The sequence below is a fragment of the Panicum virgatum genome, chromosome 1N (assembly GCF_016808335.1).
Source record: "Panicum virgatum strain AP13 chromosome 1N, P.virgatum_v5, whole genome shotgun sequence".
Classification (NCBI taxonomy): domain Eukaryota; kingdom Viridiplantae; phylum Streptophyta; class Magnoliopsida; order Poales; family Poaceae; genus Panicum; species Panicum virgatum.
Genome location: NC_053145.1, coordinates 61,654,789 through 61,715,736, shown reverse-complemented (window position 1 = coordinate 61,715,736; position 60,948 = coordinate 61,654,789). Strand labels below are relative to the sequence as shown.

The window sequence follows — 60,948 nt, the reverse complement described above, 5'->3', positions numbered from 1 at the left end:
CTGTTTCTGGTTTCTTACCAGCCGATTCTCTTTTCTTAGAGCTAAACCAATTAACCCAATAAACATCACGCTCAGCTAGCAATTTCTGAATTTGTTCCATAGTAACACCAGAAGGTGGAGCAGTTGCAGCAGGTGTTACCTCAGTAGATGCATCTATGGAGGTAGAAGCGAAGTCGATCTCCTTGATCTTGGTGACTTTGCCACATCGATCGACCTTGATGCTTGCAAGCATCGCTAGTAGATCTTCTTCATCGCGCTTCTTCTTGAGCTCCTCCAGCAGCAGACGAACTTCTTTTGGAAGATGCTTGTCGCGGGCTTTTGGGGGTACCCACAGCCGGGTGGCGGAACGCACCCGCCTATTCCCCGAGGGGGAGTACTTGGGGAAGTGCTAAGCTATTAGGCCGATCTAGCTTCGGGGCAAGAACGCAAGAACGCACGGATTTAGAGTGGTTCGGGCCGCCGGAGCGTAATACCCTACATCCACTGTGTGGTGTATTGCACTAGGAATGAATGAGTCTATCCTCTGCCCCCCAAGTCTCTCTTTCGACTTGACCTTTCTCTAACGGGCGTCTCCTCTTTTATAGAGCAAGGAGGACGCGTACACAGGCGTCGGACCCCGACAAGTGGGCCCAACAAGGATGTATATTTTACTAGACAGTAGTGGTGCTACAGTGATGAAGAATCTCTTGCCGGATACACTTCATCGTCCTGCAGACTCTCTGACCGAGGGGGTCTTCTCCTGTCTCATCTGCGAGGCGCCCGTTGAGGCAGTGTAGGTTGCGGCAGTAGACTGTTGGGTCTACCGTGTAGGCATTATGATACTCCAGTCGCCGAGTTGTCGTAGTCTAACTGGTGTAGCAGACTGACGTGCGTGGCGTGAGTGGCGCCAGCGGCTGTACAGTGTACCTTGGTAACGTGCGGTCGACAGTACAGCCTGGCGAAAGTCTCCTCGGGCTCTGCTGTGGCAGAGCGCTCTTAACGCCTCCCGCATTGAATGCGGTAGGTGGCCAAGTCTTCCTGAGGAAGCTTGGCAGCCGCGCGCGTATCTGCGTCTGCGGACACGTGGCGGCTCCGGACCCCCCAGGCGGGGTATCTGTTCCCTCCCTGCCGAGGGGTTCGGATAGTATATGGGGTCCGGGACCCCGAGGGAGGTCCGGACCCCCCGACTGTTTCGTCTGAGTGCTTCCTTCTCCGGGACACGTGGTGACACCGGACCCGACCCCGAGCGGGATGCGGGTCCGAGACCGTTGGTCCGGTGAGATGGAGTCGGACCCCAGGGGTCCGGTTGCTCAGCTCCTTTGGGCGTAGTTACGGATAACTACGAATCTTGACATAGCAAGAGGGGGAACCCTAGTCCAGAGGTACCGACAATGCTCATAAGTCGAAGGGATGATGTTGTCCGGATCAATTTCAGCAGTAGAGCCCATCTTCTTCGGGGTAGATTAGATCGGTGTTGCTAACCAAGATCTTCTTCCCCAGCGGAGCCACCAAAAAGTATGTTGATGCCTTCTACGGATCAACACTCGAATGCACTAGATCGTGCGGCGCGAGGAAGAACTCGATGCAGCTCCTCCTGCATGGAGCGGTCAGACAGGTCGCCGGTGAGAATCGGCGACGGCCTATGAACGCTAGCCCGGGAGGGACCCCGCCAGGGCAGACGCACGTAGGGTTGTTCTAGGATCGGCAGGCCACCTAGAACGCCTTCAGACATCACGGAGACGAAGGAAGAACATCAGAGGAGGTTGGAAAAGCTAGGGTTTGGAGAAAAGGTAAAAAGGATAAAAAGTAGTGTTTGTATTGATTTTGTTCGATTGGATATCCTCAATCGGCCATGACCCATTATATTTATTGGGTGGGGTGGACTTATCCCGCAAGGAATCCCTATTACAGATCTAGATCTACAAAAATCCTTATTTGACTTGGACTCCTTCTAGACCGGTCAGACCGGTCGGTCCTTGCCAGACAGGCCAAAATGCCTCGATCAGTCAGACCGCTCGGTCAGACCGGTTGGTGCCAATTTTGGCTGTCAACAATCCCTTTGCAGTTTAAACCGTGATTCGTTTCTATTGGAGTTTCTTTGGTATAGATTTGCTGTAATAAGGTAAATAGGGATTACAGTCCAATACAAAATCATTTACCTCCGAAAGCAAGGTGTACGAGGTTCCATTACGTACCTTACCACAGCGACGCTTGATTTTCCGAGGGCTATTCACTGGGAGGGAGCCGCTACTTGGCGCTCGTTCGCTAGGAGCACGTGTGTTGACGCTCCTTAGCGCCCCAATTTATGTACCGCAAGCGCACGGATCGTGGTAGCTTTTCCCTTAGAGTACCCTCCCAAGGTTTATCAATCCGTGGATTGACAAAGAACTACCTAAGGTTTTCCATCTAATCTAACGGATCTATCCTAACATGAAGCATTAATTGCACATATAGAGTAAACCTTTAATAGATATGAGTGTTGTGTAAAGATTGATCTCATCCATGAACATAGGCGTAACCATAGCAAAACCAAAGACATGACTAGGTCTATCGTCATCTAGTTGTAGTTCAAGCTAACGAGCAAATAAATCAGGCATCTCAATCAATAGCATCTTTAAATCAAAACCTCCAATCCAACCCCTCGGGAACCCCCCTACTCAGGCCACGTCCTCTCACGACACTCCCTTTGGACAAAAGCACCCGAAGCACGCTAGACGTGTCGAACCCCCTTGGGTAGATCCGGTATGAACTCCTAGCCACCATAGCTACAAGAACACCCCATGCAATCTATCTCGAGAATAGATCTAGGAATAAGCGCACCCAAGGCAAGAACGAAATCAAAAAGGAGAGACATGATCACTAATAGATTCGGAAGACATGATTATCATTACTCACATAATAGATGTGTTTGGAACATCACCACCGTGTGCACACCATCGATGAATCCAACTAGCTCATGAACTCCGCCATGGCACAACCACTCAGGGAGGCCATGGCGGCTAGGTGCGGCCTAAGCCATCTCCTAGATAACTTTCAAGACTTGCGGCGGCCGTCGTCTCCCTCCGGTCTTGGCCCTAGGTTTTCGTCGAGTTCTGGGTGGATGGATGGCCCGAGTTGAATAAGGTGCGAGCTATTTATAAGCCGAGGAAGCCACCGGTAGAAGGGGAGGCCGAACCGCCTCCGAAACGGGCTAGGCCGGCCGGCTCATGGGCCTAGGCCGGCCGGCCTACCCTCTTTCGGGTCCGCCTCGGTCTCATCTTTCGCGTGTAGACTCCGCGCATCTTTTAGAGTTTATGTCCTTCACGATTGCACCGCTTTGGACGTCATTATCTTGGAGATATCTTCGAGAAAAGGATATGATAGGGAATCCTTCCTTAAATCTTCATTTGCTTTGCTTAATCCCGAAGTATCTTGATCTCATCTTCGTGGGCTTGGTCCTTTGGGCTCTCTTGGAGGATGGATGTGCATGAATGGGCTTTGAATTAACATGGGCTTTGGTCCTTCCTTTGGGCTTTGGCCTTCGTCTTTCTCCGTGTTAGCGCTCGATCACGGGTCTCATCATTTCATGCTCCAAAATAGGCCAAAAACCTGCAAAAGCGAAGTTCCTCCAAAATATATGTGCAAATGTGAAAATGACCAATAATTAGGCCGGGGTTAGGACGATTAGTGATTTTGATATTAAATTCATGCCATTATAAGGATAAACAAGTGATAAAATGGGTACTTAAGGAGCGCGAACAGCGTGGCAGCGAACGCTTTAGGTATTGTTCATCTTCCTCCTCCCGCTTTTATTTTTCTTGTCCCGACGACCATCTCGCCTAGGCCACCCCGCCGCCGCCAACCTCCCCCACCACCCGCGGCAGTTAGCCCTGTTGGCGCTCCTTAAGTACCCATTTTATTATACAATTAGGAGAGGTTTTGGTAATTTCTTAGGGATGATTTACGTACTAACCCGCCACTTGGCACCCGAACTTGACCGTTTTCGATTTTGTCCTGGATTTTGGAGCATGTTGTGTTTTGGCAGGAAATTGGAACATTTTCGGAGATGTTTTGACGCATGGTCACAACTGGGCTAAGATGAGGAATAAGGAGAAGAGGCCACACGCGAAAGATGGGACCGAAAGGGGCCAGAAAGGGCCCAGGCCGGCTGGCCTGGGGCCCTCTGAGCCGGCCGGCCTAGCCCATTCCGGGGCCCAATCGGCCTCAATTTTCTTTAGCGCGAAGTATGCGTCAACCATAATCTGTGTTTTACCAAAACCACCGACCAGAACCGCCTATATATACCCCGAAGCTGCCGTCAAAGAAGGAGAGCAGAGAGATCGCAGAGAGAGAGCATCCAGAGATGAGTTTCAGAGATCCATTCGAGTTAGACACAAGAGAAAGGCGACACCGGAGGCCTCATCATCCCTCGGTGCCGCTGCAAGTTGGAGGACAGCAAGTGATCCATCCCTTGCCGGAGATTTTGTCACCATGATCGACTACGCTTCATTTAGCTTCATTGGGTAAAGTCCTCGTTTGTTCATGGGGTGGTAAGGAGATCTTGAGTTGTAATTGCCGAATCCTTTATGAGATTGATCTATCACGATTCTTGTTGATGATGCTTTGATGCTTAATAGTTCGCGACTTGGCTTTGGGTTTGCTTTGCTCTTGCATGGTTTACTTAGAATACATCAACTATCGTGTTCTTGTTGATTCGTTACCTGATTATCCTCGTGTAGTGACAGTATGCGGGAGGGAAATGTTTTGATCTTGGAACACACCTTTGGTAGATTAGATCCGTTCTTCGTTGCTTGGCGATTACATCTCTAGTGATCCTAGACCCTATGGACAAATGCTCTTCATATCTTGTGCACACACCTATCATTGCTCACTAGTCTAGATTGGATTAGATTGGTTAGATTAGATCTATTTCACACTCAATCACTCAATATAGATCTTTTACCAACATCATTAGTGCTTAATTAAGCATAGTAATACACTTGTTCCGTGGATTGATAAACTTTGAGGGAATACTCTAAGGGAAAAGCTACACGATCCATGCGCTTGCGGTACGTAAATTGGCGCTCTAAGGAGCGTCAACAAGCTTTTCTGGCGCCATTGCCAGGGAACAAGCGATTTTGCTACGTTTAACTTTGTATTAATTTTGTTGGTTACTAACACCTAACCTTTTTCTCTAGAAAATTTTTGTTTTCTTGTTTTTGTCTTGATTGCCTAGATGGCCCATCTCATTCAACACGTGGAGGAAGGAGAAAAATCACTAAGGGATTATGCAAGCCCGCGATCGGAGGACTTCGACATGCAAAAATCAGATTCGGTGTTGCGAGCCACCGAGTACGAGATAAAGCCTCAAATCATCAAGATGGCGGCGGCAAACCCCTTTAGAGGAGACGAGACGGATAACCCGTATAGACATATCAAGTGGTTCACAATGCTATGCAACACGGTACAACAAGACGGAGTTCCGCTAGCTTGGTTTAGATGGAATCTTTTCCCATACTCACTTGCGGAAGAATGCGAGAAGATGGTTTGCACTTGCATCCTTCGAGGTAAAAGGAAATTGGGATGACTTGATGAAGAAATTTTGCGAGCGGTTCTTTCCGTTAAGCAAGGTTCAACATATTCAGGAGCAAGTGATCAACTTCGCGCAAGGAGAAGAAGAAGGGATAGATCAAGCATGGGATAGATTCAATGGATTGATTGAACAAGGACCGAAGCTCGGATTTTCCGGTGAAGTACTCTTGCATACCTTTTACTTTTCCCTAACCCCCGAGTGCATGCAATTTGTTCAAATGTGTGCAGGAGGAGATCTCATGGAGAAAACACTCACGGAAGCCGTCCAACTCCTACAAAAAATCAGCAAAGGGGCGGCCATGCGAAGAGATTGGGAAAAACGATGTTCGGCAAACTCCGAGGAAGAATCTCAAGTGCGGGTGCTTGCTGGAATTTTCAGAAAAGAGACATCGGAAGTGAGGGAAGAACAACCGAAGCATGGGAAAGTCGTAGAGACAAACCATGATGAAGGAGCATCGATCCAGAGTGCAACAAAAGACGACCCGGAAAAGAAAGGAAGAACCTTGGGCACCGCCAAATCGCTAAGGGAATTGGAGCAAATGGATTGGATACCAATTGACTTCGGAAGATTGTTCGACAAAGCAAGACCGCATCCAAATCAACGAGGAATGGCGAAGGTGATAGCGGAAGACTTCCCGCCGGATAATCACACGGGATATACATTTGGCAATGAATCGGCCGGTGATATTATTCGGAAGCTTTTTGAAGAAAAAGAGGAAGAGATTGACTTGGGCGAAGTGATGGAGGTCAAAAAGATCATGGGAGTGAAATCGGAATCATCATCCTACGTGCACATAGCCCAAGTATATGCGATTGGAAGCGATCAAGGCGAAGGTAATCCATCACCCATACCTCGTGTTGATTGCATGATAGATGGAACAAAATGTTGCAATGTTCTATGTGGCATTGGCGCCCATGTTAGTGTGATGAGTTCCAAGGTTTATGTTGAGCTTTTTAACGAAACACCAAACCTAGATGCTACAATCATTAAATTGATCATAGGAGATGGTAGATTAATCAAACCGCTAGGAGTGCTTAGAAATCTAAATGTTGCTATAGCGGGTAAAAAAATTCCTACCGACTTTTTTGTGATTAATGCTAGTGATGATGAGCATGAAGGCATAATCCTTGGAAAACCCTTTCTCAAATTAGTAAATGCTGTTCTAGATGTTGGAAAATGGATTGTCACTTTTGATCTAGATGGAGAGAAGCGCACATTCGAATTTCATTCGAAACCGTCTTTTGCTTCACCTCTACCTCTTGATAACGAAGAGGTAGAGAGCATTCATTCCATTGATTCTTTCAGGGATCCCCTCCAATGCGCTTTGGAGAATGGAGACGCTCAAGATGATCAAGACGGAGAATTAGTGGAAACAATGGAAGAGTTGTGTCGGGTGCCACAATTAGGGACACCCTAATTGGGGTGATAAGATCGCTTTAAAACACAAAAACACCTGTTAAAGCAACTGGGCCCACGAAGGCCCACGGCCTGCTTCCCATCCGGAAGAAAGGAAAGGACTCGAAAGGAGCCCAGCATGCGGCCCATTTGCATCCCCCTTGAACCCGCCGGACAATCTCCGCCTCGCTCGAGGGTAGCGAATCTACCCTCGAGCGGGTGACTCATTTTCCGCCTCGCTCGAGGGCCCCCCTCGGGACCCTCGACCGCACAACACACTTCCGCCTCGCTCGAGGGATAGCGGATCTACCCTCGAGCGGGTGACTCATCTCCGCCTCGCTCGAGGCCGTCTCTCGGTACAAGGGACAAACGGCCCCGCCGCCCAACCTGCTCGCCGTACGAAGGCATTAAAAGCCAGCCGCTCCACCACAGCTCAAAGGACGGGCGGCGTCAGGCCGCCACTCCCACGGTGGATGTGACCGGGGTCCCATCCGCTGACTCTGGTCATCACTCCGCCATCCCGGACACTATAGCAGTGCCTTGGGACCTGCGACGTGGGATAGGACAGGCTCGGCACTGCTCCCGTTACTGTTCTGCCGACGCCGACCTTCCGGACCGGCCCCCCACTGAGGAAGGGGTCCGGCGACGTCACGTGCCCCCCCGGACCTTCTAGTGTGCACACCCGCACTCCGACCAGGGGATCCGGGGCCGACTCGCGCCATTACTACCGCCGAGGCACTGCAGAACGACCGGCGCCATCTTCGCAGAACCAAGGACGAAATCCTAGGACGACAGCGACGCGCGCCTGCCTTCCCACAGTGTACTTCCTACAGTGTTCGACCACTGTACCCGCGATTCGGGGGAAAACGACGACTTCCGCGCCCCTACACTCGTGTACGCCGCCCCCTCCTTGTGACTATAAAAGGAGGAGGCGGACCCCCTTTAAGACTCTCTAGGCTCTAACTGGACTCTAGTCTGCTGGTCTCTCTGGCTTCTACCTCCCAAGAGAACTCTCAGCACAACTGAGCACTCATCTCAACCGACTCCACTCCTAGCAGAGACTTGGGAGCTTCCCTCCCTCTCTCGCCTTGCTTGTATCCCCTACTACAAGCACTCCGGGTTCAAGATAATACAGTGCCCTCGCACACCCCCTTTGCTGGACGTACGGCCCCGCGGCCGGAACCAGGATAAAACCGTGCGTTACTGTGATTGCCTCTTGCATCATCATCTGGGACGAGGAAACACGCAGCATTTACTAGTTATGATCCAGGCCCCCGGGTCGGGACACCGACAGTTGGCGCGCCAGGTAGGGGGTTTTGCGTGACATTTTCTCTCCTTTTCCCATTTGATCTCCACGGATGGCGAACGGATCCAACCCATACCCTCTGGGTGTTTCGGATCCGTTCCCAGCGGGACGCGTGATCTCGTTCGGGAGTCTCGAGTTCAGGGCAACCGGCAACGGTTACCTTATGCAGCTCCTCTCTCCCGAACGCAACCCCATCGTTCCGACTTCGCCAGCCCGGCGCAACAGGCGCTCGGGTCAGCGTTCGCGACAAGCACGCACGGAGTGGCGTCGTGCGGCACGCCACAGCTCCCCCACGAGGGTTGAGGCTGGCATGTCGCAGCTCAGCATCACGGCCAACGGGGCCACCGTTTCGTCATCACGTGCCTCGGCGTCATCTGCGCCGACATCACCAACATTTGCCGCGGCACCAGTGCCTCCCAGGGGGGGCTTGACCTCGCCGTCGCCCTTCCCCTTCGGGATGCGCAACACTGCCGCCTGCGTCTCTTCGATCAGCACTAACTTCATCGAGCATGAGGATCTGCCGGGTCATCATCTTCGGTCGATTCGCAGCCTCATCGCGTCGTCCCCTGATGAATCCTACCCCGAGACGGCGAGCTCGATCGCCGACGACATCGACTTCTTCAAGCTCTGCTTGAAGAAGTCAATGTCGTGCCCTTTGTCCTCTCCGTGTTGCTTTGCTGCTATTCGCGTTGTCGTTGTGTTTCATTGTTTGTATGTGTATTTTTTCAGTGTTTCTCTATTTTTAGTCCTTTATACTCTTGTGTTGGTTCAAGCTCTGCTTGGCCGCATCAAGTTAGTATTTGTAACTGTTTTCTTCTTAATGAAAAACGTGCTCAGGCACGGTCGAAAAAATGATGACGAGAAATATTCAGAGGTGCTTGAAACTCAGCCTAGCCTGCAGGTGCCATGATACGTCCCATGTTGCGCGAACTGTCTATTCAGTCTCTTGTGCTAGCTCCTCTGTGATGACAATGGAACAGCGGAATACTCAAATTAGCAAACTAACTTCACACAAGCATTTCACAGAACATCTTGTGTGCATGAATAAAAACATCACCTATGCTTGAAACCAACAAACCACATGTTGTCCAATGATTCAATAAGAAGACACTTGCAACAGCTAGCTCACTAAAATATCAATCCCTATCATCTCAAATCAACATATCAAGAATACGGCCATGTTTAGTTCCCAAAAATTTTCATACAGTATCCATCACATCGAATCTTCGAACACATGCATGAAGCATTAAATGTAGTTGAAAAATATAACTAATTATAAAGTTTAACTGTAAATGACGAGATGAATCTTTTGAGCCTAATTAGTCTATGATTGGAAATTAATTACCAAATAACAACAAAAGTGCTACAGTTCTCGAATCCAAAAATTTTTATGAACTAAACGGGGCCTACATATGCCTCTCATGCCAACTCATCGATACAAGCAATCACTTGGGTATGGATCAATAGCAAGCAAGATGGTGACTTAACAAGCACAAATAGCAAGGAAAGTACCAAATCAAGAGTAAACACCCAAATTTACGTGGAAAACCCTTGCGGGGAAAAACCACGGGCGACGGTGAGCAATCCAATACATGAAGACGAAATACAATAGGTGAGGCCAACAAGGATGGGGAGGCTCCAAATCCCTCGTGGATTTCACTTTCTATTAGATGAATTTGGTGGATCTAAGCATCTCCTCTTCTCTCTCTAATCCTAGTTCTCTCTAAAGGAGAAGAACACAACTCTTTGGTCAATCCCGAGTTGGGAGTGAACTATATAAAGGCAGTTTTTCATAATAACTCTCAGAGAACTACAATATTACAAATAGCCCCAGTTTCAGCATACAACATGTGTAGTACCTATTTGAAAAAAAAAGAGCTAATAGTTTTCTAAATTGGTGAAACTAGATGTTGCACATCGCATCCTCTCTACTCCCTCCATTTTATTTACGTAGGTTTGTGCTAAGTCAAATTAGTCCAACTTCGATCAGAATTATAGAAAAATAGAATAACATTTACAATATCAAATTTGTTTTATTGAATTCATCATAATATATATTTGGATAATGCATATATTTGATATAAATATTGTTATGCTTCTATAAATTTAGTTAAAGTTGAACAAATATGATTTAGAACAAATCTAATGTGATATGTAAAAAACGGAGGTAGTATTTGGATGACTTCGAGCGGCACATTTGACTAGCTTCGTCAAACGACTGCTTGTACATGAAATTAATTGTCAGCCGCCGCCATATAAAGGTCCAGTCCTCCACGCGTCATCCAGTGCGACTGCCGCATTTGTCTGTCGTTTATACTAGACTGCATCGCTTAACAAGCATAAACAAAAGGGATTGAACCCCTTGGAGAATCAGCTAGCTAGAAGCCTCTGTAAGCACTTGGCGATTCTTCTTTCATCATTTTAGATAAAACCAATAACGAACTGGATGCAAGAGATAAGGCCGTAACTCTTTCCATTGTCTAAGAAGGCATTATGCAATTATTACAAAAGTCAACTGACCCAATCGGGAGTACGATTTGCTTGCATGAGCATGATTAACTCATATCTTTAGAAAACAACAAGCACTGCCAGCTTGCCATCGTGTTACACATGGTCAGCACAGAACAAGATGCGCCGAGCACATGAGGCGCGAGGAAATTAATTACCAACCAGGTTACCATCCTTGAACAATCCAATTAACCTAGCCGGCCGAAGAGGACCCAACGAGTGCTTACTCCATGGACAGATCTCCCCAGGAGGTGTCGAACTCCGGCGACCCGAGGTCCGCTATCAGCCCGTCGAACAAGCCCAGCGGCGGCGGCGCCATCGCAGGCAGCGGCGCCGGAGCGTCGGGGCTGCTGCTGCCGGCACCGCGATGCCCATGCCGTTCGCTACCAGAGCAACCATGCCCCGCGCCGCCGGCGGCGGCGAAGGGGCTGGCCGCGTGCACCCTGCGCGGCAGCGGGCGGAGGATGGCTGGAGCCGGGAAGCCGGTGAGCTCCTGCACCATGGCCCGGAAGTTGTTGACGTCAGTGGCCACCACGGTGGTGGAGGACCGGCGCGACGACGACGCCCCGTGCTTCTTGCACCTGGCGCGCCGCGGCGGCACGGCGGCCGCCGGCGGGGGTACTGCTTGTTTGCCGGGCTGATGGCGAGACGAGAGCTGGAGCGAGCGGGGCACGGCGCACCGCTCGTAGCCCGCGTTGGTGAGCGCGGTGCGTGCCGCCGCCGTGCGGTCTTGCTCGCACGGGTACATCAGCGCGAGCGCTCAGGAGTCAGGACGTGTCCGGGTGGAACGAGATGGTGCGTGTGTAGAGTCGCACCGGGGCCTATATATATATATATATATATATATATATATATATATATATATATATATATATATATATATATATATATATATATATATAAAACCAGGTGTGCATTTGTTGGAGTCGAGATCGTGGATCGTCTGCATCGCGTGTAAACATTGGCTGCAACCTGTCACCTAGTGCTAAATGAATTAAATTAACAAGCGCAAGTGACCAGCACACTAGTGCTAAATGAATTAAAGAAGCCTCTGTCCTAAGAGACGCAGCCTTCGGCCCTCCCTAATGGACCCAGTCGCAAGAGCCAACCGGGCAGATCGGACGGTTGCGAAACGGAGCCACGAGCCTGTCTGTACGTGTACTGTGACCGGTTCGTCTTGGTTGGACTCATGCGTCAGGTCGTCGATGCAAGGTCTGCCACCGCTTTTCGGTCGAGTAGGACGGACCGGGGTTCCACAGCCACAACAAGCACTCAAGCAGCTCTCCTACTGCCCTTGCTTGTGCGGCAGTTACTCCACTCACTCTAGGTTTCTTGCTACATGGAACCTCCGTGACAACTGACAAGGGAAGACGGAGAGGGCTAGCCGGCCGGTCCTCTTCTCCGCGGAACCCACGGTCAGGTCCTGTTCAGGACTTCAGGCGAAGAATCCACGGCCGATCGTCGCCGGCGGATACGTACAATGCGGTCGCGCTCACCCGAAACTTAGTGGAGGACTCCACGGCCGGCCATGTACGTACTGTCAACCGGGTCAACTAACCGGCCATGTACGCTTTTTTTTAATTCCTAGCTGTATGGATATATAGACCGATTTATTCTTATTAAAAAAAATCTTAGTACCCGTTCTGATCTGCTGAAACAAACCGCCAGCCACATATGTACTGTCTGCGGGACAGCGGGAGGACGACGGGTGCGAGCGCGGCCGGTGAGCCGGCGGCCGTCCGTCCGTTCGTCAGTGACCGCGTCACAAGCTGCACACCCGGTGTCGGTGTCACTGTGTAACCGCGGCGTTGGGCTCTTGCCACTAGTAGCTTGTTAAAGTAGAAAGTATAGAGATTAAAATGAAATGAACAAATGGTTGGTTGATTGATTGAATGAACAATGAGCTGGAGAGGAAGTAGTGCACGTGGAATGGAGCGGCCCGTTTTCCAAGGAAGCAAGTGTTCATGTACCTGGCGCCTGGTGGGAGCGCCGAACGCTTTACTGTTCGCTCCACTTCAAAATACATATGGAACCGGGAGATCGACAATTAAGATAAGAAGAAATGTGGCCACATCAGGGCGTATTTGGATGTTAAAATAGGGCTGCTAAAGTTTAGCTCTAGTAGATTTACTAATGAAGCTAAGTATGAGCTAGTAAGAATAAAATATCATGCGCCAATGGATTCTAAGAAATAATTAGCCATCATCTTTGCAATTAGATCAATAATTAGCTTATATATATATATTCAAACATCAATTTGAAAAAAAAATCAAACAAAAATGATAAATTCAAAGAGCATGAGGCACTAGAAGACAAAACTTCTGGAAATTTGTCTTGTAGTGGACTTGTATATGGAATTTGTTATTTTCATATGAATTTTTTACAAAATAATTCTACATCTCAACTTTTACCACAAAGTTCATCTAATGATATACTATGGATGTGCATCATTTGAAATTTTAAATACCTGCAGCTATAATTGTTTAAAGGTTTGCACCTAATATTTCCCGTAAGTGGGCCAAAGTTTTGGATCCAAACACCCTAGTTAACGACGGCTAAGTGTAGTTGTTTTACACCCTTGTTAACGGCTGCTAAGTATAGTTGTTTTAAACTAAAGTTCAGTGGTGAGATTCCTGCACGACCACATGAATTTGTGATGTCACGATCTGTACAAGTATACTACATTATTGGGTGTTTTCTGTACTTCCGTCACTATTAGCTTAGCCGACAGAAGTACAAGGAGAAGGAAAAATAAAGCAAAATGAATTCCTCGAAGTGGGCAGCTATTTGTGTTTTCTAGTTTTTTCTTTTTGAAAAGCTAGCAAGAGAAGTACGTTATCATTTAAGGAAGAAGAAGTAGGAACACTGTCTTACAGTGCTGATATTACATAAATAGTTAAGTTCTCATACTCTGAAAAAAGAAGGCATAAATAAGAACTATGATAACTCAGTAGGCAATTTTCTAGTGTCCGCTTCATGTTTGATCTCTTGCATCACTTCCATCGGGGTTTTTATCTTCTGATCGAACACACGCCAGTTTCTTTCCTTCCACAAGTTCCCGCATAGTACATCATCATCGCAGCTTGGATTTGTGTTTTCTAGTTTAGAGTCTGTAGCACAAATTAAAGTGGGCCAGCTATTTGTGGACCGCGCAGGCCTCAAAGAAGCCGCAAATTGGACGGGCCAGTCATTTTTTTTGAAAGCACCCACATCACTAGGGAATTATGTAAGAAATTAATTGGGCACCCACGCTGACCGCGCGCTCAACGCAGATGGGCTGCCGGGAAAGTTCGAGGATGCGCCTGCCGGGGCTTACACACGCGCACACACCACACACCTGTGTACATAGGCACATACGCACCCTGGTATCCCTCTGGGGGTAAACCCCGTGCGACACCCGGAAATTTGGCCCCGATGGGGCTCGAACTCGAGCGGGCAGCTCGGCCACTGCTAGAGCTAGCCACCGAACTTTTGGTCCGTTCGCCAGGCCAGGCTTAATAATAGTAGAGTAAAATACACTGGAGTCCTTAAATTAGTTGACCTGTTCTATTTAGGTCCATGAATTTTGAAAATACATTTTTAGGTCCACGATCTTGTGTCACTTGAGGTCCAAAACACATCTGACCAGTGTTGACTGCCTACGTGGACCGCCACGTCCGATCCAACGTGGCCACTGGCTGCGACGCGTGCCTCGCTGCCCTGCTGAGCCACTCGCTGCAGCGCTGGCGTCCTGTCCAGCTCCCCTCCCTCCTGCTCTGGCGGACCGCAGCACCCCTCCCTCCTCTCCTCTCTCCCCACGCGACGCGCGGCACACGCAAGAGAGCAGCGCACACCGTGCGCGTGGGAGGCACGCGAGGGCACACCGCGCGCGTGGGAGGCACGCGAGGGGGAGGCCCAGGAGCGTGGCCGGGGCGCGGCGTGGAGGAGCGAGAGCGGCGCAAGGTGGCGCGGGCCTGCAGGCTGCAGCAGGGGAGTAGCTGGGCAGCTGGCTACACCTTTCCAAAAAGAATAAAGGAGATACCCTGATTCACTGTGGACTCTAAACGTGCAAAACTAAACTAAAGGCGCGTTTAGTTCCCAAAAATTTTCACCCAAAAATTTTCACCTCCCCTTTAAACACATATATGAAGCACTAAATGTAATTTAATAACAAAACTAATTACACAGTTTGGATGTATACGACGAGACAAATCTTTTAAGCCTAATTAGTGCATGATTAGCCATAAGTGCTACAGTAACCCACATGTGCTAATGATGTGGTCAAAGGCCTCAAAAGATTCGTCTCGTGGTTTCCGAGTGAGTTCTGAAATTAGTTTTTTAATTAGTGTCCAAAAAGCCCTCCCGACATCTGGTCAAACTATTGACGTGACATCCAAAATTTTTTTTGTTTGCAACTAAACGGGCCCTAAACGAAAAAGGAAACTTCCGACAAAGAGACAACGGCCGAGAACAGTTCAGGTGATCCGGGTGCATCGAGTGCTCCAGTGAACTCGACAGATTGCAGCCGTCAGATGCAACGTGAATGCATCAGATGCACCTCCTGTTCATCCAGTCATTTTGCATTTTGGTCCCTGTATTTTTATCATATCAACCCACAGCCCAGACTGGATGCACAACAGGTGCATCCGGTGCGTTCACGTCGCGTCCGACGGCTGCAGTCCGTCGGATGCACGGGAGCATCTGATGCACCCAGAACATTTGAACCTTTCTCGATTGCTGCCCCCCTACCTATTTCTTACAGTAGGTACTAGTATGAATAATGAACATTCTCTCTTTAGTGAGGATGCAGGTGAGTACCCAATATTATTTTGGATCATTTAATTAATGATGATAGCATGTCACTTTAGTTCATTTCACCTCCCAAATTATTTACGCGAAATATCATTCTAGTTCATTTTATCATTTTTTTGTATTGATCCAAAATTTGAAATATGTATTTTTCGATTATGAAAAAAGTTCCGACTTTAATCAAACATTTCATGCTTAACCTACGCGAACGTACTCAAAGTTGTCCACTATTATTGGCCACGGCGTGCTTCTTGTTTTGAACACAAAAACGATGATGTTGCAAATACAGTCCAAACCGGATGCCACAATAACTAAAAACTAGACGTTTGACCTAACCAAGCCATTCACAATATGAATGCCTTAACCAACCAATGGTCCATGTCTCCATGACTCCATGGCAATGAATGAAGACGATTACTCCAAAAATAAAAAAGGAGAGACCCAAAAAAGTTGAAAATTGAAGAAGAAACTGAGAACCTGCACACAAGGGCCCACGCGCCACCAGCTCCAAAAGAAACACTAGGGGGTTTCTTGTAATATCTTCAGTTTAAAACTCTCGTGCTCCCCACATTCCCACCCCCGAGTCCGGAACCCGTCATCGTTCGTTGCCAGCCAGGAGCCAACGGCCACCAGCCCAGCACCTCCCCTCCCCCTCCCATCTTTGGCCTTCCCCTCCATCGCCTTCCCCACGCGCGCACGACGCGAACGACCGCGGGGGCGCGCGGCCGTGAACGTCGCCACCGTCGCCATGACGGAGTCGCGCGACCCGCCCACCGGCTGCGCCATGTTCGGCATCTACAGCGGCATGTTCCGCCGCCGCCGGTCTGCCTCCATGACCTCCCTCCACCGGGTCAACGGTACCTCGCCCGCCGCCTCCGACGCCGAGACCGAGGCCGCAGCGGCTCCGGCTGCGCAGGCGAACCCGGCGCACCGGAAGCCCGCCGTCACCCACGACTCCTCCCTCGTGCGCCGGCATAGCACCGTTCCCGTGCCGGCGCAGAACGGCGCCGGGGCCCGCGCCGCGCCGCCGGTGAACGAAAGGGGCAGGCCCGTCCCCAAGGCGGCGAACGGCGTCGGCGGAGCGAGGACCTCGGCGGAGCCGGCGTCGGAGTACACCGGCATGGCCGCGGAGCTCGACAAGATGATCCTCGACCACCAGAGGGTCAAGGGCACCACGCAGCTGGTGCGCGCCACCTCCGGCAACATGATGCTGCACCGCAACCTCGGCAACCTCAACGCCGGCGCCGGCGGCGCGTCGGCGCGCAGCTCGGTGGAGCGCGGCGCCAAGATGGCCAATGAGCGGAAGGCGCCCAACGGGTACGCGTTCTCGGGCATGGGCAACATTGTCAAGGAGGCCAAGCCAGCGGGGGGCGACCTGTGCCGGGCGCTGTCGCACCGCACGGACCCCGAGAAGCTCAAGGAGATGGGCAACGAGGAATACCGGCAGGGGCATTACACGGAGGCGGTGGCGCTCTACGACCAGGCCATCATGATGGACGCAAGGCGGCCGGCGTACTGGAGCAACAAGGCGGCCGCCCTTGCCGCGCTCGGCCGGCTCATCGAGGCCGTCGGCGACTGCAAGGAGGCTGTCCGGATCGATCCGTCCTACGAGCGCGCTCACCACCGACTTGGCGGCTTGTATCTCAGGTACGTGGGACATCCTGTCGAATTTTTTTTGAACGAACAACACAATACTGGACGAGTGTGTTTCTATTGATATAGCAGAGAAATATAAGGCTATGTCTCTGGGAGGTCATAACCAGGCACAAAGAAAAAAGAGAGAAAAAACACGCCGGTGGGTTGGATTGAGACATCAACACGCGCCAAATTTAACTCTACTCAACAATTCAGGCTGGTCGGATTGGGACATCGACGCAAGCCGCACAACTCATCTACACGAGACCTCTCAGGCCGATTGAAAAAGCACCGCACAACAAACGCAACAAAACCGAAATTTTTCCCGACACCCACCAAGCATCCACACACTTGTAGTTGCCGAGAACCTTCAGATGTGACCCTGCATTGTCAGGGAACCGAAAGAGGCAGACGGTATTACACCAGGAAGACCACCGCCATGCGAAAACCTCAGCCGCCATACCGCGGCAACAGCACCCTCCACCTGACGGAGTGAAACCACCGAAACCGGGCCTCTCGTAGGCTGCCTCGCAGTCGCTACCACGAAACACTACACGCGGGGCCTCGCCGCATCCGTCGTTGGACCTCACTCTCATCGCCTCGAAGAATCACCACGCACGGGGGCCTCACCACTCCCGTCACAATACTCCACGCCACGGTTCCGTTTCTTTTGTCACCATCAGAGGCGAAGAGCAAAGTTGCCCCACTTCCCCGGGTCTCCAACAACGCCGAGCCGCCACCACAAGCCGACCTCATCTCCTTGCTTTACCCGCGAAACATAACCTCTGCCGCCGTGGCCGCAAGCCGAAGATGTCGCTTGCGCCATCTTCCGACGATGTAATGCACCGGATAGCTCAACCAAGCTAAACGACCCGCCGTGGTCCGCTGCAAGCCAAGTCGTCCCCTGGTGTCGTTGCCGCAAGCGCCGTCCTTTGACGTCGTCCCACGCCGCACTGACAGTTGCCATGCAACGCCAGCCGCCACGATCCGCTGCAAGCAGCCACAACGACAACCAAGCGACAACCTTGGGCCGCCACCAAAGCTGCGAACACCACCATGAGGGCTCAGCAACACCCATTCACCTTGGCACACAGCGGAGATGCCAACCCCGTCTGTTGCCGCCCAAGCAATGGACCAAGAATGCCACTAGCCTAAATGGGTCTCTAGAGACAACGCCTCCAAGAAGGTCATGACGCCAGGGCGCCGCCGTCGCTCGTCCAGAATCTGGACAGGGTTTTCACCCAGAGCCCCGTGCAGACAAGGGTAGCTCCAAGATGACGTCCCCAATAGGGAAAACGACGCTCAGAGGCGCCGCCGTCATCTGTGCTAGCAGGAACGCCGGCAAGGAGTTTCGCCCGGAGCATCAACCCCTCGCTACACGCTCACAGCTTTGGCACTCCCGGACCAAAGCCACAGCAGCATACCCGAGGCGGCGCCGCCGCTGCGCCTCCACGCACCATGCCGTTGCCAAACCTCCTCCTCTGTTGCACCATCCACGAGCCTTATGAGCAACCACGGCCACCGCCGCCTCCTCGCGCCGCGCAGCAATTCCTCCGTGAAGCGCAGAACATTTCTCGGCAGCACTCTCCCAGCGCTACTATGTCGCCAGGCGTGAGCTTGACGGCGCCACGCGACGCCGCGCACAGCGGCGTCGACGAGGGGTCCGGCAACATCCTCCTCCCCGATGACGCGCCGATGTCCTCCACACAGCAGATGGGGCTCCGCGCACCCCGCCGTATCGGGCCGTGCGCGCGAGGGAGTCCCTGAGGCCGCCAAGCGCCCCCTCCCCACCGGGCGGGAGCTCAACCTCCTCCATCCGAACATGCGCCGTCGTCCTCCGTCGCCGCAACCGGGGGCACACGACACTAGAGCCACCATTGGTCAGCGCCGCCGCCGAGTGTGGGCACCTCGCCCCACGCCGAGGTCGTCGCGTAGCCGAGAGACGCCGAATCTGTGCCGAGAGACGCCAACCCCGCGCTCGCCCGGCCCACGCCGCGCGGCCTCAGGCCACCCTCATCGTGCGGCCTCCAGGCCTCCGGCGCCGCGCACGGCCGGATCCCGCCCGTGGAAGGCCCGCACCGCTCCACCACCACCGCACATCGCTCCTGCTTAGATTCGGTGCATGCAGCGCTGCCTCGGTGCTTGGCCCCGCCGCCGCCATCATAGGGGCCGCGCGGACTTCCGACGAGCCTCTCCGGCGACGGCGAGGGCGGGGAAGGGCGGAGGTGAGTGGCGGCGGCTAGGGTTCGGTGGTGCCTCCCGAGTTGCCCGAGCGGGGGGCGACGCGGGGGCCTTGCTCTGTTTTTTATCCTGTCGATTTTCGGATCAAACGCGTTAGAGATTTCGTCATTTCGCTCACTGGTCCTTAAGATGAGTTGAATTGTTCAACGCCAAATTGTATCCTGACACTGCATGCATCATGCCTATTTTTATCTGATCATCTATTCTTGCGCACGATTTGGTATCAGCATCATCTATTTTCAATCAAGTATTTCTTTAAAAACAGTTCAGTTAAGCATTTAATGCTGCTACAACATTGGACTAGGGAATCTGATTTGAAGTACCAGGTGATCTAGTCTGTGCGGAGTACTAGACGCCTGCATTTCTTTCATTTTCCTTTTCTTTGGCGAGCATTGGTTGTTGAACTCTACCACGCACGTTCGAACGTTCCATCAGGGATTTATATGACGCGCTCATATATTTTTTTGTATTGCATAGTTTGACCTTGCGTGTTGTCTGAAAATGAACTACGGTAGGTGTTAATTTTATCTCTATAGTACTCTCTTCGTTTCAAATTATAATTCGTTTAATTTTTTATCTTAAGTTTAACCACTCGTTTTATTCAAAAATTTATGTAAAATATTATTTTTTTGTTGTGGCTTTCTTTCTTCAAGAATGACTTAAGTTTGACTATATTTTTCATTTCTCCACGCATAGTTGGAGTTTTAAGCTGAAATTTTATAAGATGATAATACACATTATAACACATCTTAAAAAATACATCATATTTTTTTATCATTATTTTGATGTATTAGTATATTTAATAATAATTTAATCATTGGAGTACAAAATTATATGATAAATAATGATAAATAATGATAAAAAACTATAACAATTTTTTTTAATATGCATTGTGATGTCCACTACTACTCTGCAAATTTTGAAATTAAAATTCAACTTATGTATGAAAATGCAAAAAAGACAAATTTTATATAGAGGTCAAATGGATTAAATTGCATAGTTTAGGGGGTAAATTGAACAAAGTTATAGTTTAGGGGTTTATTCAAACTTTGTCTATACTTGATGGGAGTAAATTGGACTTTTTCCTAACTAAAATGAAATAGATAATGGAGTATCTACTTCCGCATCACCATCCCTTTTGTTTTAGGATGCCACTAGCTTTTGCCCGTAAGATAAGCAATAAGCAATAACAACCGCTTGATGATTAAGAGCATGCCATAATTTTTATTCTACACATGCTCCTTCGGAACGTACTCTAGGTCATTGGATCAGCAGGCCAAGCACAACCGTCTGCATGCCTTAATTTATGCTAGCCGTTTGTAATAAGATTCACATTGATGATTGGTGCTTTGAATAGCTAATCGCTTCTTCAGCAAGCATGCTTACACCTCCTTTTCAAGTTCATGATTGCACTAATTCAAAGCTGTCAGAGAACAAGTCTTTGCTTCATTTTTCCTACACTCTACTCAGCAACTTTTTGGGTGCCACTAGGTATCAGAGCCAACCATATAATTTACTTGAAAATTCATATAGGATCGTGGCAATCGGTTAGATATGTATGAAATTGTTTACTCATCAATAGAATATTTCTAAAAAAATGAAAGTGGAATAGAATTAATGGAATGTCAAACAGTTTATGTACTCATCAATTTGTTTGCGTGCTGATCAGATTAGGAGAACCTGACAGGGCCATCTACCACTTCAAGCAGTCGTCCAAGGAATCCACGGGCGCCGACGTTTGTCGCGCGCAGTCGGTGAAGAGCCGCATCGCCAAGAGCAGCGACGCCCGCAGGCTCAAGGACTGGATCACGGTGCTCCAGGAAGCGCAGGCCGCCGTGTCCGACGGCGCCGACTGCGCTCCACAGGTCAGCGCGCGTCCGCCACGACAATGACCATAGCGGCACGAACGCCGCGCGTGGGGCTTTGCATTGGACGCCACCATTCTCACACGTTTCCTCCATCACGATGAACTACCCCGCTAGGTGCTGGCGTTGCAAGCCGAGGCTCTGCTGAGGCTGCAACGGCACGACGAAGCGGACGCGGTGTTCAGCGGCGCCGGCGCGCCGAGGTTCGGCGTCGACGAGTCGACCAAGTTCTTCGGTACCTTCGGCCATGCCTACGTCCTCATCGTGAGAGTTCAGGTCGACATGGCTGCAGGGAGGTCTGTGTCTGTCTGTTCATTCCCGCTCCGCCGCCAGACGCAAGCGCGTTCGTGCACGAGCGCACCAGGAAGAATGGCACGCCTGACACTTGTTGGGTTCTCGTGACACGTCACGACAGGTTCGACGACGCCGTGGCGACGGCGCAGACGGCGTGCCAGCTTGACCCGAGCAACCGGGAGGTCACGAACGTGCAGAGGCGGGCCAAGGCGGCGGCCGCGGCGCGGCTGCGCGGCAACGACCTCTTCAAGGCCGCCAAGTTCGCCGAAGCGTGCCACGCCTACGGCGAGGGCCTCGACCGGGAGCCCGGCAACGCCGTGCTGCTCTGCAACCGCGCCGCGTGCCACGCCAAGCTCGGGCGGCACGAGAAGGCCGTCGAGGACTGCAGCGCCGCGCTCACCGTGCGCCCGTCGTACAGCAAGGCGCGGCTCCGGCGGGCAGACTGCAACGTCAAGGTGCGCCGTCCGGCTGCGGTTCTGCACCTGAATTCTCCCCGTGCAGAACGTTTCTCATTGCAATAGAGCTGACGTGTGATCTCATCTTGCCACCGTCCTTTTTGTGTTGTCATGTGTTCAGCTGGAGAGATGGGTAGCGTCCTTGAGAGATTACCAGGTGCTGATCCAAGAGCTCCCGGAGAATGAGGACGTGAAGAAGGCTCTCTCCGAGGTCGAAGCCAAGCTCAAGAGCCAAAGGAATGGGGGAGAAGTAGCAAGGCCTCAGCACTGACGTCATGTAACTACAAAAACCCTTTCCCAGTTCTCATTGCAATTCGATTCTGCATCTAAACAGGGGGAAATATTTGAAGCAGTCTGCAGAATATGAGTGTGGGATGGAAAAGAATATTTCAACCTACCAACCGAACAGACATCTGCAGATGTTTATACATCTAAACAGAAAAAATATAAATCAATTGCACACTGGTTTTCCTTGGACTAATGATTCAAGTGTCGGTCCTAACAAACTCGAGTGCTCTTTATCTACTTTAATTTTAACTAGTTAGGTGCTAGGGCACCATTAAATGGTCACGCGTAGATAAACAAATGAGGAGTGGTTTGAAAATTAGGCAGATTCCTTGCCTGCTCACCTCTTCTTCAGAACAAAGCACTGGCCTGTTGATCATAACATAATCTACTCCCCTATGCAGGTTTCTTTGCTCTGTCGGCTACTGGACAAATCAACCGAAACTTCTGAAGAGAGGACAAGTCTTTGGGCAAGACAACTCTGCACGCACAGCTGAGCAGTTTATTATACCAAATCTGCATACTTTTTTTTTGTTCGCCGTACACCAAATTACACAGAGAAATCAAGTAATGGAACTGTACATAATACTTGCTCCAAAGTGATGTATAGTTAGTGGATGAATTTGTTTGGTTCCTCGCGAAAAGAAAGTTGATTTATTTGGTTGTGCCCTTGTGTTATGGGTGTCAAATACCGTGGATTTCTGAAGATTCAGTTTGGCTCTGAAACTTGACATACTGAAGGCTGTGCTCTAAAAATAAAGGAAAAAGTCTATTTTTGACTATCCAACTATTGCCCGAGTTTGATTTTGGCCATTAAACTCTAAAACCGGGTATCTTCGACCATCCAACTATCAAAACCGTTCATTTTTTGTCATCCGGCGGTTTTGCAGGGCGGTTTTGCTGACGTGGACGCCACGTGGAGGTGGGGCCCACTTGTCAGTGCTACCCCCACTCTCTCTCTTTTCTCTGTCTCCCTCTTCTCTCCTCTCTCATCTCTCTCCTCCCTTCAGACGGCCGGCGGCGGGCGGAGCAGGGACCGGCGGGAGGGCGGCCGGTGAGCCGGCGTTGAGGCCGTTGTGGTGCCGCGCGGCAGCCTGACGCGGGGCAACCGGCGCGAGCGGCGCTGCCAGGAAGCCGCGGCCGCACACGGTGAGGCGTGAGGGCGAGGGAGCAGCAGGCAGTGGCTGGGCCACGGCGAGCCGTGCAGGGGCAGCGCGGAGCGGGACGGCGGCGAGCCGTAGCAGGGGTGGTAGGGAGCTGGGCGGCGGCGGCCGGAGCAGGGGCGGCGGCGGGCTGGAGCAGCAGCCGGTGCAGGGGCCGCGCAAATCGGGCAGTGGGGACTGCGCGGAGCCGGCACGGCGGCTGGGGCGGGGTGCCGCGGCGAGGCGTGGTCCGCGGCGGCGTGCAGGCGAGCCAGCAGCAGTGCTCGTCCTCGCACCTGCCGCACCTCCCCTGGGCACCACCGCCGCAGCTCCCCTGCCCCGGCGGCCCCCTCCCGCCGCTTCCTCCTTCCTCCCCACCGCCGCCGCATCCCCTGCCCCGGCGGCCCCCACCGCCGCTCCCTCCTTCGTCCCCTGCCCCGGCGGCCGCCACCGCCGCTCCCTCCTTCGTCCCCTGCCCCGACGGCCCCCAGCGCCGCTCCCTCCTTCCTCTCCAGCGCCGTTGCTGCAACAGGGTGGGCCCGCAAGGGGCGGCGGCTGCGACTGCGGCTGCAGTAGGTGGCACCGGCTGTAGTACGTGGCAGCGGCACCTGCTACTACCAGGGGCGGCGGCAGCAGCAGGCAGCACAAGCAGCAGGGGCGGCGGCACTGCTCGAGCAGGGGGCGGGTGGCTTTTCCAATGAGCAAGACCCTCTTTGCTGCAACTACAATATGGATAACATCTGCAGACATGAATTTGTAGCCTTCGGTACAAACTGACAATGCTCTATACTGAAACGCGTAGTTTACCTGCTCTCTTTTATTTTCGTCTGACAGTTTCAGATCGAAATCATTGAGTAACAATAGGCACAGTCACTTTCATATCTGAAAAGCACATGAAAAAGCCTAACCTTGATACGTATGATTTTTTTAACAGCAGAATAGGCTAATAGGGTGCCAGCCCCGCCCTAATTCCTCTGTTATTCTTCCTGCCGTGCCCGAGGTTGTTGACAGGCCGCGCTGCACCGCCGTGGCCATGCTCGCACGGTGACGGTGATCTCCTCCACAAGTGCGCACCTAAAATATTTGCACTTACCCACCTAAAATGGATCGCGGTCATTAATCGCGATCCAAAATGATACACTTAGCCCCCTACCTCCTGGATTTTGCAAATTAGACCAAAACGTGATCCAGCAGAGGCGCCACGAGGAAAGCCTCGTCGCCGGCGGAAGGAGATTCAGGCCTGTGCCAACCGGTAGTCAGCTGGCAATTCGACGTAGAGGAGTCGGAGGAGCTCCGAAAAATTGTGGATCTGCCGAAGCGCCTAGCCTACCTCGACGAGTGCTTTGCGGATGATTAGGGATCGACGAGGAGGTGCCGAGGGAGGTATTGAGTGGGGTTCGACGAGGATGTACGGAGTGCAGGCGGGCGGGCGTCTCCCGGGTACACCGCTGTACGTTGCTGTTGAAGAGGGAGGAGAAGTCATTTAGGATCAAGAGGATTGCTTGTCCGCAGCCACGGCGGCGGCCAGATGCGGGTGGCGCGTGGCGGCCCGTCAAGGTGATCGAAGGCTGAAGCCGGCAACTGCGCCGGACCTCCTGGAGGTCAACCATGCAGCACAATCTTCCATCCAGCAGCTCCAGAGCACTGAATTTTACAGTATTCTGTAGAGCTCAAAATTACCTAGGTTTGATTCGTTCATTTCGATGGATCTAAATCCTTCCTTCGCAGAGATGGTGTACCAGTCGAACAGCGTTCGTCCTATCAGCATTGTTTCTCGTCTTCTCGACCTGGACATCAGATCGAACCCAACACTGCAGCTCATCTACAAGCTGCTCGCCAGGGCACCAGTTCACTTGGGATGAGAAGTTCTGTCAGATTTTCAAGGTAATTTCGTTCTCCTGTTGACAACTGCAGATGGGCATGCTTGCTCGCTATGACAAGTTATCAGATATCTTGACCATTGCTTGTCAGTGAAGTGTCGTAAAATATTCAGTTTGGCTGAACATGCAAATTATTTAACTGTATCACCTGTAGGATATTGGTAGATTATTTTTGTCAGTCCACTAGACTCTAGGAACAATTCGAGCTTTTTTTTTTTGAACAAAGAACAATCCAAGCTTAGTGAGTGGGTTGTCACTTTTTTCTAGTTAATAATAACAATGAATAAAATTCACCAGCTTCGTTTAGTTTGTATTTTTGGCCCCCATCACTTGATAGTTCGTAACAGTGATTGTCGTTGGGTAAATGCAATTTTTGCTTGGAACCTATCTTGTTCAAGATCAGTTGTTGGTGTAGAAATGAAAAACCCAGCTAAATTGGACTGGCCGATACCTCTGTCGACTCTGTTTAGTAAAAGGAACTGATCTTGCCTTTCCTCACAGCTAATACGAGCTGAAATGGAGGGAAACCAATGCACCATGCCTCCAAAGCATTCAATTTCAAAGAGAAAAACGTGATCTTCTGAAAAGTTCATCGGTTAAGATGGTGTGCTTCATACTGATGCGGCATATTTCATTTGTCATTCATATAGTGTTGTTTTAGCTTGATCTGATTTCCTTCTTTGCAGAAATAGTGCTCCACTTGAACAGCGTTCGTGCTATCAGCATCATTTCTCGTCTTGGGCATCAGAGCCACCATAGTTGAATGCTACAAGCAGGACAACAGTTCATTTGGATACGAAGCTCTATGAGGTGATCAAGGTAATCCTATTCTCCTGCTGACAACTATAAATTGGGATCTCCTACCGCAGTACTAAGAGCTAAACAAACGGTAAACGAGTAGTTTTGCGCCTCAAACATAGGTACCCAAGCAGCTTCACACAAATTGCATTATCAATTCTGCATGCATCTGGGTCACTGCACATGTAGCATTTTGCCATATGACAAAAACTCCTATTCTGTTGTTCTCAAAATGGAATGACTAACACTGTTTAAAAATACATAAAAAATCATGATGCTTTCAGTTCTGAATTATAGTGAACTTTTGTTTGAACTTGTAATGAAAACAAGCAAACTTACAGAATTAGGATACTTCAGACACATACTGACTACATCGCTGAAAGATCGGATCGTGTGCTCTAGCCTAAGAGGGAGAGGGTGTGAATTAGGCAACTTAAAACCTTAACCTATGGCTCCAACTAAATTGAACAATATTAAACTAAAACATGCTATTTATATGTGCAACTACGGTTTTTCTAGTGTGAAACCCTTATCCCAAAAGAGTTTAGCAACCTATAGCCTTTTCTATCAAAATACTACTCTATGAAAGTAAAGGCACACAAGGAATCTTGTGGAAACGTAAAGAGCGGGATATGAGGAAGCAAACTCTCGACGCGGGTGTTTATCCCGTAGTTCGGTTAGCCACAAAGGCACACCTACATCCACGTTGTTGAAGCACTCACTAAGAATATCGCTTTCCGGCAATCAAGTCTCTTCCGTGGACTCAACCACGATCACCTTGATCCCGTTTTTCACTAAGGAGCTTCTCCACAAAGGATGGGGTCTCCACGTCCCCCGCACAAGGTCGTCCACGCCGCTCCACACCAAGTCGGAGGGTCGTTGACGTTGCCGGCAAGCCTCAAAGCTCCAAGGGGCCGGCGCACCAAGATATCTTCTTGGTCCACTAAAGAACCACAGCACAAGACACAACACCTTGCTATCTCACTCACTAAAGAGCTAACCTAGCACTAACACTCTCAAAGATGTGCTAAGGACTAAAGATATGATCACTAAGCTCTTGGATGGCTTGGAGGTATCTTGGTGTAGGTGTGATGTTCCTGAACTCCGGCAACCTTGAAATGCCCGAGGGATGGCATATATATAGCCCACCAAGTCCATAGAGCCGTTTGTAGCCGTTAGACCTTTTCTGCGCAGGGCACCGGTTGCACCGGTGATAGGGCACAGGTGTAACCGGTCACTCACGGCTCTGAACTAGCCGTTGTCCTTCTGACAATGCCACCAGTTAGACCGGTGCGTTGCACCGGTGGTGCACCGTTTCAACCGGTCCTGAAGCATCTGCTCTCCCTTGCTTGACATCGTCTCTGAAGGATAGTCTGGTGATTGCACCGGTGCTCCAATTTCATACCATCGGTTTAACCGGTGTTACTTGGGTTTCTTCACTTGGCATGTCTCTGCACAGACAGATTGCACCGGTGCCCCAGCGTCGGTTTATCCAGTGACCACCGGTTAGATCGGTGCATGGGCGTCGGTTAAACCGGCGCTACTGGTTCTGCATTCACTTGTTCAACTTGTCACATCAGTCATTTGGACACATCTTTGCGGTGAATTGGACACATTGGATTTTAACCATGGGACCTAAAAGTCCTATAAATATAATCTCACAAACTTGTTAGTCCCATTGATTATGTTATCACACAATCACCAAAATCAGAAACAATGGCCTAATGGGGCCATGTTCCTTACAATCGCCAAGCCTGCCATGTATTCTTGTCAATACATCACCTCAGTAGAACAAATTCCCAGTACAATATTGTCGGTGTCCTGACCCGGCGGTCCGGCACCAACTAGTACGATGCCGCGTGATCCTTCACTCCGGATGGTTGATGCAAGAGGTAACAAAGGGACGCACGGGTTTATCCTGGTTCCGGCCGCGAGGCCATACGTCCACCAAAGGGGTGTGCGAATGCACTGTACTATCTTGCACCGGGGGTGCCTGTAGTAGGGGTACAAGCGAGGTGAGAGAGGGAGGGAAGCTCCCAAGTCTCTGCCAGATGATTGAGGCGAGTGACAATATCGTGCTCCGGGGAGCGTGTGCGTGTGTGTTGAGGGCGAGGGAAGAAGAAGAAGAATGAGATGGAGAAGATAAAGCCCGCCTCCTCCTTTTATAGACACAAGGAGGGGCGGAGTACATGTACAAGAGGGGGAAGAAGTCGCCGTTCCTCCCCGAATCGGGGGCGCACAGTGGTCAAATACTGTAGAAAGTATGCTGTGGGGCTCCAGAGATCATGGCGCCGGGCGTGCGGTTGTCCTGGGCGGTGTCCTGGCCTGGCGGAGATCGCGCCGGCGTCGCTGTGGCTCCTGCGGGCGTCGTGGCATCTCCTGTAGAGGGTACCGTCCTCTATGCGCGACATGGCGGCGTCTCGAGGGTCCTGCAGGCGGGAGTCTTGCTCCGGTCAAGGCCCGGGCCGTGTTCGAGGGTTGCGCCCATGCTGATCGAGGGTTCCCCGGTGGGGGAAAGTACCAGAGAAGTACGGGGAGTTGGTGGCACAGTGGTAATAACAGTGCCGAGCACGTAGGGACTGGGCACCGCAGGTTCCTACAGTGACGCCACAGTGCTGGGGATGGGTGAGCAGTGACCGGAGTTGGTGGATGGGATCCCGGTCACAACCACTGTGCGGAGTGGTGGTCTGACGCCGTCTGACCCGGGTGTTGCGGTGGAGTTGTTGGCGTTTAATGCCTCCGTACAGTGTGCGGGTAAGCAGATGGGTCACCAGTTCCTTCTGCCGAGGGATAGCGTCGAGCGAGGCGGAGTTGGTCCTTTCTCCCGAGGGTAGGTTCGCTACCCTCGAGCGAGGCGGAGATTGCTCAACGGGTTCGAGGGGGTTCGGACGGGTTGCACTGTTTGAGCTGGGCCATCGGCCGAGTGCGAAGTGGGCCTCTTTGAGTCCTTTCCTTTCCTTTGGATCGGAAGAAGACTGCAGGCCTTCGTGGGCCCGATCGCTCAACACATGTTTTGCGTCCCGGGGGAGATTTGGTCCCCTGGTTAGGATGTCCCTAATCATGGTACCCGACAGTAGCCCTCGAGGCTTTGTTGGGATGAGCATCAGCCCTGCAGAGGCTTTGTTGGGATGAGCATCAGCCCTGCAGAGGCTTGATCCCTCGAGGGCGTGGCTCGGGTGCTGAACGTGGGTTTAGTTTGCCCCGCGGGGCGCGTCGGCGCGCCTGCGGGTGTTGCTAGAGGAGATTAGTTCAAGATCGGAGTTCGCCGACAGAGAAATGGTGGTAAGGTCACTCCGAGTTGTCTATGCAGATCATAGTCGCCTCGGACACCGTGGCGTTGCCGCGGGAAGCGTCGTCGCCGCACAGTTGGAAGGCTTGAGCTGGTTTGCGAAGCCAGGTAGAAGTGAGGAGAAGGGTTGGATGCTTGCGGCAGATTTGATCCTCGAATGTGTGAAGTTTCCTCCGTGGGGGTGCGTCATCGCACCCGCGGGTGTAGCCCCCGAGGCCTTGGAGGAGTGCTTGCACTCGTCCAAGGGCTATAAGCGTCGCTCTGCTTGGTCGATCAGGTGCGGCGATCGCCCAACTTCTTTTTCAGCCGGCCTCGGCGTTCTTTTCAGCCGGCCTCATCATTTCTCGTGCTGGTACAGCGGCCCGCAACTTTGTTGATCAGTCCGACAGGCGTGTGTAAGCGTGGTAGGTTTGTTCGTCACGTGGGATTTCACAATCGACGGTAGCCGATTTATTCGAGGATGCGACCTAGGCCGCGGCGTGCGAGGAGCCCCCGAGCCCTGGCTTGTGTGAAGGCGTTCAGGGGACCCTCGACCTTTCGTTACGACTCTCGTCACCCTTCCGCAGGGAGGAGGGGTGAAGCGTGCCATGCTACCCATGCCCAGGCCGCGAGCCATGGTTGCCTCGGTGAGCTGTTAGCGGGTGGTTCAAGTGTACGTCCGTGCCCCGTTCGATAAGGGTCGGCTTGTGGTCCGTGGACACGTCGCATAAAGCGCTCGCAAAGGTTCGCTGGCCGGGGCCCGGACCCATTCGATAGGGTCCGAGGGCTCGATGCTCTCCCTCGATGGGATCCCCCTGCTAGGCACCCTAGACTGGCCTTGAACACTGCGTAGGATGTCTCGAACTCCGTGTTCGAGGGTAGCTCGTACGGCACATCCGTGCAGTCCCTGACTCTGGTGATCTGGGGCGCCTGTTGAACCCTCGGTGGGACAAGCTTCGAACCCCTGATCAGTAAGGCCTCGGAATTAGGTTCCTTCGAGGGTAAAGAACCCCCGAAGGGAATATTCCGTCATGGTTTGCAAACAGCGCGGAATCGCCGGTCGTGCGCGTGGGTCTTCCACTGGTCGTGGGCAACTTGGCCCGGTGCGTGCGGTGCAGTGCGGCCGCGCCTTTTCAGGCGTTCTCCTCGGGTAGGTGGAGAGGAGTGGGCGGCGGGCGGCTGATGAGACGGCGCTACAGCGCCACCGCCCACGTCGGTTACTGCGCCGTGATTATTGTCGTGCGCGCGCGGGGGGTTCTCCGCGGGCGTGGGGCCCAGTTGTCGGTGGCTGCGATATCCCCCGTATTTAATGTGGTAGATTCGGGGCCGCAGCGGCAAATCCGCCCGGTGCGGTGAATAAAAGCGAGAGAGGGGGGCTCCGTTCGGCTCACCCAGCCATTTGCTTTCGCCTTCCCGCCTTCTTCGCCTCCCCTGTGCCCAGAGCCCAGAGCCAAGAAGCGAGAGGAGGAAGAAGAGGAGAGCGAGCGCACCTTTGCCTTCATCCGAGCCTGTTCCCCGCGTTTCCCGTCGATCCGGTGCGATGGCGCAGTACGAGGAGCCGCTGCCATGGGGGAAGTCCTCCGCCACCGAGGCGGTCTTGAAGGGGCTAGTCAACGACGGGCTCCTGCCGCCGAACTCCGACCCGTCGCGGCCGGTGTGGATTGCTCCGCGGGCGGAGGAGAGCGAGCCAAAGCCCCCGAGTGGCTACATCGTGAGGCTTGTGCGGCTCCATGAGCGGGGGTTCAGTGTTCCCGCCGGTAGGTTCGTCCGCGCGCTCTGTGCCCACTACGGGGTGGAGCTACACAACTTCGCCCCCAACTCCATCTCGCAGGCGGCAGTCTTCGTCGCCCTCTGCGAGGGCTACCTGGGGGTGGAGGCGCACTGGGTCCTGTGGATCCATCTGTTCCGCGGCGAGCTCTACAACGACTCCGTCCAGGGCCAGCCGAGGAGATACGCCAGCGCCGGTGGCCTTATGCTCCACGTGCGCGGGCAGAGAGCGAACCTATACATCCCCAGCAGGATGACCACGAATAACGCCGGGTGGACCCGAGGGCGGTTCTACTTGCGCAACGACGACGAGCGGCTCCCGGCATTCACCAACAAGGTGCTCCGGGAGAAGCCGGACACGTGGGGTTGGGGGGTATCTCCCCCAAAGCAGCAGGCCAGGCTCGAGGTGTTCACCAATGCGCTGCAGTACCTGGCGAAGAAGGAGCTGACGGCGGCCGCCGTCATTGCGAACTTCCATCGGCAGAGGGTGATTCCTCTCATGGAGCGGAGGCTGCCGATCTTCGAGCTTACCCCCGAGGCCGCGGCTGAGGGTTCGAGGATGTCGAGCGTGCTGCTCCCCCTCGACGCCGCCGCCCAGAGTGCGAAGAGCGCGGTGGCGCAGTTCCCCTCCGACCCCGAGGATCTCTGGAGGATCAAGATGCGCCCCGAGAAGGGGTACATCAGTTTGGTGAGTCTGGCTTTCGATTGTTGTTCATTTCGTACTGTTTTCCCCCCTGCTTCTTGCTCCTGATTTGGGCGCGCTTGCATGGACTAAGCCGTAAAGGCTATGTCTCGAAACCCCCGCTTCCCGAGGCTCGCGAAGCGAACCGCCTGCACGCGGAGGCGGTGAAGAAGAGGAAAGACGAGGCAAAGGCGAAGGCCGCCAGGAAGAGAGAAAGAGAGGAGGAGCGCAAGAAGGCGTGTGCCAGAGCGAGGAGAGAGGGGCTCCCGCCGCCGCCTACGCCCGAGTCCACCGAGGAGGAATATTCCTCGTCCGGTGGGGTCAATTTCTCAGAGTCTGATGACTTCGAGGCGGTGACGGGCGCAAGTCCCCCGCCGGGCCAGCGAGGGGCCCGCGGCGAGGTATCGACAATGGCGCTGGGCGGGAGGAGGCTCGCACCAGCAACACTCGTGGTGGCGCCCGCAGCAAGGGCGGAGCGGAGGTCGTCCATGCCGGCGCGGGGCAGAGGTCGCCCGCGCCCGTGGCGGGCAGGGATTCACCCGCGCCCGCGGCAACGGGGAGGAGGTCGCCCGTGCCTGCAGCGGGGCAGAGGTTGCCATCGCCGGCGACGGGCAGGCAGACACCCGCGCCCGCAACGTCGACGGGCGGCGGGGCGTCCGCGGCGAGCGCGGAAATGCCCGTGCGGACGGCCCCAAGGCTTCAGGTCGACCCGAGGGCGACGCCCTCGGGTCAGTCGTCAGGAGGCGTCAGCGTGCCGTGGGCCCGGAGGAGCGGCACGGGCAAGCGCAGCCTGAGCTCCCTGTCGGAGTAAGGGATCTCGATTTCATTTTTCGCATTTGTTTACTTGACTCCCCGACCCTGCTGACTTCAGCATTCTTCTTCCCATCTGACCGGCCACAGGGCCACCACCAAGGGTCCGGTCCGCCTTGCGTCGACCAAGGCCCTCAAGACCGGGGTGCGAGCGACGCCGCATTCGGCGCCGCAGCCCCCAACTGGAGGGGACCAGGTCCTTGAGGCGGAGACCGCGAAGCTCCGAGAGGCGATGGCTCGGGGGGCCCAGTCGGCCCAGCAGACCCGAGCGCAGGAGGGCGGGAATGGCGCCGGTCAGAGTGGCGCTGCGGCGGCCACTCGGGTCGACGCCGAGGAGGAGGCCGGCCGGGGCGGCGTTGGGAACGCCGCCCGGCCGGACGTCGAAGTCGATCCCGGTCGCGGCGACGCGGATAACCCCGCCCGACCGGGTGCCGGGTACGAAGCCGGCCGAGGCGTCGCGGAGGACGCCGCTCGGCCGGGAACAGAAGGAGGAGAGACCGGCGGGGATGCCCCGGAGCACCCCGCCAGCCAGGAAGAGAGAGAGCCCCTCGCCCCCGAGGGCTGGGGACGAGGGGGCCGCTGCAGCGGCGACGGCGCAGACGGCGCCAGAAAACGTTGTGCTAGTGGTGGAACTGCCGCTGAGCGAGGAGTACGGGGAGTCGGAGGATATCGACCCGGCCGCCGCGGCTAGCGCCGCCGCCCGCATCGCCGAGTTCGTCTCGGCCTCCGAGGGTGTCCTTGGTGCGGAGACGTCCGAGGGACCCGGGCATGGGGCCAGCTACGCGATTGTTCAGTCCGGAGTCCCCTCGAATTTTGCCCGCGTCCAGCGGGAAGAAGATGACGCCTGGCGAGCGCACATTGTCCCCCCGGATTTCACCCACGCCGAGCGGGTAGAGGGTGACTCCTGGCGTGCACATATGGCCATCGGGGCCCAGATCGAGGAGGACCTCTCTCGGGCTCTGAATCTCCTTTCTCAAACGCATTGCGATGTCAACAGTGTGAGTGCCTCGTTTGCCCACTTCCGGTTTTATGCATATGATTTCCTGCTCACGTTTCTTCATCTACAGCAGCTGCTGTCCATGTCGCGGGACGAGCGACAGGCTGTCGCGGTTGTATGCCAGGGTGCATTGACTCGATCGGTACAACGCCACCCTGGTGACGCAGCTGAGCGAGGCCAACGCTCGGGCCGACCAGGTGACACCCTTGGAGGTGCGGATCTGCGGGCTGGAGCGCGAGCTGGCCTGAGCCAATAGCAAGCGCGACGCGCAGTGAGCCGCGGCTGACCAGAAGGCCCAGGAGGTCGAGGCGCATGAGGCCGAGCTGCGGCGAGCTAGAGCGGCGCTTGAGCAGAAAGATCAGGCGCTCGAGGCGAAGGAGGCCGAGCTCCAGCGCAAGGAGGCCGAGCTCCAGGGCAAGGAGGCTGAGCTCCAACGCGAGAGAACGGCCGTCACGACGCTCACCGCGACCCTCGCGGAGAAGGACGCAGCCCTCGGGGAAAAGGAGGCGGCCGTTCAGAACGCAGAGGCAGCCCTCAAGGAGAAGGTGGCCTCCTTGTCCACGTTCCAGGAAGCCGCACGGGCCCAGCTGGAGGAAGCGCGAGGGTCGATTGTGGGTAAGTATCCGAGATTTCGTTTAAGTTGATTCTATTTTGCCGCAACTTATCTTCGTTCTTCTACTCAGAGCTGAAGAAGGCGGTCGCGGACGAGACTGCGGCGAAGGAAGCTGTCGAGGTCGTGCTTACAATGGCACAGGCCGAATACGTAGACCTGGAGCAAACCGCCGTTGCCGTGTGCCAGGAACTCGAGGGGGAGGGAGCCTCATCTGGTAGCTCGGTGGCCAGCCGCCTGCGATCGCTGCGCGGTCGGGTGGCCGAGCGTATCAAAAGCGCCTTCCACATTGGTGTTCAACGGGCCCTCGCCGTGGCCTCGACGCATTACGACATGGACCTCAAGCTGGTGTTGTCGGGATATGTCATCGCGCCCGGCGTCGTCGGGGATGCGGCAGCGGCTGCTATGGATGAGGCCGACGCCGCCGTCGAGGGCTTTGCCGCCGTCTTGTCCAAAAAACTTGAAGACGACCTCCCCCTCTTTGCCGAAGACGACATTGCAGAAGATCTGCAGGGGGGAGGGCAACCTGTAGGAAGTCTGGGCCTCGGAGCCCATCTAAACGAGTCAATATTTTGTCGTAACTATGTCTTTGTACGAGAAACCTAATTGGTATGTATTGACAGTGTGGCCGATCGAGGCTTTGTGAATTCGTGCACACCGTTTTTGTTACTAAGTTTTCGTGTTCTCGTATGCGACTCAGATAAACTTCTGTAAGGAATTTCGCGTTCATAAGCAACTTAGGCGTAGGGTGGTGAGTGGAAATGCCGTATCCCTGAGGCGTAGGCGGTCCCACGGCTCGGCCGGCCCTGTACCGTAGTGGCTTACGCCTTGCATCCATTTTTCTAAGAATGTGAGAATCTTAGATACGAAATTTTTCGAAAAATGGTCGTGTTTTTGGGGACGTACGGGGGTTCCCCCCTAGTAGCCCCCGAGGGAGGTTCGGCTTTACCGAGGGTAAAGCCGAGCTTACCTAAGTGTCCGTGCGCATCCGAGCCCCCGAGGGTTTAGAAGGTTCCCAAAAAATAAATAATTAAAGCATACTCCTTCTTTATTTCGGGAAATGCAAAGTACGAGTACAAGCTATGTACAAAAGAGCTGGGAATTTTAAGGATAGAAGCGACGTAGCTGCTGAATATTCCAAGCGTCAGTTCTAGGCGTGGTTCGTCAGAGTGGCTGCTCTGGGCGCAGCGAGATTCGCCGGTGGCTCAACTGGTGAGTTCGTCGGTGGGTCCGCCGTGTCGTTCGCCGCGTCGTTCGTCGCGTCGTCGCCCTGCTTCGCCAGCCCGACCAGGAAGAACTCCCGAGTGAGGTCGTAATCCTCCTCGACGGAGTCGTCGGAGCAGGAGAGGCAGTAGTCCGCCGCGGCTTGAAACGACAGGAGAAGTCCGGAGCGACGCGTTCGCGCACGAAGACGTACCCCTCATCCGCGGAGTCAGGGTACGAGCCGTCAGGTGGTGGCGCGACGAGATTGCAGATCGAGATGAGACGATGACCCGGCAAATCCTCGTGCGCACTCACGTTGGTGCTGACAGGCGAAGCGTGGGTCGCAGCGGGGGTGTGCGTCCTGAAGGGAAAGGGGCGGCGGCTCAGCCGCGCCCTCCTTGGGAGGCATCGTTGCTGCTGTCGAGGATGGTGAAGTGGTGACGTTCTCTGCCACGGCGTTGGGCTGCAACACGCCAGCCTCGTCCCGCGTGGGGGAGCTGAGGCGAGCCGCTCTGCGCCGCTCCGTGCGCGCTTGCCGCGCGCGCCGGCCCGAGTGCCTCCTGCGCCGGGGCGGTGGTGTCGGTGTGTCGGGGTTGCCCCTAGCCGGGAGAAGCTCCATGTCGTAACCGTCGCCGGTCGTGACGAAGTCGAAGCTCCCGAACCGGAGCACCGTGCCCGCCGGGAGCGGGCATGGCTCGTCTGCCATCCAGAGAACAAGAGAGAACGAAGGCAAAAGTCACGCAGCGCCACCCCCTACCTGGCGCGCCAACTGTCGGTGTCCTGACCCGGCGGTCCGGCACCAACTAGTACGATGCTGCGTGATCCCTCACTCCAGATGGTTGATGCAAGAGGTAACACAGGGACGCACGGGTTTATCCTGGTTCCGGCCGCGAGGCCGTACGTTCAGCAAAGGGGTGTGCGAATGCACTATACTATCTTGCACCAGGGGTGCCTGTAGTAGGGGGTACAAGCGAGGCGAGAGAGGGAGGGAAGCTCCCAAGTCTCTGCTAGATGATTGAGGCGAGTGCCAATATCGTGCTCCGGGGAGCGGGTGCGTGTGTGTTCAGGGCGAGGGAAGAAGAAAAAGGAGATGGAGAAGATAAAGCCTGCCTCCTCCTTTTATAGACACAAGGAGGGGTGGAGTACATGTACAGGAGGGGGAAGAAGTCGTCGTTCCTCCCCGAATCGGGGGCGCACAGTGGTCAATTACTGTAGAAAGTACGCTGTGGGCTCCGGAGATCATGGCGCCGGGTGTGCGGTTGTCCTGACCTGGCGGAGATCGCGCCGGCGTTGCTGTGGCTCCTGCGGGCATCGTGGCGTCTCCTGTAGAGGGTACCGTCCTTTGTGCGCGACGTGGCGGCGTCTCGAGGGTCCTGCAGGCGGGAGTCTTGCTCCGGTCAAGGCCCGGGCCGCGTTCGAGGGTTGTGCCCATGCTGATCGAGGGTTTCCCGGTGGGGAAAGTACGAGGGAAGTACGGGGAGTTGGCGGCACAGTGGTAATAATAGCGCCGAGCACGTCGGGACTGGGCACCGCAGGTTCCTACAGTGACGCTGCAGTGCTGAGGATGGCTGAGTAGTGGCCGGAGTTGGCGGATGGGATCCCGGTCACAGCCGCTGTGCGGAGTGGTGGTCTGACGCCGTCTGACCCGGGTGTTGCGGTGGAGTTGTTGGCGTTTAATGCCTCCGTACAGCGGGCAGGTGAGCAGACGGGTCACCAGTTCCTTCTGCCGAGGGGTAGCCTCGAGCGAGGCGGAGATTGCTCCGCGGGTTCGAGGGGGTTCGGACGGGCTGCACTGTTTGAGCTGGGCCGTGGGCCGAGTGCGAAGAGGGCCTCTTTGAGTCCTTTCCTTTCCTTTGGATCGGAAGAAGACTGCAGGCCTTCGTGGGCCTGATCGCTCAACACATGTTTTGCGTCCCGGGGGAGATTTGGTCCCCTGGTTAGGGTGTCCCTAATCATGGTACCCGACGAATATCTCATCAATTTCAAGCTATCAAGGTTGGATTTCAGGAGCTCTGCACAAGCAGCAGCATGCGCTTCTGCAAGCCCTGGAACACTCTCCTGTTAGTTGCAGAACATATCATGTGCCATCTCCCTCTCTTGCAAGTCGCTTGTGTGTAGCGTTTTTGCTGCCCACGATCAGCACTGCATGTGCCATTATGCATGCATTTGACATAGGACACAATTCATATTGCATCTCAAACTCTTTTAGCTACGGCAAATTTATCAGATGTCTCAGTCATCAGCTCGCGCCAGTCCACTGGCGCTAGCTAAGAGCTTAGGACAAGGAGCGATGCAGGCTTGGAGAGCGAGCTATCAATTTCTAGATAATAAGGAAGATGGATAAAACTCACCAACCTTGGATCTCACACTGAACTCTTCTGACAATCGACCAGTTTAATTTGTTTTTACGTGCATCAAATGATGGTTTTGACAGTGATTGCCTTTGGGCTAATGGAAGCAGTGGCGGAGGACGACCGAAAATTTAGGTGTGGCGATGTATTTATAAACTATAGTCATATATTGCACGGAAATAAAAAAGTTCACAACAAGAACATCGTTCAGAAGTACCTTAAATGAAGAATAACATGTAGAGTACTCGTCAAATCAACAATTGGACCAAAACAAGCTGTGAAACAATGAGAAAACATCAATTAGTAGTGAAACATTAGAGTAAAAATATTAAATATAATACGAGATATACAATTAGAGTATAGAGTTATACCGATAAATTTATTAGTTGCGTCTAGGATACTTATTCCTATCTTTCTTCTTTTGAAATGCATTTTTGATGTAGTGCACACAAGTATTTAAACGAAAAGAATTGCAGTGCAAGAAATATTCATATTCATGTAACAACAAATTACGACTAAGCCAATCGCGAGTTTCACATCCACGGAAAATTAGAAAGATTTGGCAATAATAATAGTGGCAGTTTGCTTGACTTGCAATTACAACATAGTTTAACGCATGCTCTTCTCATCTAGTAACCGCACCCGTATGACAATTGGGGGGATTGCAAATGTGTAAATACGGGCCAGCTAAGATGGGAAACCCTTGTCATAAAAGCTGCTGCTTCAGCTGAATTAGAAGTTCATTACACCGAACACTAAGAATTCATGATTTAAAGAATACCCCAACTTCAGGATCTGCGATGTTCAAATCGTCACATAGCGTCCTCGCAAATTCCTCAGGGTCACTATCAAGGTTGCCAATATCCTGACCACCAAAAATGCAGGTGAATTATAGCAAATCTTCTGGACATGAGGGCTCCTAGAATCTACAAATACACACATACATACCCAAAAGAACTTGTCTCTTATTACAGTGTTGTTCACTCGGAGGTCAATCTGCAGATTCAACATTCATAAGCTGTCACTTGAATATTTAAACTCCATTCATGTGAGTATAAAAATACAAGAGGCCCAGAAACAGTCTGCTGATGTGCAGCAATTAGACATAGAAAAGCTAACCAAACCTTGAGAGGCACAATCTTCTCTTTGATCTGCATCTCCTGCCCCTCGTAGGAGCGGAACTCCGCAAGTTGCCCCTGCGCGGCCCGTGCGCCTGTCGGCGGTCGGTGTCGGCCCTGCGGCCTGCGCCTGTCGGTGTCGGCCCTGCGGCCTGCGCGGCTGTGCGCCTGGGGGCGCAAGGCGGGCTGCGCCTGTCGGCGGCCGGTCGGCCTGTGCCTGCTGCGCTGCGCTGCGCGGCTGTGCGCCTGGGGAAGCAAGGCGGCTGCGGCCTACGGCTGTGCCTGCTCGCGCCCTGCGCGGCCGAGCGCTGGGGGCGCAAGCGGCTGCCGGTGGGACTCGGGAGCACGGCCGGCAGGCGGCGGCTGCGGCGCGGAGGCGGGGCGGAGGAGGCTGCGGGGCGGCGGCTGCGGCGCGGAGGGCGGAGGTGGCTGGCAGCGCGGAGGCGGGGCGGCTGCGGCACGGAGGGCGGAGGTGGCTGGCGGCGCGGAGGCGGCCTCGGGGCGGGCGGTGGGCGGAATGCAGCGCGAGGAGGAGAAAAAAAATTTTGGACTCCGACTTTAGGTATGGCGCGCGCCCCTGAATGGAAGTACATTTCTTTTTACAATATGGGGCATGGCTGGCCTTATTCGGGAACAGTTGCTGGCCCAAAACTAAAAAGCTCCAGCTAAATACGACAGACCGACACCGCTGTAGGCTGTGCATAAAAGGAACTGATCTTGCCGTTCCTCACAGCTAATGTGAGCTGAATAGAGGCAAATCAATGAGGCAATGAAGCATGCCAACAAAGCATTCAGTTTCGATCGAAAAGAAAAAAAGAATGAAATATTCTGAAAAGTTCATCATGGAGATTCCAGTCCATCATTAGGCCAGGAGTAAAGCATCTAGAGAATTTTATCTGAATGTCAAAGAGAAACTTCACTAGCACGAAAGGAGCTGTCAAGCTCATCATATACTGTATATTACTATCAACCTCACATATCACCAGCAAAGTATACCTGGGTACTAACATTTAACAAGGGACGTTACAGCACTATTTACAGAGCAAGAATGTTTTGCAGAGAGTCCAATATGATGGCTCCTGGCGAAACCAATTCTGCTGTATGCTGATCGAACCCTTCACACGAGCCTTATGCAAAGAGTAATAATTCTCAAGAGGAAAGAAGAGGAGGAAAAAGAAGCAAGCAAGGAGTAGAAGGTAAACAAAAAAGCACGTACATTCCTTGTTGAACAATCCTAGTGATCATCTCTTCCAGCTCCGGCAGCGCAAGACCGCGTCGTCACCGTCGACGATCCAAGTCTCCTTGGCTATGTCCAGGGAGACCTTGAAGAAGTCCGGTGAGTAGGTCATGAGCACCAGGCCCTCCTCCTTCTCTTCCTCTGGAGTCTTCTTGGCGATCTTCACATCCTCACAGTCCTCTGCTTCTAGCCTCCTCGCTAACCCCTTTGCCGGTGCCGACCGGCACCGCATCAGCATCAGCGCGTTCGCCGGTGGTGCCGTGTCTTCCTCCTTGCCCTCCTCCTGGTTCTGCTGCGGTTCTTGTCCCTGCAATTTCTTGGCGGGCACCTTCTTGCCTTCCTCCAACACCATGAACCACCTGGCCAATGCCGCTCGGTGCTCTGTTTCGTTCTCGGCGCGCTCCTCGCCTTCCTCGTCGTCGTCATCCTCCCCAGATGTGTACCCGACGCCCACGGCGCCGGAGAAGCGGCCGAAGCAGCCGGCGACGTTGAACCGGAAGGCGCCGTGCAGGGCGTCCAAGAGCGCCATGGCGTCCTTCTTGATCCCCAGCGCCTGCAGCCACGTGGCCTTCTTGGTCTTCTTCCCACCGTCGCCGAGGCCCTTGGGCTTGGCCGGGCGGGCCTTGATCTGCCCCACGCACGTCACCTTGGGCGACGACGGCTCCTCGTCCACGGGGGCATCCGCGGCGGCGCGGCGGCTCAGGTTCCTGGCCGTGGCCGACTTGTAGAGCCCGCTGGGCGGCGCCGGCCCCGCCCGGCTGGTGCTGTGCCGTCGCTTGGCCGGCTCGGACGCGGACGGCCGCGACGGGCTGCAGATGGCCTTGGGCGGCATGAGGGCGAGGTGCGCCCGCGACGGGAAGCAGACGAGCAGGTCGGTGGTGGCGCCATTGCTGCCCCGCCCGCCCTTCATCGCCGCGACAGCCCGGCGTGCCGCTCGGTCGGGAGCTGCCTCCCAGCGTGCGGCTCCTCCTGTGAAGCATGATGCTCTGTGTGAGCGATCGGAGCGAGTGGTGATCTGTTTATAGGTGTTAGTTAAAAAAGCAGGCGGCTTCCAGCTTTCAGTTGGTGCCTGCGCTTAGAATAAACCAAGCATCATCATGCAGGGAAAGCTTAAGCCAACATGCACTACTGACTACTCCCAGCTGCACGGTATCGTCGTGATGCCGACGTGTCGACAAAAATGCTGTGCGTGCTGGTTGCCATGCTGGTAGTGAATTAGTGAGCAGTAGGATGCTGGCCTCACACGTCTGCAGTGAGATCATCAGCTTGGTGTGTTCATGTGTTGGTGTAGTGTTTTAGCTAAATTATTCGGATTTGGGGGGACTAATTGAGGTAGTTGATCACGGGCATGAGATTGGGGTCTTTATGTGGTCCCCACCCTTTTTTATGTTTATCTATACTAGTAATCTTCTACTGGGTTTTCTTTGAAGCTAGTAGATAGTAGTTTACATTTTTCTAAAAAAAAAGAAAGGTAGGTAGTTCAAATGATCATCCAGCAGCTTTAGCTTAGGTTGGTCCAATCAAAAGACTACTTTTGTATTGTTGCATAGTACCACTATATCGGAGAGAATTGCACAATGCCCGAATGCTGAAGTGCATCATCATTTTGAAAGGAGGCCATCAGCCAAGTACATTTTGTTCTACTAGAATATGTAATTTTCAGTAGTCCGGCTCAGTATTCAATACCCAATCCTGCTCGTAATATAAGAACAGGTCCTGATTTGGGGGGTATTTAGACCAGATCTTAACAGCTGTACATGATTGACTTGATCTACTCTGCACTCTGCAGGCTGCAATGGAAAAAAAACAAAGGCAAACGCGCACGGTTTTGGTGGATAACATCCATGAGACGTACGTGCAGAGCAGGACAATGGGCTAGGCTGGCTGGCACGCGTCTGTAGGCTAGTAAATTCCACCCTTGTGCTTGTGCCGTGCATGATCTTTGCCTAGATTTGTGCCATGAGATTTGTACTGCGCGAGATATGATCTTCTTCTCCTGGACAAAGCGTCTGCCATAGTATTAGGGAGAGGGACTAGCGAAACACTACGAAAAGTGAGGGGGGGGGGGGGGGGGGATTGAAACCACTTGAAAAAAACAGCCGCTTGCGGCTGAAACGGCTTTGGGATTCGTTGCCCAGTGGGACCACGCTCCACTACCGTGCCTCGCATGACAGGGCTTTAGCTAAAATCTCGAAGCCAGCCATACACAACAGTTACACACACTCACTCCGTTCGCTGGGCTGGAGCTGGTGACTAGAGTGGTGTGAGAGAAAAATATTATTAGCTGGCTGGAGTTAGAGCTGGTGACTGTAGTGGTGTGAGAGTAAAATATTATTGTGCTGGAGCTGGAGCTGGCTCACGAACAAGTGAGAAAATCATGCAGCATCTGCAAGACTGCAATTGGAGACGGATGTCCTTCTTTCCATGCTACTGCTACCATACAGTTATGGTAGCAGTTGCAGGCAGCAGTGACTACCTAGATCCTGGTACTAAGTAGAGGACCATCTTTCTCAGTACCTGACCATGCGCGTGCCAGCTTCTACAAACTGTGGCAAATTGGCAACGCTGTGTTGCCGACTACTAGTTGCTCAGTGACACGTACGTGCCGTGTAGTAACATGCGCCGCCCGGTACTACCTCGTGACAGTCACGGCACGTCCGAGCGCACGGCGGCATTACGGCAACGGCGGTGGTGGCCGGGCCGGGCCGGCGGCGCGGCGCCGAACCACATAATGGCCATGCGGCGAGCCACTCCTTTTTTTTCTCTCCCTTTCTTTTGATGAAGAATAGAGAAACAATGCTTATGATTGCCGCATCTCGCAGGCACTTGCCCATGAAGCTTCAAAAGCCAAACTCACCGCAGCAGCGAGGATACGATGGGTACACGCCCCCCGCGTATCCGTCCAAATCAGAGGCCGCGTTTCTTAATCTCCTCCTAATGATGGCCGCCCCGTACGATTAGCGCCACCAAATCATCATGCATCACGCTAATGGCGTCGTCGCTGGTGGTAATTGTTTAGGGCGTGCCAATGATAAGGGATGGGTTGGGTGTGTGTGTGCGCGCTGCTAGGTTGATGCTTGATTTGACGGGAGAGAGCGTGGCGACGTGGAAAGATTAAAGAGGAGCCGTGCCTCTCATTTAAGAAGAGGGAAGGGGGAGAGGGGCGCCATTATGAAAGGGGCGATGCACTTGAGAGCTCGATCGGATGGGGGCCTGGCCCCTACCGTCCACTTACAAAAATGAGATTCCCATTGCCATGGAAAACTCGTTGAGTTGCTTTGCGAGGCACGCTAGCTATTTTCTATGCTTTGCTTTGTGTTTGGGGGCCTCGGAGGGGAGAAATTTGAAAAATGAAAATCAAAGAGAAATGTGAATTTTGTAGGAATTCCGTGAGAATGGATAGATTTGTGCAGAATTCGGAACGAAAAATCTTGAGTACGATCTTTTGGGATGGGCCCCTCGCAAAAAAAAATCTTTTGGGAGGGGCGTCCTTAATCAAGTCCCTTGCAGGAGCGGCGATTTGGGCTGGGCCATTGTTCCGCTGTAGCATGGAGGCACCTTCTGGTTCTGGGCCTATGTTTGGATTTTCTTTGCGGCTATTATGGGCTGGACCTCTTCCAGGGTCATTTAGGCCCCTGTGTCCGGTGGCTTTTTTATTTTTATATTTTTTTAAAACGTTTTTTACAGAAATATATTTTCGGTTTCACATTTTACAGTTTTATACCTCTACCGCTCGGCAGGGGGGCGGCAGGGACCTACATGTAAATAAATATAATTTTTTTTGCCGGAGGCCCCTGGCGGGAGCCTGCCGTCCACCTACCGGGCGGCAGGCACCTGCCGCCCGGTGGAGGGGCGGCAGGCAGCCCGCCCGGCAGGGGGGGCGGCAGGCTCCCCCCCAAATATAAAAGCTGAGCCCCTTCCCTCACACCCCCATTTCCTGCCCACGAGATCCAGAGAGGGGTGAGGGAGGTAATTCCACCGGCGAAGCCCTGCCGGATTTTGGATCGGAACCGCAGGTAACCAATATTTCTCAACTTTCTCATTGAATTTTTTTTGTATGTTTAATTCTATGATTAGTAACTTTTATTATTGCAAGCACTTAGGGTTCGGATTAGTGGTTATAATTGAAGCCATACCATGTTTCTAGATATTGGATTAATTAAAATAAAGTCTTTGGATGGCCAGATATGTCGAGCAAGGTGGCGTTTCAAGTTTATTACGGTGACTTCTATAGAATTACTCATGATTCCTATGGAGTAAATCTATCAGCATTGGAAAGGAGACAGTGCAGTCTAGATAAACCCCTAAAGAGGAGTTTTGAGTTCATACGGAAATGTCTTCACAGGAAGTTCAATGTGAATCTAAAGACTCATTTGCTTACGGTTCATACCTCCACCGGGCGGCAGGCACCTTCCAGGGGCCTCCGCGTAAAAAAAATTTATATTTATTTACATGTAGGTCCCTGCCACCCCCTGTCGGGCGGTAGGCCCCCTGCCGCCCCCTTGCTGGGCGGTAGGGGTATAAAACTGTAAAATATGAAACCGAAATTATATTTCTATAAAAAAACGTTTTTAAAAAATATAAAAATAAAAAAGCCGCCTTGTGTCCGCTCTAACGAATCTAATAAATGGGCTCGTCTCATTACTGAGACCGTGGGCCTTGTGTTTTGATGTACAGAAAGAAGCCTCCTCCTCCTCCGTCTACGGGAAAAAAACAAGTTCTGTCCCAGGCTACCAGCGATGCCGCTGTATAAAACCCAGCGGATACTTGCCAATCCCTTCCGTTTACTGGTAATCCTCGCATTTCTCCATCGATATAACATCGATGTGTTTAATTCTTCGACTAGGAAGACGATCAAGGATAGTGGCGCCATGATACAGCCACAGCATCGCGAAACTTGGATCGCTATGCAAAATCGTAGGCAAGCTGCAGGAAACACGCACGAAAACGCGGATCACCATTCCTCAAAGATCAAAACACGGATCAAGATCCGCTTTACCACAAAAGGTATCAACAAAACCATCAAGCCTACTCACTAGTCATCACTACACATCGATCCGTCCCTCGCGAGACGGCTCCCGATTATTCGACTCGCTGCACGACCCCAGCAAAGCACCTCGTGTCGTGGCGCAGTTAATCACGAGGTGACACGGCCCCACGCAGCTTATTACGACGCGTCACCGAACGCTCCCTCCTCGGCCGGTCGGACGGGCTCACGCGACGGCGGCGCCTGCGGCGGCGGCGGCGGGGCAGGTGTCGACGACGGCCTCGAGCTTGTACGGCGGGGCGTCAGTGGCGAGCCACTGCTCGACGGTGAACAGCTGCTGCGCGCACCCCTTGTGCGGGCCCGTGACGGTGACCTCGACGTAGTTGCAGTACCAGCCGTGGTGCGGCCCCGTGCCGTCGGAGGCCACCCGCATCCAGCACGGCGTCTTGGCCATGCAGGGCCCGCGGCCGCTGAAGATGTCCAGGTTGCCGCGCTCGAAGTAGGAGTGGCCCGGCCCCATGAGCCCGCCCCAGGAGGGCAGGTCCGAGATCCCCACGCCGTTGCCGTCCGCCGCCGCCAGCTCCAGCGTGATGTTCGATTCCGTCCCCGCCTTCCAGATCGACCCCGTCCTGATGAACACCGTGTACACGCACTCCATGCTGTCGCCGGACACGCCGCCGGCGTCCGCGCCTCGGATCAGCTGCGGCGACATGGTTATTACTTATTAGGGAATGGTGATCGCAGATCCACTAGTATTAACGGACTGGCTGATGCATTGATGCGCGTCAAGAAACCATGAAGGAAGAACGCGCGGGTGGTTGGTGCTTACCTTGATCCGAGTCGGGGTCTCGAGGGGGCGCGCCAGCGTGGTGGCGGAGGCCGCCACGGCAAGGAGGAGGAGGACGGCGAGCTTGGCCATGGAGGCGAATCCGATCAAGGTATGGGGCGACTGGGTGACTGACTGAGCTGCGGGGAACGGGAGACGGGGGAGTGGATGCGGATCAAGATCATCATATAGGCCGGAAGTGTAGTTGATGTATTCGTGGGGCCCATCGATCACGGTGGCGCAGGTCTGTCTCTGTCTGATCTGATCGTGGTTTTTGTCTGCCCATTTGTCCGATCCATCGAGAGATTTGTGGATTTTTCAAAGGAGAAATTCATGGCGGATAGGGCCATTTCACCTGCTGTACGTACTAGACTTACATGTGGCGTCAATTGGGTTTTCAGTTCACACAGCCTTGATATCATAGTGGCAATTCTTCAAAATAAATAAGAAGAAGAAAGGAACCATAGTGAATACTGTCTGGGTCCCGTACGATCTACTGTGGTGAAAAAAATTCATTTGGAGAGGGACAAAACGTTGTCGAGCATTCGATCAACGAGAAAGGGGATACGAGAATACACGTTACACGGAATGAAAAGCAAACAAATGGTGCAAGAACAAGTAACTCCTCACGTTGCGTTTGTCTCCTCTTGCCGCTTTCCGGTAAAACTTATCTGTCCTTCACCTCAGCCTCGCGGCAAGCGTTGTGAGCCATCTCAAACTTCTCTTTCTTAAACAAGCAGGGTAGACCAGCACAACGCGTGACGCTCGTGTTCCAGGTGCTAACAAAAATCCTCTTGCAATCTGACATCTAAATTGCTACAGTTTAGCAAACAAAACTGTTCCTGGCAAAACAAATGCAGCTGATACAACAAACCAAACAACGGCTCTGGCAATATGGAACCGAGGTGTAAGGCAGAGGGACATCATACGGTCCACTACAAAGGGCGACAGGGGTTTCCCCAGCATTCCATCTAAATATTGGCCATGCTAACTAGTTATCAGTCAAACTGTTGCCGAAGAGCCATCTCGGTCTCGCTCTTCCATGAAGCGTGCGACGATTGCCCCCTCATCCTCTTGATCTTCTCCTTGTCTTTGACAGTTGAACCCTTCTTCTTTTCGGGCTCTTTTGTCTGGGCTGGTCTATCACCACAGACAGGGCAAACCATACCCTTACCATGTGAATAAGTCTTCGGCACACCACATTGGAGACACATCCTAAACATTGAAGCGAAGTTGCAGTTAAGCTCACTGGGATATCAAAAGGGATTCTGATAGATAAAAGAGGTACACAGGCTGTTTCTGTACAAGTTCTTGTTTCAGTGTGATAGGGATGAAAGTGACCAATAATTACCTCAGAAGATCAGCTGCATCTTCTGGACCAGGATTTGCAGCGCCTATAATTCTTTTTCCATCAACAGAACCAGATGTCACTGAACCTGGAGGGTTGGAACTAGTTGTGGTAACTCGCTCGCGTATAGCAACTAACTGTGGTTTCGCCACCACAACAGCACCTGAGGATTATTTTCTAGTTAGACCATGCTCAGAAAATATATCCTAAATTGCAAAACTGGAATGTGCGCACGTTCAGACCATTGTCAAATGCAAGCAATCATGCTCAGACTGCTTTACTTCTCATACAAAGATCAGGAATATTGAGATCGTCAAACCCATAACAAAACACTAGACAGTAACAAGGGATGATGTATGCTATGCATGCTCTGGCACACGAAATCTTGAAAATACCAGCTTCTACAAATATTTCCCATGGCTAAGTTTAGAGAAGGTAAAACTACGTATTTCTATACTATTATTACAACAAAAAAACCATCTCTATATCAGTACTGCCTCATCCCATGATGGCACCACAGTGCTGCCCAGTAATTTAATATCAGTCCCAATAGTTACAGCAGACAGATAAATACAATTTGTAACAATAGCCTAAGGGCTATCATCAAAGAAGAGCATGCCCAACCAGTGATCAGTAGGAGATATATCGTGCTCCAGAACCAACTGAATTGATATGCAGGGTCTCTCATCATTTAACTGCATCCAGCCTTCTAATTTTCGTAACAATCAAATTTACTTAGCCAAATGCTAGTTGTGAGTCAAACAACAACTATGACAGTTTCAAACCACTTTGAGATCCACAAATATTTGGTATTAGAGTATAGACTTGAGAGTTTTTTATTTCAAACTAAAACCAAACAAGCACGATATAAATTACTCTGCAATTGAACCAGCCAACTCTGTAGCAATTGTACAAAAGATTTATGACATGCAACTGAAAACAGACGAATACAATTCTATGCAAATTGCAAATATCACCAATAGTGGAGCTTCATGATGGCTGTAATGGATCCTTGCCTAAAAGTGTAGCACTATATGTGAAGGACTAATCTTTTCAAAAAAAAAATATGTGGAGGACTAACAAATAGTCTAATACACAACATAGTACATGGAATTGGTATCTTCCTAATTTTTGTTCAAGTCCCACGGTCAAGTATCTTGGGAATCATGAACCAAAGTAGTATCAAGAGTCTGCATAAACCTAACAAATTATGATTACTGCTAAAAAATAACATCAGGTTCTCTAACAATGCAAGATCTGTAACTATATTGTTTACCAATCTCTACCTTTACCAACAGAAATCAGGGTCGTACCATGCAATCAAGTCGAAGCCAGTCTCACAAACACACCGTCACTAACCCGGCTAACTAAGAACGCAAGTCTCCACCTCAATGAGTCGATAAATCTGCTTACCTGGAGGCGGATGCTTGCTACCCTCCTTCCCGCGGCGATCGAGTACGCCAAGGGCCTCCGTCCCTTCCTCGGGCTCGGCAACCCTGTGCCTCAGAAACTCCGGAGGGCCGGAGACATCGGCGAAAGCCTCCAGCGCCGACGGCAGCGAGGCGTTCCCTTCGCCGACGCCGGCATCTCCCCCCTTAGGGTTTGGGCGGCGGCGGGGCTTGGAGGCCGGCTTCGGAGGAGCGGACGCCTCGTCTCCGTCCGATCCGGCTTCCTCGGTTGACGAGTCGCCGGACTCGCTCAGCTCGGCGCCGGCGCCGGCGCCGGCGGTGGGGTCGTCGTCCTCCTCGGCGGAGGAGTAGCCTTGCAAAAGCGTTAAGCTCATCACCGTAATTTGGGTTTTCCTGGTCGTGACGTCGTGTCAGGTGGCTGCAAGTCTACTCTAGCAACTTCATGGCGTATCAATCACCGAAGAAGAAAAATTAACGCTCCAGATTGGCTGCCGTGGAATAATAATCTGGGAGTGATCTTGAACTTGGATGCGCCAAATTTGGGCTCAATTTCAGACTGATATGATAGGCCTCTTTCACGGGCTTTAATCTGGGTAATGTAGACAGTGGGCTCGTTTCGTTTTGTCAATCCAATAGCGTAGAGTATATGGGCTTCATATTTGTTTCAGGGAGTTCATTTTCTGTATTAGTTGGGTTTGTGATAGAAAAGTATGGGCTTTTCCAAATCTCAATATTTCTATGGGCCAAGATCAATAGAATCAAACGACATCAGGTTTCAACAGCAACTGTTTAAAAGATCATCTAAAAAAAATCTATGTGGGTTAAAGAAAGAACATCATCCACCCGGATGCTTCAAAGTCCAACCAAAACGAAAAATAAATGCCCTCCCAATTGACCAACCATGTTCTTAGGTTCGTTGGTAACTTACACGTGCGTCACTTTTCCACATGTGCTTGATCTTCCTTGCCAACCTGACACTCTACGAATGAACTGCATGGAATCCTCTAACAAACTCCTCACATTTTCCATACTGTTTCCACTTTCCAACCAGAGAGAGAGAGAGAGAGATCCAACGACCGGCCACCCATGATTGGGTATTTTGTAGGCATTTCCGAGGCGGCGCCAGGTCGGACGACGGTTGACCCCGCCGCCGGCGCGAGTGCGCGGCGCCGAGAAGGACAAAGGGTCGACGCCGAGCCCAGTCAGCGCCGCGTTGCTCCGGCGATCTCATTGCTCGCCGCGATCCTATTCTTTAGCGGCGTCGTTGTCACAATCACCTGTCTATCTTTACCTCCGAATCGTTTGCGATTTGTTTCAGTCCATGAGCTGAATGCGTTCTGAATGTATATACAGGTGGTGCGGTATCCTATGCTGCGTTTTTTTTCCCTCACATTATCCCGTCCCTTTCGTGGATGCTAACAAAGACCGGCCCAGAAATGGACTCGGAATAGGAACCGGCCGGGGAAAAGGATGCATGCAACAACTACCGTCACTCTGAAAGTGCGACTCCGACCGCGATGGTTTAACCACCCCGAAAGAGACCGCATGGATCGATGCCTCGATGGGTGGATCGTTGATCGTTTGGTTAATGCGGCATCAGAGATGGTTTTAGTTGGGGCGAGCAATCAGGAGAAGGTCGCGAGTGCCAATCAGATCTTAACTAGAGACTTGAAAACAAGTTTTAGTTCGAACAGTTGATGACCTAGCCAAGTCATTTCGCTGTCGTCGTCGTCGAGTTATTAGTTCGTACTTGGGTCCGTAGGCCGAAGCGTAATCCTGCAAGCAGAGCTACTACTTTGATTGGACATGTTTTTTTTGGCTGTTTCTGTTTGTTGCAATTGAGTTTGAGAGCAGGTTCCTGTGCTGTTCTAATTGCTTTGTCTGCGTGGCTGTCGTCGCGCATATGGCCGCGATTGCTCTGATTACCATATAGCTTGAGAGAAACTACATTGTCGGCGTTTGTGGATAAGTACGTACGTGTTCGTCGGCTTCTGGCCCTGCATGCATTTGCACGCCTAATGGCTACCCTATTAGCTGCAATGAGGGCAGTAACACTACACAGAGCATACATTACTGCCCTCTAGTTTGCAGCTAACTGACACGTATACACACGATCGCACGGAATAACGAGGGATGTGTCAAAAAAAAAGTTTTTTTGGTAATAGTAACAACGGGAAGGTAAGATTTGACAGAGTTTGTTTTTTTTAATTAACGAAGTAACGTAAAAAGACATACTCCTACTAGGTGGCATGACACTTAACCGTGTTTAAGTACTACTAGAGCAAACACTACATGCTGTTCGATGATAGAAACAAACGGAAGCCAAACTTTAATAACGAAATTAAATACAGGCGGTCGCATGATCTGTCGACTAATGTGTGCGTGATATACAGGAGTTGCTAGTACTAATTTTTGGCGGCTCGGAATCAAGTACGGCTTCGGCTGGCTGCATGTTAGGTGGATAAACATAAACCAACTGGAAGCACACGCCACATGGTTGGGAGCTCAGCCCCCTATAGAAGACCAACACGTCCGCTGCCCCGATCTGCGCGAACCGCGCTAAACTTATCCGCGCCCGGAGCGCGCCGCGTAAACAAAGTTACCGCCCGAATCTGCGCGCACGGGCACACCGCACACGAGATCGCCGTCCGGGGGGCGAGGAGGCGGCAGATCGTGCGAGAGCTTGGCCCGTGTACCGACTCGACCCGTTAGCACAAACAACGCCGTGCACTGACCAGGGCACAAGAAGGCTAGCCCTCCCGTCTCGAGGAGAAAGAGGAGGCAGAAGAGCTGTAACTTGCAAGTTTCGGCCAGCGGCCGCGCCGGGACGGGCCATCCCTGCCGCCGCGGCCGGGCGCGCCGGGCGTCGTCACGTGTCCACTTGCCGTCGCGACGCCGGAGGCGACACGTCGCGGCGGACATGACGCATGGGCGGCCCCGGCGCAGGCGGCCCGGTGCGTACGTGAGGGACGACGCTGGCGCCGGTCGGGCTAGCTGCCCCGGCCCGCGCGGCCGCTAGCCTTTCGGAGTCCGGCCGGACACCGCGCCGCGCGCCGGGGCGTGGCGGGGGCACGCGGCCGGACGACCCTGACCGCCCTAACCTCACCCGATGGATGGACGGATCGGCGTCTTGTCGCTGCCCCCCTCCCCGGCCCGGCCAAGGGCTCGCGCGCGCGAGCAGGACGGCACGCCGGACAGTCCCCGGCGGCAGTCACCTCACCGAGCTATCTTGCGCTTTCTACTCGTCGGCACAACAGTTGGATGCTTGCAAGCAACGAAGTCCTGCACCTGTACTCGCCCCGTCGCCCGCCCACTTGTTCGCCGTACCCTACGCCGGATGAGAATTGTCTAAGCTTCTTTCACAGCACCAAAGATTTGAGCTACGCAACGTGCTACATTGCTGCCTAGCTAGGGCGAGGCGGTAGGAGCAAGAGGCTAGGTGAATTTGTGCGATCGATAAGGCTATGCGCGCGACCTACGACGAGCGAGCCTCGCTCGCCGGCGACCGATCGGCCAATGCTTTTGGAGCAAATGAGTAGGAGCACTAGTGGTAGCTAGCAGCAGCAGCAGCAGCTAGCACAAAACAGGGAAGAAGGCGGCGTGCCCGCATGGGACGGGATGGGCTAGCCGATAAAGATCCGGCATCTACCGCGGCCGGCTATTTGACATGACCGGGACCGGCAGGCGGTTAAGTTATTCCTCGCCTGTCACGGTCGCACCTGGCTTCTACCGGCTAATCAAGCTAGATTAGGCCCATGATTGGCACGCATTAGATTCTCGGCAGCCATGCCGCCGCTGCCGCTGCGTGCCGGGTTGGCTGGTTGCACTTGCATGCGTGGTGTTTCCGTTCCCATTAAGCAAGCAGCTGAGGGAGCCTGACGCTGGCTGTCAAAGCTAAGCTCTCAGATTAAGTCTTCAGAGGCGTACGAGAGAGCTGGGGACTCGATGACAGCGTCAGATTCGGCAGCAGTGCCATTGCAGGAGGGGCGACCGGAGCGGAGCCAAGCCAACCACCAGGCACCAATAATGAGGGGCCATCTAGGGCACGGCTAGTTGCAAGTATTTTATCCCGGGCGGGCGGGCGCTGAGCACAGGCGCCCCGCCAATCATGAGCCGAGATACAGTGGATTCCCCTGCTTTCCACATAGGAAAGGTTAGCGACGTGGGGATGGCAAATTTTAGCTTGGGCGAGGGGACACTTGTCAAACGTCAAACCCTTTTTCGGCACACTTGCCGCTGCTCCAGCGACGCCCCCGGGGAATCTATTTAAGGCACGCGTCGCAGAAGAAGGGTGCTGTTCATCTTCCTCGAGCAGGCTGCGGCGGCGGCGGCCGGAGGTCGGGCCTTCGGGGTTCGGGTTGCCGGGGTCTGGTGGTCACCACCGACATTAGAAGAGGGGTTGGGGGTGGTAGGGAAGCCAGGCGGCGGAGGCCGGTTGCGGGCGGCGGCGGTCGGCAGCGGAGACGCCGCCGGCCGGGGGCGGCGGGGAGACATGCGGTGGGTTAGGCACCGGGCGGAGGAGTGCGGATTCGAGCTGATTAGTGTCGGTAGCAGTGGAGGTGCCGCCGGCGGCGCCGGAGCCGGGGGAGGCGGGGGTGCGGCGGCCGAGAAGCTTCTGCGATGGCATCGCCGCTAGTTGCGCGCATTAGAAATAGACGCCCCCCCCCCCCCCCCCCGGTCTGCCTCCTCGAGCAGCTACACAAAGCCACGCCATGGTAGGGTGGTGCTGCGCCTGCACGAACGGGAAAGCGCCGCGGCTTTAGTGGATTCCAACTCCCTCCTCAACCCATGAGATTCCTTTCCACATAATCCCCGCCTCGGCGGCCAGTCACGCCATGCCCTTTCCGTCGTCGTCGTCGATCACCCGTCCGTCGATCCTCCCCATACCTAAAAACCCATGTGTCTGACTCTCTCTCTTACTGTGTGCTGCCTCTGAATCTCTGGTAGATGCTCGCTCATTTGACCTTTCTCTCTCTCTGATCTTTGCCGCCATGGAACTGTTGCTACTAGCTTCAACTACTCAGTACTCACTGACACGCACACACAACAGCAGCAAGTATATGAAGGACTGAAGGAGCCGTACCTCTGGAGGCGCGAGGAACTCCCGGATTACGCTCAACCGCTACATGTTAGCAGCGCGCGCGCGACGGGTACGCTCCGGCTAGATTGTTTAGGGTGAATAATGGATAGCGGATAGATCGCTCCACCTGGGAGCCATGTGCGGGCCGGCGGGGGTTCGTCTCGACCGTCCTGTGGCTCCGCCCGCCTCGCTCGCCGGTGTCCCTTGATTCAAGGGCAGCAGGCAGCTTTCTCGTCCATGGCCAGCGCCTTTGGGAGTAAAAAACAGGTGCAAAGCAGCAGCAGCAGCCTGGATCTGTATAAACTAGTCATTCCTCCCTGCACCCTATAATGGTTGCAGCGCCTATTCTATTGCGGCGATCCTCTTTTAACCCCCCTTGTTTAATCGCCGGTTGAGTTGGGGGATCTCAATGCCAGCTGATTGCATGGTTTTATTTTATCGGTGGTCAGTGCCTAGCGCGCATGCTCTTGAATAATGCCTTGTTGCATGCTTGGGTTCGCGTGTGGGGGGCATGGGGAACACACAATGCGCCCGGGCAGTTTGCCACTGCTGCTGCCTAGTGCTTCTACAGTTTCTACTTATGCATCTTGGGCAACCTTGCAAGAAGAGAGCTTCGTTTCGCTGCGTCAGTAGTGGTCAATGTTTCGTTACTGCTTCTAATAAAAGATTTAGAACAGCTTCAAGGTACTGAAACTACTGCAGCAATGTACAAGAGCCTTTGCAGCCGGGACATGATGAGATGGTGGGCACGCACGGTACTGCAGTACAACAGCTCGATCGCCTCGTTGTCGTTGCTGCAGGGACGAGGCATGCTCCTATTGGATTGCAGCAAATAACACTTGAATCGAGCCAAAGGAGCGGGTTGGTTGGTTGCTGGTGGCCGGCGGCGTCCCAATAAAAGGCCAAAAAAGACGACAAAAAGTACGAGCGATGAGGCCAGTCTGAGCATCGATCGATCGATCGCATGCCACCACACCTTTCCTGGGATCAACCCATGGGTCCAAACGGAAACCCTACCCGGCCGGGCCCCAGTGTGCAACCATCAGAGACCACACTGCAGAGTGCAGACACGCAGCGAGGGCCCCAGTGCTTCTGCTTCCGGCGGCCGGTTGGTTGGAGTGAATAATGCACTGCACTGGAGGCTCGACGGCGATCGATGATAAGGTTATATTCAAATAATTCGAAGGTGCTCCGGTTGGTGGATGTTTTCTAGTATCAGATGGAAGCCCAAATCATACACCAGCTTCATCAGGTAATGTGACTACTAATAGACTGCATGCTAGCTGCAGATTCCAGCAGTGCTGTATGCAGTAGTATGCACAGTGTACAGTTGTTCTGCACAAATATGCATGCAGGACAAACGGCCAAAGAGGCCAAGAGAAAACCACTAGCATCAGTCCAAGGGAAGAAGGACGGGGTACTGCATTATTGTTTGTGATTGGCAATGCTTCCATTCTCAGCAGCAGTTACCCGGTTACCCCTTTCATGCCATCAAAGCCAGCAGGAAGCCTTCTTTGTGGCTGATATGAAAACCTATGCATCATACGAGTGATAATTGGTGGTCCCCCAGCAGTCAACTCTTGGGCAATGCAGCACGCATATGGTCTCTGATAAAGATCGACCGATCAGCATTTCAGGCACTACTCACTGGCTTAACATTTTCAGCACCGGAGGAACATGAGCTAGTGCTCTAGAACTGTACTGTAGACCACCGTCCAATCACATGATCGATCGAGAATATGCATTGAACGAATCATTGTGAGGAATCGTCATATCTGGACAGGGTGCTTACACATAAGAAGGCTTCTGTCACTTACTCACCGCTTAATCTAGTGATTAATAATAGGAGGCAGCCTAATGACTCATCCTGAGAGGAGGTTTGGCCTGATCAAGGCCACGAACTCGATTGTTAATTGCTGGACGCCTGGACCGGTTGATTGTGCCCATTTCCAAGTGCTTTGTTTAGAGGCCAGCAAATCTGATAATATCCCTGGAAGTTACTTCCAGTACTTATTCAAAGATGCACCATAAAATACTTGCATCCATCCACATTCATCAGCAGGACCACGGCATAGTTTGGAGGAGCTGAGCCTATTGTATGTCGTCTGGAGCAAACCATGGGATCCAGAGCAGGCTCATGAGCGAGTTGGTGTGTAGTAGGCGCATGTAAATATCTGCTACGCTCATCGATCGCCGCCCCAATGAACTGTCCCCATCGTACAATACAACCCAAAAAGAAACCCGGTAGCTCCCCGTATAATAACACAGCTTCGTGCCCGCAGTAATCGCGGCTGCTTGACACGAATCGGCTGTCCAGAGCTCACACATGATTGAATTATTCGCTTTGGAGATACTAGCTTGTCAAGGTAAGAACCTGGCAGGTGAGCCCTGCAGGGAGATCACGCAGCAAGCTGCTCAAATGCCACCCTGTTTCCTTCTTTTGAATGAAACAGGGGGCAACCCTCTCTAAAAAAAAATGCCACCCTGCGAGGAGCTTGTACGGCGGCGTTCCCTTGCTTCCCCCAGCTCCTTTTTCCGCACCTCACGCTTGCATCAGTGCATATAACTTTTATCGTCATGCGATCATCAAAAAGAACAAACAAGTCGCACGGCACAGCACGCATCCTGGATCGTTGTACGAGAGAAATGCAAAATAATTCCATTACTTGGATCTTAATTACTTTTATTACAGACTACATTTTACACAGCAGAGAAGGGTACAAAGAACAGTAGTGCCTAGAATATAGTAGGTGCTAGTTACATGGGGTGAAGGGAACCTTCTCTTTCTTGCAAAGGTTCTTCTCTTCTAGGACGGCAGGGAGCTTTGCAGATGCCTTCCAAGCCCATGGGGATGAGACGAGGGACAAAAATAACACGAGAAGGGAGGGGTACTACTAGTGGTACATTGCCGGGGAAGCAGACACACGGTTACTGTATTAGACAGCAGCACCAACATGCTCCAACATTTTCAGTGACGAGGAGGAGTTGTGTGTGTGTGGCCCCGCCAGGGAATCGAAGAACACGCGTGTAACGCAGCAACCACCACGAGTCCGTTTCAGAGGCCACCACACAAGCTAAGAATCGTCAGAGAGGGGGAACATTGGTGGTGGGGTATGTTCGCATGATTGGACACCGATTCGATCGGTCCGCCAACCGGCTGCCGCACCGAGCCAGCCAGCTACACTCGCGGCCGGATCATCGGCGGCGGCGGCGACTTGCGCTTCCACTCCACCAGCCGGAGCAAGAAGTCCATGACCTCGCTCGGGTCCTGCAGGGAGTAGGAGGCGTTGGTCTCCTTGGGGCACTTGGAGACGAGGATGCCGATGCCCTGACCCCTCTTCCTCAGCACCTGCCATGGTCAATTGCGACACGAGGAGATTTTAGTACACGCATCAGGTTGTGCAGGCAAAAAAAAAAAAAGGATCGCCGGTGAGAGGGCGGCGCACCTTGAAAGCATCCTCGTCGGTGCGGTCGTCACCGATATACACCGGGAGGACGTCGCTGCAGCTGGCGAATCCTGGAGAGGGGATAGCAGGATAGGCGGGGTGTCATCACTCATCAGGCGATTTGTTTAGGACAGGGGGTGTGATACGATACGCAAGTACAGCACCGAATAAAAACTGGGGTGAAAACGATTGTGATGACACGGGCATGGATACAGGATATCATCAAGGAAAAAGAAAAATACGGAGAGGGAGTTCGTTTGTCGTAATGCACCGTACCGAGCGATTCGAGCAGAAACTCCAAGGCCTTGCCCTTGTCCCACATGATGCTCGGGCGGATCTCCAGAACCTGGAGCATCAAAGTTTCAGCAGTCTTGATCAGTTTCAGTCACTAGCTAGGACTAGTGGACTACTATTACTGGCAAGGACAACTGATCGACTGTTTCAGTCGATGTTTAGTTCGCTGATGATGAGCTTATGGTCAGAAGATGGAGTTACCTTCCTCCCTTGAGTGAGCTTCAGCTTGGGGTAGTCCTTGATGACGGCCTTGACTTGCTCCGCCAAAGCATTCCATCTCTGCATTGAAGATCATCAGGGAGGTGGTTAGGATCGATGGCGAGGATAAATTAACAGTGCGCGCGTGATGCAGCTGCTATGTTGCAGTATTATAAACGCCAGTAGTTGTTGCGTTGAAGTGGCTGGCATCCCAAGACGGGGCAAGGCGTTGCCTACCTTTTCATCTACACATCTGAAGTGCACGGACAGGCAGAACTTGTTGTTCTCCACCTTGGCTCCAGGTGTGGACTTCGTCTTTTCCACCAGCGCCTTGTACACCTGACAAAAGATGGGGATTCACCGCGTTCATGCGCCATTGTTAATCTCCTCGCCGTTGTACATCACGAGATGATATGCACACAAGTGGGGCAAGTGTTCTTCTTCTAATCGGTTTTAGGAGCATACCTCGTCGATCACGGGGAGGAACTCGCTTGCAGGTTGGCACAGGACCGACTCCGGCTGCAGATTCGAATCAGAGGGGAGGATCGATCAGCCATAGAGATGGACAGGGTTTAAACTGATTGGTGGTGGTCGGGTGAACTCAAGGAGATGAGAGCGAGGAGAGCGAGCGTACATTGGAGCTTGGTCCCTTGATGTCCATGCCATGGCTGCCGGCGTAGTAGAGCTCCGAGAGGCCGACGAAGTTGCGCACCTGCACCGGGCAAGAACGAGGAAGAAAGCCAAATCAGCATATGAGTGTGTCGAGTGCTCGCGGTGTGGAGACGAGTGGCGCAGGCAATGTACCTTGTCGCGGCAGCGCCCGCTCACGATCGCCGTCGGGAAGTGCTTCGCGACGTCGCGCACCGCCGCCCTCATCTGCGCACCAGTACACCGCAAGGGGAGAAGCGTCAGTCAAGGGCGAGCTTTTGGCCGGCCGCCATGGAATGGAAGGCTGCGCGTGGGTAGAGCAGCTCGAGGCCTCACCGCGTCGCTCATGTAGGCCTCGTCGGGGTCGGCGACGATGGGGGAGAGCGTGCCGTCGTAGTCCAGGAACATGACGATCTTCTTCCCCTTGGACGCGCTGGCAATCTGGTCGAACTTGCCGAGCGCCGACGGGTGCTTCCTCTGCAGGAGACCAAGCAAAGGTTAGCACCTGGAGGCAACAAGCCATGCACCCGCGCGTCCGCAAGCTCCCGACGCGTGTCAAGAAGACGAGCGCGCGGCAGAGAAGAGTGGAAGCGCGAGACTCACCATCCAGGCCGTGAACTCGTCGACATCGCCGGCGGCGCGGGAGCGGGTGGGGGACGAGGCGCGCATGGCGTCGGCCCAGGTGCAGCTGGCCGAGCGCGCGGCGGCCGCGGCCAGGTCGAGGTACCGAAGGGACATGGCGCCGGCGGCCGCGCCCCGGCAAGCCAAGAGCGCCGGGCTCGGGCCCGGCAGCGCCGCCCCGGCCGCAATGCCCATCTCCGACACGACCACGTCCTGGTTCGTCATGTGCTTCGCCTCACCAACGGCCCAGGTGCAGGCTCGTGCGCCGCGAAGACGGCGAGGCCTCACCTTCCTTCCCCCAACGCCAGGCACTCGGACGGGAGGAGCACAGCTAGCTAGCCTGCCTCAGGACTTGGGGGGAGCGTGCGGGCTTTGCTTCTGACCTGTGAGTTGTGAGAGCTTGAGATGGGTGGATGCGAAGTGTGGAGAGTAGTGCGGGTACTTATAGCTCGGAGGGGTGGGCCCGTAGGGGCCTGCCACGTGGGATCCCGAGTGGAGCCGGCGTGCGGGGGCCACGGTGGTCGCCGTGCTGCTTAGCTGGTAGGCCGGGCCGCCGCCCGCAGCGGCTTTGGTGCATGCTGGCCCTGCTCCCCCCAGCCGTATTGTTTTGTTTTGTAGCATGCAAGGGGCAAAGGGGAAAGGAGCTCTCAACATGTGCATAAGCATAAGACTGCATCCACATTTTTTTTTGCACATCTATGCTATTTTGGGGTTTTCTGTTATATGTAGGTAAGTTAAATGTTCTTCAACCGACCATTTTCGCATTAGCGTGCATAACGAAGCTACTTAAGATGGCCATTAAAAACAAAGAGGAACTCCCTCTATGTTCTGAGCAAATTTTAGCTAGCATTGGGGATAAGTTTGGTAATCATTTGGGTTACATCCCCTTCATGTGAAACCCCTCGCTGCCACGGTCCAATTATCAATGATATCGACATAAACCTAGTAATGAAGAAGGTAGTAAGGTTTGTGCAGCGGTCATGATCAGGATTTGATCCACCACTCTACAAGCTATGTTACTTCAATATCCATGGACCTAGGTAAGATAGAGAAGGGCAAGTGCTTTTTGCGGCTCTTTGTGATAGCTTCCTGTTTTACAGGCGGAATGGTAATAGGTACCTTTTCCCTCCCGAGCTACATGCACACGGGTTGGAGCATTGACCGATTAAAATGGTAAGATTGAGTTCAGTACCCGAGAAGCATATTAGACCAAGTATTATGGTGGCGTATAACCAGACTGAATGATGAGGTGGCGGAGAGAGATAGGAGAAGTGAGGTGTTATCTTATAGCCAGTTTCGACACAAGTACTAAAAAAATTTGTGAGATAGACAAGTGGGCCATGTATTAATTGTGGAGAGCTAAATCACTACACAAGTGGGCTAATAGATGAGCTGCAAAGATTCTTGCAACCAGCAGCAGTGAAGTGTCCCCTCATGAGAGAAGACTTAAAAGTGAAACAATATCAGTCCCAGGAGGCTGATAACACTTTTATAACATCAGATGGTACATCACCGTACAACTCTACGCGGAAGTGTGCAGTGAAGCGTCACTATCGCGAGGATAACAACTAACAACCACACAACGATATTAACTATGAAGAGGGGTCATCAGAGTCTTGCGCCATACGGAACTTCCTGCGGGTGACCCTATCCACAGGCAAGGTTGGGTGCAGGACGGAACCTCTACTCAACGTCTTTGGGAACGAAGTCTGGATCTTCCTCTGTAAAAATTAAGAATGGGGTGAGTACAAACGTACTCAGCAAGTCCAACCACACCCACGGAGGGGGTATAAACAGAATATAATACACATGGTAAATCAAGGATGAGGCTAGGGTTTTATTTGCGGAAAACAAATTTTGATGCAGGGGTTCATTTAAAAGAAAAGATTTTCAAAGCAAGTTTTC

General features: G+C 53.0%; 6 protein-coding genes and 1 long non-coding RNA gene across 7 annotated transcripts; 2 read left to right on the top strand and 5 right to left on the bottom strand.

Annotated features, from left to right (window-relative positions):
* Positions 1-10,708: 10,708 nt before the first annotated feature.
* On the bottom strand, positions 10,709-11,553 carry LOC120654249. Its single transcript, XM_039931766.1, has one exon. The coding sequence runs from the start codon at positions 11,506-11,508 to the stop codon at positions 10,984-10,986; it is 525 nt and encodes a 174-aa protein (XP_039787700.1). The 5' UTR covers positions 11,509-11,553; the 3' UTR covers positions 10,709-10,983.
* Positions 11,554-16,154: 4,601 nt separating this feature from the next.
* LOC120653745 (inactive TPR repeat-containing thioredoxin TTL3-like) lies at positions 16,155-22,309 on the top strand. The gene is made up of 5 exons (XM_039931423.1): positions 16,155-17,195; positions 21,094-21,289; positions 21,407-21,585; positions 21,705-22,038; positions 22,160-22,309. Exons 1-5 carry the CDS (start codon positions 16,297-16,299, stop codon positions 22,307-22,309), a joined length of 1,758 nt encoding a protein of 585 aa, XP_039787357.1. The 5' UTR covers positions 16,155-16,296.
* Positions 22,310-24,461: 2,152 nt separating this feature from the next.
* LOC120657286 lies at positions 24,462-42,165 on the top strand. The gene is made up of 5 exons (XR_005668119.1): positions 24,462-25,066; positions 25,194-25,349; positions 25,847-25,949; positions 26,032-26,164; positions 41,976-42,165. It is a non-coding gene; the product is annotated as an uncharacterized LOC120657286 (long non-coding RNA).
* Positions 39,870-41,382, bottom strand: LOC120657285. Its single transcript, XM_039935576.1, has one exon. It carries the CDS (start codon positions 41,094-41,096, stop codon positions 40,191-40,193), a length of 906 nt encoding a protein of 301 aa, XP_039791510.1. The 5' UTR covers positions 41,097-41,382; the 3' UTR covers positions 39,870-40,190.
* A 2,948-nt stretch (positions 42,166-45,113) lies between the features above and the next one.
* On the bottom strand, positions 45,114-46,186 carry LOC120657284 (PLAT domain-containing protein 3-like). The gene is made up of 2 exons (XM_039935575.1): positions 46,003-46,186; positions 45,114-45,873 (listed from the first exon to the last, which is right to left on the bottom strand). The coding sequence occupies exons 1-2, from the start codon at positions 46,090-46,092 to the stop codon at positions 45,400-45,402; spliced, it is 564 nt and encodes a 187-aa protein (XP_039791509.1). The 5' UTR covers positions 46,093-46,186; the 3' UTR covers positions 45,114-45,399.
* A 555-nt stretch (positions 46,187-46,741) lies between these two features.
* LOC120657283 lies at positions 46,742-49,223 on the bottom strand. Its single transcript, XM_039935574.1, has 3 exons — positions 48,761-49,223; positions 47,351-47,510; positions 46,742-47,214 (listed from the first exon to the last, which is right to left on the bottom strand). The coding sequence occupies exons 1-3, from the start codon at positions 49,128-49,130 to the stop codon at positions 46,998-47,000; spliced, it is 747 nt and encodes a 248-aa protein (XP_039791508.1). The 5' UTR covers positions 49,131-49,223; the 3' UTR covers positions 46,742-46,997.
* A 7,256-nt stretch (positions 49,224-56,479) lies between these two features.
* On the bottom strand, positions 56,480-59,454 carry LOC120657282 (probable trehalose-phosphate phosphatase 4). Its single transcript, XM_039935573.1, has 10 exons — positions 59,026-59,454; positions 58,759-58,899; positions 58,579-58,650; positions 58,409-58,486; positions 58,240-58,293; positions 58,012-58,113; positions 57,778-57,855; positions 57,559-57,628; positions 57,283-57,353; positions 56,480-57,185 (listed from the first exon to the last, which is right to left on the bottom strand). Exons 1-10 carry the CDS (start codon positions 59,266-59,268, stop codon positions 57,015-57,017), a joined length of 1,080 nt encoding a protein of 359 aa, XP_039791507.1. The 5' UTR covers positions 59,269-59,454; the 3' UTR covers positions 56,480-57,014.
* Between the last annotated feature and the right edge of the window lie 1,494 nt (positions 59,455-60,948).

Excerpts from the sequence above, each read along its gene's own strand:
- LOC120654249 (XM_039931766.1), bottom strand. The coding sequence starts at position 11,508 with ATGTACCCGTGCGAGCAAGACCGCACGGCGGCGGCACGCACCGCGCTC.
- LOC120653745 (XM_039931423.1), top strand. The coding sequence starts at position 16,297 with ATGACGGAGTCGCGCGACCCGCCCACCGGCTGCGCCATGTTCGGCATC. Across the intron at positions 17,196-21,093 it reads CTTGGCGGCTTGTATCTCAG|ATTAGGAGAACCTGACAGGG; the intron begins GTACGTGGGACA and ends CGTGCTGATCAG. Across the intron at positions 22,039-22,159 it reads GGGCAGACTGCAACGTCAAG|CTGGAGAGATGGGTAGCGTC; the intron begins GTGCGCCGTCCG and ends TCATGTGTTCAG.
- LOC120657285 (XM_039935576.1), bottom strand. The coding sequence starts at position 41,096 with ATGAAGGGCGGGCGGGGCAGCAATGGCGCCACCACCGACCTGCTCGTC.
- LOC120657284 (XM_039935575.1), bottom strand. The coding sequence starts at position 46,092 with ATGGCCAAGCTCGCCGTCCTCCTCCTCCTTGCCGTGGCGGCCTCCGCC. Across the intron at positions 45,874-46,002 it reads AGACCCCGACTCGGATCAAG|CTGATCCGAGGCGCGGACGC; the intron begins GTAAGCACCAAC and ends ATGTCGCCGCAG.
- LOC120657283 (XM_039935574.1), bottom strand. The coding sequence starts at position 49,130 with ATGAGCTTAACGCTTTTGCAAGGCTACTCCTCCGCCGAGGAGGACGAC. Across the intron at positions 47,511-48,760 it reads TAGCAAGCATCCGCCTCCAG|GTGCTGTTGTGGTGGCGAAA; the intron begins GTAAGCAGATTT and ends AATAATCCTCAG. Across the intron at positions 47,215-47,350 it reads GATGCAGCTGATCTTCTGAG|GATGTGTCTCCAATGTGGTG; the intron begins GTAATTATTGGT and ends TTCAATGTTTAG.
- LOC120657282 (XM_039935573.1), bottom strand. The coding sequence starts at position 59,268 with ATGACGAACCAGGACGTGGTCGTGTCGGAGATGGGCATTGCGGCCGGG. Across the intron at positions 58,651-58,758 it reads AGGCCTACATGAGCGACGCG|ATGAGGGCGGCGGTGCGCGA; the intron begins GTGAGGCCTCGA and ends ACTGGTGCGCAG. Across the intron at positions 58,294-58,408 it reads TCAAGGGACCAAGCTCCAAT|CCGGAGTCGGTCCTGTGCCA; the intron begins GTACGCTCGCTC and ends TCGAATCTGCAG.